The following is a 72089-nucleotide window of genomic DNA, read 5'->3' as shown; positions in this document are numbered from 1 at the left end:
CTGGAAACGTAAATTGAAGCAGCCATTATAGAAATCAGTACTGCAGTTCTTTAAAAAAATATATACATAAGAGTTACCATATGATCCAGCAGTCCCACTTTTGGGTGTATATCCAGAAAAGAAGAAAACTTTAATTTAAAAAGATATTGATACATGCAGTCCAGTGTTCATAGCAGCAGTATTTACAATAGCCAAACACGGAAGCAACCTAAGTGCTCATCAACAATGACTGGTTTAAGAAGACGTGGTGTATATACAATGGAATAATACTCAGCTGCAAAAAAAAAAAAAAAAAAAAAAAATGCCATTTGCAGCAACACAAATGAACCTAGAGAATATCATGCTAAGTGAAGTAAGTCAGACAAAGACCAATACTACTAACATACATTGTCACTCACATGTGGAATCTAAAAAATAATACAAATGAATCTATATACAAAGCAGATACAGGTTTACAGACACAGAAAACAAATTTATGGTTAACAAAGGGAAAGGGTGGTGAAGGAGGAATAAATTAGGAATATAAGATTAATGGATACAAACTTCCATACATAAAATACATAAACAACAGGATTTCCTGTATAACACAGGGAAATATCTTTGTCAGCTAAAAATATAGTCACAACCTGAAAGTAGGGAGTTGTTTTATTTGGTGGGAATATTTAGGACTCTGACTCTGGGAGACCACATCTCAGTAGCTCTGAGAAAACTGCTTCAGGGAGGCAGGAGGGGGAAGTTGGGCTATATTCAAGTTTGCAACAAGGGCAGCAGGCAGGCTGAACATCAAAGATCAGATATCAGGTTAAGGAGTTTGGCATTCTATGTATGGGAAGATGCAAGCCTCTGGACTCACTGAGTTTATTCCTTCCATATGCACCTCAACTATCTATCTGGGGCCAGTCCTGTTTCCTTACTCACCTTAAGGAGTGGCAGATGACTGCATTCCCCCAGCTCCTCAGCAATCACCGTTGGGGGTGGCAGCATCCACTGGATCTCAGTTTTGGGAGCCCTCATTCACATTTGGAGGCCAGACATCACTGGTGGCTGTGACATTTCTTGTTTATTGATATGACAGGAGATATTGTCATTTCACATCTTGTAATAACCTAGTAATGGAAACTAATCCAAAGGGAATCATATATAACTGAATCATTTTGCTCTACACCTAAAAGTAACACAATATTGTAAACCAGCTATACTTCCACAACAACAACAAAAGCCTTTTTGAGAGCAACTCTGACTCCAGGTGTCTTCAGAAAAGTTCACACCGTCAAAAGCAGTTGGCTCCCCATTTTCCCCCTTGCTTTTGTAAGAACCTTGAGCTATGCAGGCAGGAGGGGCTTTTTCTGTTGGGGAGAGTTTCTTAGACTCCAATGCCCCCAGAAGCTAATTCTCTCAGAGGATTCCCACCAGATAATCCTTTAGTATTTTCACTATATTTACTGTTTAAACTTTTTCATTTGCGTTATTTTCTTTGGGTCTTTTAACAGCTTTATTTTGCAGTTGATAAGACTGAGGATCTTTATGACATTTTCCAGATGGAGAATCTGAGTTTCAGAGAGGATAAAGCCTGTTCAATACAAAAGTAACAGGTAGGTCAGAGCGAGTATGCTGATCTGCCCTGTCTTACCATGATTATTTACTTTATGTTGAAACTAAATTCTGTGAGCAGCGTTTCTGTGTTTGAGTTGAGTTTACAGTAAATATTTGCAAAAGGTTGGGAAAATTTTCTTCTTCTTTCTTCACCTATCAATATTTAAAGTTGGCAGTGCATTTATGACACATTTTACTCTTTATTTTCTGCTTAAATCAGAATGAGAGTTCATCAAGTGTGTCTACAGTAAGCATGTTGTAAATAAACAGTTGTAAAATGGAGATGCATTAATTGAGAAGAGTGGGAAATGGATCTGATTATATTTTATGAATTGTGTTTAAATTTTCAGCATGGATCACAGAAGTGATTTATGATTTCTTACACACTCATCTAGAATAAGTCACTGAAGCAGTTTATTCACTTGGATTTGCAAAAGGATAATATTTCACTCCCTTGAGGGCTCAGAAACTAGGGACTTACGGTTAAATTTTCTAGTGATGAAGAGCATAGACTTTGGAGTAAGGCAGAACTGAACTTGAAGCTCAGTTGTACTATGAACAAACTGTGGCTCTCAGATGCTTAACCCTCAGTTTCACCATCTATAAGATGGGGATAGTATCAGTACTTACAGGATTATTAGCATACACCATTAGTATATTATTGTTGTTGTTCAGTCACTAAGTCATGTCTGACTTAACTAGTATATGATTATATTAGACAGAGGAGCCTGGTGGGGTCACAAAGAGTTGAACATGACTGAGTGACTAACATTTTCATAGCACTACATTAGTATAAGATTATTAGTATCGAGAAATGAAATGTTTCCTTCCATATCAGTATAAAAGGATGTCACAGTCATCAGTGATTGCAGCCCTCCAATGTGAGCTGGTAAATTAAAAAAGCCCTCAGGATGGAGAATACCTGTGATCTAGCAGCCATCAGACTGCAGCCACTCCCTACAGTGAGTCCCAGGGGAGTTCCAGTTGTGAAAACACAGGATACTGGCCCCAGATAGCTGAGATGTATATGAAAGGAATGCTTTCAGTGAGCCCAGACTCTTGCATCTTCTCATACACAGAAGAGCACTAAATTCTAGCTTGGGACATCTGGCTTTCTTTAATTAGCAATAATCCTTTAATGTTCAGATTACCTGCCCTTTGTTTTAAATCTTCTATATAACCTGGCTCCTTCCCTTGCCTCCTGAGAGCAGTTCTCTCAGGGTTATTTGAGATGCTGCCTCCTGGCTTGAAGTCCTAAAAATTCCCACCTAGCAAGACATAACTCTCAGTTTTCAGATTGTGAATGTTGTTTAAGTTGATAGTATATAGTATTTATTATATTATTCACATATAGAGTTTTGGTGTAGTTAAATTATACTGTAGTCATGGACCTAGGATGCTGAATTCTGTCCTGGTTGGGATCCTTCTTTGCCCATATGTTTCCAAGTTTGTATTTGTAAACAGTTCGAGGAATACCCCAGGTGGTGTTAGTGGTAAAGAATCCACCTGCTAATGCAGGGGATTCAAGAGACTCGGGTTTGATCCCTGGGTCAGGAAGATCCCCTGGAGTGGTAAACAGCAACCCATTCTAGTATCCTTGAATGGAGAATCCCATGGACAGAGGAGTCTGGTGGGCTACAGTCCATATTGTCCCAAAGAGTCAGACATGACTAAAGCAACTTAGCACACAGTATGCCATTGGGGAAGCTTGGTCGGCATCACCCCTATATGCCATCAAGTTCCCAGGGCCACTTATATTCCCTAAATGAAAATTATGAATGAAGAATATTTTTCACATGAGTGAATAACTTGAACAATTCCCTCTGTGCATGTCTACTGGGGCCTTGGCTCCATCCTTCACTGGCCTAGTGGTTGGTTGGGCACTCTGACCACTTTTCCTGGGCACTTCAAGACCATCACTGCTAATAATGCTCTGCTTTTTCTGACTTGATCTGACCATTGATTCTAGCACCTTCAATCCTCTTAGCTGGTGATTGTGACAACATTAAATATTATGAGATTTTTCTTATCTACCTTTATTGCCCAAGGCTGAAAATCAAATCTGTTACCAGGGTGGATACTGTTGTTGTTCAGGTGCTAAGTCTTTGAGACCACATGGACTGCAGGACCCCAGGCTCCTATGTCCTCCAAATTCATTGATTCATGAATTGACCTGTTGATGATGATATCTAACCATCTCATCCTCTCCAGAGAGTGGATCCTGTGGTTAATCAAAGAAGACAGTTATGTCATTCATTTTCACTCAGTGCATATTTAAAGAACATTTTGAAAAGCATTGGGGTTTACAGCAGTGAATGAAAGCTGCCACAATCTATCAGAGAATAAAATGCCAAGTAATTAAAAGGATTATGAGTGTTATATAGGGAAAAAACATCGGCCCTCTTATCAATTATTCAGTCACTCAGTCATGTCTGACTCTTTGTGGCTACACAGACTGCAGTATGCCAGGCTCCCTGTGCTTCACCATCTCCAGGAACTTGCTCAAACTCATGTCCACTGAGTCAGTGACACCATCCAACCATCTTATCCTCTGTCATCTCCTTCTCCTGCCTTCAATCTTGCCCAGAATCAGGGTCTTTTCTAAGGAGTTGGCTCTTCTCATCAGGTGGCCAAAGTATTAGAGATTCAGGATCAGTCCTTTCAATGACTATTTAGTGTTGACTTCTTTTAGGATCGACTGGTTTGATCTCTTTGCAGTCCGAGGGACTCTCAAGAGTCTTCTCCAACACCACAGTTCAGAAGCATCAGTTCTTCAGCGCTCAGCTTTCTTTATGGTCCAACTCTCACATCCATACTTGACTACTGGAAAAATCATAGCTTTGACTAGACAAATTTCGGTTGGCAAAGTGATGTCTCTGCTTTTTAATATGCTGTCTAGGTTTGTCATAGCTTTTCTTCCAAGGAGCAAGTGTCTTTTAATTTCATGACTGCAGTCACCATCCGCAGTGATTTTGGAGCCCAAGAAAATAAAATCGGTCACTATTTCCATTGTTTCTCCATCTATTTGCCATGAATTGATGGGACTGGATGCCATGATCTTAGTTTTTTGAATGTTGAGTTTCAAGCCAGCTTTTCCACTCTCCTCTTTTACTTTCATCAAGAGGCTCTTTAGTTCCTCTTTGTTTTCTGCCATAAGGGTCATGTCATCTGTGTATCTGAGATTATTGATATTTCTCCCAGCCATCTTGATTCCAGCTTGTGCTTCATCCAGCCCAGCATTTCTCATGATATACTCTGCATGTAAGTTAAATAAGCAGGGTGACAGTGTACAGTCTTGATGTACTCCACTCCCAATTTTGAACCAGTCTGTTGTTCCATGTCCAGTTATAACTGTCACTTCTTGACCTGCATGCAGGTTTTTCAGGAGGCAGGTAAGGTGGCCTGGTATTCCTGTCTCTCGAAGAATTTTCCACAGTTTTTTGTGATCCATAAAGTCAAAGGCTTTAGCATAATCAATGAAGCAGAAGTTTTTCTGGAATTCTCTTGCTTTTTCTATAATCCAACAGATGTTGGCAATTTAATCTCTGGTTTCTCTGTCTTTTCTAAATCCAGCCCGAACATCTGGAAGTTCTCGGTTCACATACTGTTGAAGCCTGACTTGGAGAATTTTGAACACTGTTTTGCTAGCATGTGAGATGAGTGCAATTGTGTGGTAGTTTGAAAGTTCTTTGGCATTGCCTTTCTTTGGGACTGGAATGAAAACTGATGTTTTCCAGTCCTGTGGCCACTGCTGAGTTTTCCAAATTTGCTGGCATATTGAGTGCAGCACTTTCACAGCATCATCTTTTAGAATTTGGTATAGCTCAGCTGGAATTCTGTTGCCTCCACTAACTTTGTTCATAGTGATGCTTCCTAATGCCCACTTGACTTCAGACTCCAGGATGTCTGGCTTTAGGTGAGTGATCACACCATCGTGGTTATCTGGGTCATGAAGATCTCTTTTGAATAGTTCTGTGTATCCTTGCCACCTCTTCTTAATATCTTCTGCTTCTCTTAGGTTCATACCATTCTTTCCTTTATTGTGTCCATCTTTGCATGAAATGTTCCCTTGGTATCTCTAATTTTCTTGAAGAGACCTCCAGTCTTTCTCTTTCTATTGTTTCCCTCTATTTCTTTGCACTGATCACTGAGGAAGGCTTTCTTATCTCTCCTTGCTATTCTTGGAAACTCTGCATTCAGTTGGGTATATCTTTCCTTGTCTCCTTTGCCTTTAGCTTCTCTTCTTTTCTCAGCTATTTGTAAGGCCTCCTCAGACAACCATTTTGCCTGTTTGCATTTCTTTTTCTTGGGGATGCTTTTGATCACCATTTCCTGTACAATATTACGAACCTCCATCCATAGATCTTCAGGCACTCTGTCTATCAGATCTAATCCCTTGAATCTATTTCTCACTTCCACTGTATAATTGTAAGGGATTTGGTTTAGGTCATACCTGAATGGCCTAGTAGTTTTCCCTACTTTCTTCAATTTAAGTCTGAATTTGGCAATAAGGAGTTCAGGATCTGAGCCACAGTCATTCTACTGCTGACTGTATGGAGTTTCTCTATCTTCAGCTCAAAGAGTATAATCAATCTGATTTCGCTATTGACCATCCGGTGTATCCATGTGTAGAGTCATCTCTCATGTTGTTGGAAGAGGGTGTTAGATATGACCGGTGTGTTCTCTTGACAAAACTCTGTTAGCCTTTGCCCTACTTTATTTTGTACTCCAAGGCCAAATTGCCTGTTATACCAGGTATCTCTTGACTTCCTACCCTTGCATTCCAGACCCCTATGATGAAAAGGGCATCTTTTTTTTTTTCTGTTAGTTCTAAAAGGTCATGTAGGTCTTCATAGAGCCTTTCAACATCAGCTTCTTCAGCATTAGATGTTGGAGCATAGACTTGGATTATTGTGATATTGAGTGGTTGTCCTTGGAAATGAACAGAGATCATTCTGTTGTTTTTGAGACTGCACCCAAGTACTGCATTTTGGACTCTTTTGTTGACTCTGAGTGATACTCCATTTCTTCTAAGGGATTCTTGTCCACACGAGTAGATATAATGGTCACTGGAATTAAATTTGCCCATTCCGGTCCCTTTTAGTTCACTGATTCCTAAAATATTGATGTTCACTCTTGCCATCTCTTGTTTGAGCACTTCAGATTTGCCTTGATTCATGGACCTAACACTCCAGGCTCCTATGCAATGTTGTTCTTCACAGCATCGGGCTTGACCTTCACCACCAGACACATCCACAACTGGGCGTGGTTTCCACTTTGGCTTCATCTCTTCATTCTTTCTGGAGCTATTTCTCTGCTATTCTCCAGTAGCATAGTGGGCACCTACTGACCTGGGGAGTTCATCTTTCAATGTCATATCTTTTTGCCTTTTCATACTTTTCATGAGGTTATAAAGGCAAGAATGCTGAAGTGGTTTGTGTTTCCCTTCTTTAGCGGACCACGTTTTGTCAGAACTCTCCACCATGACCCATCTGTCTTGGGTGGCCCTGCATGGCATGGCTCATAGTTTCAATTAGTTAGACAAGGCTGTGATCTATGTCATCGGTTTGGTTAGTTATCTGTGATTGTGGTTTTCATTCTGTCTTCCCTTTGATGGATAAGGATAAGAGGCTTGTGGAAGCTTCCTGATGGGAGGGACTGGCTATGGGGAAACTGGGTCTTACTCTGGTGGTTAGGGCCTTGCTCAGTAAATAAACAAATTTCTGCTGATGGTTGGGGCTGTGTTCCTTCCCTGTAGTTTTCCCTGAGGTCCAACTATGGTGGGGTAATAGCAATAATGGTGACCTCCTTCCAAAGGATTTACACCAGCACACGTGGCTCCCAGAACTGTTGTATTTAGTACCCCTGATGGTCAACTCACATCTCTTCTGGAGACTCCTGGACACTCACAGGCAAGTCTGGCTCAGTCACTTATGGGGTCACTGCTCCTTTCCCTGGGTCCTGGTATGCACAAGGGTTTTGTTTGCATCCCCCGAGTGTCTCTGGTGGGTATGAGGTTTGATTCTAAAGATGATTTTGCCCCTTCTACTGTCTTGTTGGGTCTTCTCCTTTACCCTTGGATGTGGAATAGCTTTTATCGGTGGGATCCAATATTCTCCTGTCAATAGTTGTTCAGCAGCTAGTTGTGATTTTGGTGTTCTTGCAGGAGAAGATGAGCACATGTCCTTCTATTCCACCATCTTGGTTTCTCCTCTTATCAGAGAGAGAAGCATTTGACATCTGGTGCTCATTTATTCACTCATGTGCTCATTTATGAAAACATATTCACTGAGACCTGGACCATAAAGAAGCCTGAGGCCAAAGAATTGATGCTTTTGAACTATGGTGCTGAAGAAGACTCTTGAGAGCTCCTTGTACAGCAAGAAGATCAAACCAGTCAATCCTAAAGGAAATCAACCCTGAATATTCATTGAAGGACTTATGCTGAAGCTGAAGCTCCAATACTTGGCCACCTGATGTGAAGAGCTGACTCATTAGAAGAAACCTTGATGCTGGGAAAGACTGAGGGCAAGAGAAGGGGGTGACAGAAGATGAGGTGATTGGATGGCATTATCGACCCAATGGACATAAGTTTGAACAAACTCCGGGAGATAGTGAAGGACAGGGAAGCCTGGTGTGCTACAGACCATGGGGTCTCAAGAGTTGGACACAACTGAGCAACTAAACAACAACAATTCACTGAACACCTATAAGTGCTACTCATCTGGCTACTAGTGTATAGAAATGAACAAGATAAAATCTTTTCATGTTAAAACACAAAAAAATGATAATGTTTCAAGGTGTGGATAAATCCCACAAGGAAAGCAAGGTAAAAGGCAAAGAGGTGATGGAAGAGAGGTGCTGATTTTCAGATGTGCCCACAGCAGGCTTCTCTGAAGAGGGGACAGTTGATCTGAGCTGCAGTGGAAGCAGGAGAGGAAATCCTGTGAATATCTGGGGGTGGGGGGGATATTCCAGACAGAGGGACCAACAAGTACACAATTCTGAGTCAAGAGCATGCTCTGCACGTTTGAAGAGCAGCAAGGGGACTGGCAAGGAGTCAAGTGCAGAGAAGAAGAGGACCAGAGGCAAGGTGTACACCTGGATACATTGTCTGGGACCAGATCGTGCAGGGTCTCCTAAACCATGGAAAGGATGTGATTATAGTGAGATAGCTTTGAGCTCAGAGTAGAGAGTGACATGATCTGAGGTCTATTTTGAAAAGGTCATCACAGCTACTTGTGGAGAACAGATTATGTTCTTGAGCCAACTTATGGCTGCTTGTTTGAAGCCACTCTATCAATTTTTCTTACTGGCTTGCAAATACTAATTATGATCTATGAAGTGCAAAATAGGCTTAGTTCCACTTTTCTCTTAACCAGACATTTTCTGAATTGCTGTGCCGAGGTGAAGGCAGATTTATTGGTGTGAAATAATGAAACTATGACAGTTCCATTAGGAAGACTTGATTGTATCTTTATAATGGAGGGGACTTTCTTAACATAAAAGGACAATATGCTATTACCCTTCCCCTCCTTTTTTTTTTAAATAATATCTCATACTCTGTTTGGCTCCCATCTGTGAACAATTTATTGGTTTTCTTGCTTATGAGGGTATCAAAGCAAGTCAAGTTCAGTCCTCATTATTCACCACAGCCATATTCCAGCCAGCAGGTCATGAACAAAATGAGACAATGGACCCAGGAGAAAGGAAAACTTCTACTGCTTCTGCCCAAATAGCTTATGCTCAAGTGTGATGTAAAATGTGGCTTGGGTTAAGGATGGAATCTAGAGCAGGTCTTGACCATGTGCTAGGTGAAGAATTAGCAAAATGATAACAGTGTTTTGTTCACTAAGCAACTATTTTGTCAAAACAAAAGTGCCTTATGAAAGGCAACTATGTTTTTTTGGAAGGGCTGACAAATGACATTTGGGGCAGAAGCTATCCTTTTTTTTTTTTAATAAGTCACTAAAAGAAGAGTCTTACCACCCTCAGCAAAGTGGCAATTTAAGCAGAAGCTATCCTTTTTTTTTTTTTTTAATAAGTCACTAAAAGAAGAGTCTTACCACCCTCAGCAAAGTGGCAATTTAACAAAGTCACAAGCATCAAAGCCATGAAAAACCAAGACCTATGATTCTGTAATTGTTGATTTAATAGCTCCATGAGTGAGCGAGTGAAAGTCGCTCAGTTGTGTCTGACTCTTTGCGACCCCATGGACTACAGCCACCCAGGCTCCTCTGTCCATGGAATTCTTCAGGCAAGAATATGGGAATGGGTTGCCATTTCCTTCTCCAGGGGATATTCTCCACCTAGGGACCGAGCCCAGGTCTCCTGCATTGTAGGAAGATTCTTTACAGTCTGAGCCACCAAGGAGGGTATTCTCTTTGGGTTTGGTGTATCCTGGAGCATGGCTAAGTTCTATTTAAGTTTCCTGGCATGGGCTAGCTAAGGCTATGGTTTTTCCAGTAGTCATGTATGGATGTGAGAGTTGGACCATTAAGAAAGCTGAGTGCTGAAGAATTGATGATTTTGAACTGTGATGTTGGAGAAGACTCTTGAGAGTCACTTGGACTGCAAGGAGATCAAGGCAGTCGATCCTAAAGGAAATCAATGCTGAATATTCATTGGAAGAATTGATGCTGAAGCTCCAATACTTTGGCCACTTGATGCAAAGAGCTGACTCATTGGAAAAAACCCTGATGCTGGGAAAGATTGAGGGCAGAAGAGGATGACAGAGGACAAGATGGTTGGATGGCATTACCGACTCAATGGACATGAGTTTGAGCAAGCTCCGGGAGATGGTGAAGGACAGGGAAGCCTGGTGTGCTGCAGTCCATGGGGTTGCAAAGAGTTGGACATGACTGAGTGACTTAACAACAACAACAGCATGGGCTAGGTTGCATTTTGGTAGAAGGGACAATGGCAAATGTGGAAAAAATGTTTGAATCAGATGATGTCTAAGGTCTATTTGAATCCTGAGATTCAATGATTACAGGATAGAATCTGTGACGTCTAAAGGTCTTGAGCTCTGTTTCCATAATATATCTCCTATGGCTCAAAATTGACCTGTAGAATATCTTTTGAGTTTCTACACATGAGTCCAAGAAAAAAACTTTTTTCATTTTTAGAAAAGAATGCTTCGGCCCTTGAACATCCATTTAAACATTTCTTTTTTTTTTTTTTTGCTTGCAATGAATTTTATTTATTTATTTATTTATTTTAATTTTATTTTATTTTTAAACTTTTCTTTTAAGATGGAAAACTTGTATGTGAAAAAATTGCAAGAGAGCAGCAGTCCAAAAGAACTACAATGACAAAATGTTCTCATCCATGCCGTCACATTGATATTGAGCATTTTATATGTGGCTTGTACAACTGTGAATCTGAATTTTAATTTTGTATAATTTAATTCATTTAAATGTATATAGGCACATATAGTTGATGGCCAATCTATTGGCCAGTGAAGTTCCCAGATAACCTGAAGAATTATTCAGTGCTAAATAACACAGCAGATTGAAAATGAAAAGATCTTTATTTTACCCTAGGTCAAGTAAGTGAGGTTATTACCTACACCTTATCTCCAGTCTTGGTAGGTAGGTATGCATGTACATATATATTACTCTGTCTCTGTCATCTCTCACTTTCTCTGTCTCCACAGTCTATTATCAATATATGTCTCTCTCTCTTTATCTAATGTTTGCAATAGCACATTTTTCAACATGTGGAGGACTGGAGAACAGAAAGAATATGATGAAGGTATGTGTGTCCATTCTAAAGATAAAATTATCATTAAAAAAAAGGAGAATAGAAAAATGAATAAACAAAAAAAAATGGGCATAGATAAGTGTAAGCAACCTTTATAGGGCACTTTATAGGGCAAGTCAGCTTCAATGGTGCCTGGAAATTCATTTGGAAGATCGAAATCATATACTTCCTAGAAGCCATTCAAGATTTCAAAACAATAATTTCTAGGTCTTTGGATCTTTGTAACAGTTTGTGCTCTATAACATATAGATAAAGGTCAGGAAAAAAGTGTTAGGAACAATTGAGTCCTGTGTTTACTCTTCATAAGTTTGATGCTTTTTTGTAATGATTTGAAGAATGAGAACTTTTAAAGAGGGTGGTAGGTAAGGGTGGAGTGGAGTTTAATAAGAGCTTGTAACAGACTATTAGTTTAGTGCATATAGAGTAGAAATAAAATGATTAGAAATTTTAATAATTTATAATGGAAGTGAGGAGCCAACTCATTGGAAAAGACCCTGATGCTGAAAAAGATTGAAGGCAGGATGAGAAGGGGATGACAGAGGATGAGGTGGTCAGATGGCATCACCAACTCCACGGATATGAGCTTGAGCAAGCTCTGGAAGATGGTGAAGGACAGAGAAACCTGGCGTGCTAAAGTCCATGGAGTTGCAAAGAGTCAGACAAGACTGAACAACTGAACAACAACAACAATAAGTGCAAAAGAATCTAAAAAGATTATATATATCGTGCTCACTCTCAGTTGCTTCAGTTGTCTTTGACTCTTTGTGACCCCATGGACTGTAACCCACCAGGCTCATCTGTCCCTGGGATTCTCCAGGCAAGAAAACTGTAGGGGGTTGCCATGCCTTCCTCCAGAGGTTCTACCTGACTCAAGGATCAAGACCAGGTCTCCTGCATTGCCAAAAAATTCTTTACCCCTGAGCCATCTGGGAAGCCCTATATATATAAAAATATAATTATTAAATATAATAAGACCTATATAATTTATTTATTATAAATATGTATATATTTGAATCTGTTTGCTGTATACCTGAAACTAACATAACACTGTAAATAGACTATATTTAAATAAAAATGATAAAAACAGAATTTTAAGAAATGATTTTCTTTATCTCCACTGAATATACTGGTATGCAAGGAATATTAATCATAAACCCCAATCACTGCAGATGCAGCATGTCTCCTTTCCAGTTGATTCTCCTTTTACATTGATAAAATTTATCTACTTTGTTATTTATTTATTTATTTATGTCTTTATATTTATTTATTTACTTTAAAATATTGTATTGGTTTTGCCATACATCAACATGAATCCGCCATGGGTGTACACATGTTCCCCATCCTGAACCCCCCTCCCACCTCCCTCCCATACCATCCCTCTGGGTCATCCCAGTGCAGCAGCTGGACTGGCGATTTGATGCACATATGATATTATACATGTTTCAATGCCATTCTCCCAAATCATCCCACCCTCTCCCTCTCCCACAGAGTCCAAAAGACTGTTCTATACATCTGTGTCTCTTTTGCTCTCTTGCATACAGGGTTATTGTTACCATCTTTCTAAATTCCATATATATGCGTTAGTATACTGTATTGGTGTTTTTCCTTCTGGCTTACTTCACTCTGTATAATAGGCTTCAGTTTCATCCACCTCATTAGAACTGATTCAAATGTATTCTTTTTAATGGCTGAGTAATACTCCATTGTGTATATGTACTACAGCTTTCTTATCCATTCGTCTGCTGATGGACATCTAGGTTGCTTCCATGTCCTGGCTATTATAAACAGCGCTGCAATGAACACTGGGATACACTTGTCTCTTTCAATTCTATTTACCTTGGTGTGTATGCCCAGCAGTGGGATTGCTGGGTCATAAGGCAGTTCTATTTCCAGTTTTTAAAAGGAATCTCCATACTGTTCTCCATAGTGGCTGTACTAGTTTGCATTCCCACCAACAGTGTAAGAGGGTTCCCTTTTCTCCACAGCCTCTCCAGCATTTATTGTTTGTAGACTTTTGGATGGCAACCATTCTGACTGGCATGAAATAGTACCTCATTGTTGTTTTGATTTGCATTTCTCTGATAATGAGTGATGTTGAGCATCTTTTCATGTGTTTATTAGCCATCTGTATGTCTTCTCTGGAGAAATGTTTGTTTAGTTCTTTGGCCCATTTTTTTTATTGGGTCGTTTATTTTTCTGGAATTGAGCTGCAGGAGTTGCTTGTATATTTTTGAGAATAGTTCTTTGTCAGTTGCTTCATTTGCTATTATTTTCTCCCGTTCTGAAGGCTGTCTTTTCACCTTGCTTATAGTTTCCTTTGTTGTGCAGAAGCTTTTAAGTTTAATTAGGTCCCATTTGTTTATTTTTGCTTTTATTTCCAATATTCTGGGAGGTGGGTCATAGGGGATCCTGCTGTGATTTATGTCAGAGAGTGTTTTGCCCATGTTCTCCTCTAGGAGTTTTATAGTTTCTGGTCTTACGTTTAGATCTTTAATCCATTTTGAATTTATTTTTGTGTATAGTGTTAGAAAGTGGTCTAGTTTCATTCTTCTACAAGTGGTTGACCAATTTTCCCAGCACCAGTTGTTAAAGAGATTGTCTTTTCTCCATTGTATATTCTTGCCTCCTTTGTCAAAGATAAGGTGTCCACAGGTGTGTGGATTTATCTCTGGGCTTTCTATTTTGTTCCATTGATCTATATTTCTGTCTTTGTGCCAGTACCATACTGTCTTGATGACTGTGGCTTTGTAGTAGAGCCTGAAGTCAGGCAGGTTGATTCCTCCAGTTCCATTCTTCTTTCTCAAGATTGCTTTGGCTATTTGAGGTTTTTTGTATTTCCATACAAATTGTGAAATTATTTGTTCTAGTTCTGTGAAAAATACCTTTGGTAGCTTGATAGGGATTGCATTGAATCTGTAGATTGCTTTGGGTAGTATACTCACTTTCACTATATTGATTCTCCGGATCCATGAACACGGTATATTTCTCCATCTATTAGTGTCCTCTTTGATTTCTTTCACCAGTGTTTTATAGTTTTCTATCTATAGGTCTTTTGTTTCTTTAGGTAGATATATTCCTAAATATTTTATTCTTTTCGTTGCAATGGTGAATGGAATTGTTTCCTTAATTTCTTTATTTTCTCATTATTAGTGTGTAGGAATGCAAGGGATTTCTGTGTGTTGATTTTATATCCTGCAACTTTACTATATTTATTGATTAGCTCTAGTAATTTTCTGGTGGAGTCTTTAGGGTTTTCTATGTAGAGGTCATGTTATCTGCAAACAGTGAGAGTTTTACTTCTTCTTTTCCAATTTGGATTCCTTGTATTTCTTTTTCTGCTCTGATTGCTGTAGCCAAAACTTCCAAAACTATGTTGAATAGTAGTGGTGAAAGTGGGCACCCTTGTCTTGTTCCTGACTTCAGGGGAAATGCTTTCAATTTTTCACCATTGAGGATAATGTTTGCTGTGGGTTTGTCATATATAGCTTTTATTATATTGAGGTATGTTCCTCCTATTCCTGCTTTCTGGAGAGTTTTTATTATAAATGGATGTTGAATTTTGTCAAAGGCTTTCTCTGCATCTATTGAGATAATCATATGGCTTTTATTTTTCAATTTGTTGATCTACTTTGAATTCTAAAGGACTCTTCATTGCTTACAGAATCTGTAATTTACTCATTCCTTAAATATCTGCTTCCCTCAATTTTTCACTGAAGTAAATCTAATGGGAAGGACCTGAACTTGAACCCTGGGAAATCTGGGGAGTGGCTTAAAGCCACTGCAAATGGAACATTCTTTAGAAGTTTTATGTTTAATCCTAACAATTCTGTGATTCTCATATCCAAATAGTTCTGTATTTCTATGGTTATGAAAAGAACATTTTAAAATATTCTTATGAAAAAATATGGCCAAAAAAGTGCACTGCCTGAGACTCTCTTTCTGTGCGTGGTTGATTTATGTGTAAAATTTTATTATACTGAATTTATCATTTGTAGTAACTTGAAGAGCAATGAAGCTCAGATGTGTGATTTTTTTTTTTTTGAGTCACAATATTTCAATAACTCAGACTAAAAGAAATATGTAAATATAAATAGTATTTTTTCTCCTTCATTCTTATAGGAATTTTGTCAGACTAATCTCCGGAGAGAGAGGTCCAAATGTTTCCAGAGAGGTGAGGAGTGACAGTTTTGGGCTACTGAAATTGATGGGCATTTTGATGAGTCCCTTTTTGAGAGACATGATAGTTGAGTAACATGCACATTGAAAGCATTTCTGATTCATGGATTAGATCTCTTGTATATCCTCAAGAAAACACTCTTCAAAGTTTTTTCAGAAGAAATTTGATGTTTTGATTTTTTATTTTACCACTGATCCTTTCAATCAGATTAAATGAACCAACAGGGAGCCCATCCTGGTGCTCCATGACTACCTAGAAGGATGGGAGTGGGGAGAGAAGCTCCAGAAGGAGGGGATATATGTATAATTATGGCTGATTTGCATTGTTGTATGGCAGGAACTGGGAGTTCCCAGTTGGCAGCAGGGGTAAAGAACCTGCCCGCCAATGTAGGAGATGTAAAGAGATGCCAATTCCATCCCTGGGTCTGGAAGATCCCCTGGAGGGGGGCATGGCAGTCCACTCCAGTATTCTTGCCTGGAGAATCCTATGGACAGAGGAGCCTGGTAGGCTACAGTCCATAGCACCACAAAGAGTTGGACATGCCTGAAGCAACTTAACACACACACACGGCAGAAATCAACACAAGATTGTCAAGCAATTATCCAATTAAAAATTGTTTTAAATTAAAAATAAATGAACCAGTTGTCTTAATTCTTACTTTCATGATCCTCTTTCTTGTCTCTCACATTTAATTTTACTTACATTTTAAATTTTATAGTATCTATCATGACAATACACGCACATGGTTAAAACATCCCTGCCATGTTCAGTCATTGGCGAGGAGTGCCCATGGGAGAAGTGACTTGATGTGGGAGTGGGGTGAATTGTGGAGGCTGTAGCTGTGCTGCCAGTCAAATAGTTGTCCTCTCCTTAATAGAAACACTGCTATTTATTTGCCCTAGTGTGAGGACCTGACCCTTTGAAAATGTGGTCTCATCTGTCAGGCTTCCCTGGTGGCTCAGATGGTAAAGAATATGCCTACAATGCAGGAGACCCAGGTTCAATCCCTGGATAGGGAAGATCCTCTGCAGAAGAGAATGGCAATCCACTCCAGTATTCTTGCCTGGAGAATCCCATGGACAGAGGAGCTTGGCAGGCTACAGTCCATGAGGTCTTGAAGAGCTGGACATGACTGAGCGTGCACGCACTCATAGGTCAAGCCCGGGTAGGTCACTGTTGCTGGAATATCAGGAACTTGCCGTGGTCATAGTCAGATTGGCTTTTGAGAGGAGATGCTCATTATCAAGGCCATACAAAGTCCACTGGGCCATCATAGCTGCTTTGTTCATGAGTCCATTGAATAGGAAGAGGCTAAATGAGGAAAGTGAAAGTCACTCAGTCGTGTTTGACTCTCTGTGACCCCATGGACTGTAGCCTTCCAGGCTCCTCTGCCCATGGAATTTTCCAGGCAAGAATACTGGAGTGAGTTGCCATTTCCTACTCCAAAATGAGGAAGGAGGGTGACTAATATTCATTGGGCAGTTCATCCTTGTCTCTTCCTTCCTCTAGAAGAAAGCCTGTAATAGTCTTCTTTAAGGAACTCTCAAAGATTTCTCAAACCTTTTAGTATAAGGGCTCTCAATTGGTAAAATGAATCAAATCTGGAAACTGCAAAGGATATCTGATGATGTCAAGTATTTCAAATGTCTAGAATATTCCCTTTCCCTGGATACTGTCATCTGGAGCTCTCCATCCTTTAGCTTCCATCTGGGCTGGAGGTAGGAAGGGAAGACAGGGGTTGCTTGTCCCTGGTAGTGATGTCAATTGGCCTCCTTGATTTCAGGGTCTCTTTTCAAACTCCTGCCCTCTATCATTCTCAGTCCTCCAAGACTAGAGTCTGAAATCACCTCCTTTCTCTTTCCTCCTGCTACTGCTGCTAAGTCGCTTCAGTCGTGTCCGACTCTGTGCGACCCCATAGATGGCAGCCCACCAGGCTTCTCCGTCCCTGGGATTCTCCAGGCAAGAACACTGGAGTGGGTTGCCATTTCCGTCTCCAGTGCATGCAAGTGAAAAGTGAAAGTGAAGTCGCTCAGTCGTGTCCGACTCTTAGCGACCCCAAGGACCACAGCCCACCAGGTTCCCCAGTCCATGGGATTTTCCAGGCAAGAGTACTGGAGTGGGTCGCCATTGCCTTCTCCATTCTCTTTCCTACAAACTGCTATATATAATTTCTTGGGTTTGACTTTCTCAGCTCTTATGAATCAGTTGACATTTCTCAATCCATTTTCTATCTTTCAGAGTAGATTTTCAAAACGTCTTCCTGTTTCATCCAAGGTGTCTCTAAGCACTCAATTTTGGGTTATCTTTTTTGTTATACTCAATTGCCTGGTAGCTTGCAGTCTCCTCTGTCCATGGGATTCTCCAGGCAAGAATACTGGAGTAGGTTGCCATTTCCTTCTCCAGGGGATCTTCCTGACCCAGGGATTGAACCCAGGTATCTTGCATTATAGGAGATTCTTTATCATCTGAGCCACCAGGGAAGCCCCTTTACCACCCCACTGGACACAATGAGAAAATCAAGAGGCAAGCACTTTGTTCTTAGTAAATGATGAAATGAATGCTGATGCATTTGCTGTTTTTAATGGCCTGGGGTCTGACACCTACCACTCCAGCAGTTTCATTTTGTCTTCATTGATGTAGCTCCACATTTGCTTTTCTATTGGATTTTTCCAGTCGACCCAATATCCACTAAAACATTCACAGATCATTTTTCCATTTTTCCTCACCAACTATTTTCCATCAAGTATGTTGCAAATTGATATGTTTTCACAGAAGCCCATCATTAAAATGACTAAATATTAAACATCTGTTCTTTCAGGTAGCTGTAAATGCAGAAACTCTATTTCTCAATGAGTTTTTCAGTACATCTTATGAGCATATTAAATTATGCCATGTAAAGGTTTGCTTTGATTAGAATACATTTTACATTTTGTTCTTTGTTTTTGACCTAAAAGAGATCTATGGTCAAATATTGACATCAAAGGCCTTCATCAAATCTCTTCTATTAATGTTTCACCTTTATTATTATTAATATTGCCAATTTTTTACTGAAGCATAAAAAGTTGATTTACAAATTGTGTTATTTAAGGTGTATAACATAGTGGTTTTTTTCAGAATATATTCTATAATAGATTACTACAAGATACTGTGCATAATTCCCTGTGCTATACAGGAGGTCCTTGTCACTTATCAATTTTACATACAGTAGTTTGCATCTCGTACTCCTAATTTGTCCTCCTCCCTTCCCTCTCCCCTTTGGTAACCAGAAGATTTTTTTCTGTGTCTAAGTGTATTGTTTTATATATAGATTCACTTTTACTTTTTAAGATTCTATATTGAAGTGATAACATGCAGTATTTGTCTTTCTCTGACTTGTTTCACTAAGCATAATACTTTCTAGGTCCATCTATGTTGCTACAAATGACAAGCTTTCATTCATTTTTTAGGGATGTGTGATATTTCATTTTTATATATATATACACACACACATATATATGTATATGTATATATACCATATCTTTTTAAGCCAATCATAAATTGACAGGCACTTGGGTTGCTTTCATGACTTGGCTATTATAAATAATGCTACTATGAACGCTGGAGTGCTTGTATCTTTTCAAGTTATAGTTTTTGGTTTTTCTGGGTATATACCTGGGAGTGGGATTGCTGGGTCACTTCACATGCAGTAGAGTGGTTGAAATAAAAAAGATAAGTTAATATAAAAATGTTGGTGAGGATGTAGAGAAATTAGACCCTTCATGCACTGATGGTAGGAATGTAAAGTGGTGTATCCACTTTGGAGAACAGTCTGCTACTTCATCATCTGGCTCTCAATTTAAGAAAAATGAAAACATATGCCTACACATATGTACGTGGATGTTCACAACAGCATTATTTATAGTAGTCAAAAGGTGGAAAAATCCAAATGTCCATCAACTGATGAATGAATAAATAAAATGTGGTATGTCCATAAAATGGAACATTATTTTGCAATGAAAAGCATAAAGTTCTGATACATGCTACATCATGAATGAACCTTGGAAACAGTATGCTAAGAGAAAGGAAGCCAGTCACAAAAAATTGCATATTGTACAACTTCATTTACACAAAATACCCAGAGTAGACAAATCTATAGAGATTGAAAGTAGAGACCAGATCTTCCAAGAGAAGAGATGCATTTTCTGGATGACACATAGGTGCTAAATGAGATGGTTTCATGAAGGGCAAAGTCACAGCCTTAGAAACCATGGTGAAGGGTTCTTGTGCCTGTGCTGGGCTTGAGGGTATGGACTAACAGCATTCTAGTGAACCATGCACGCTGGAGAATGGAACCTCTTCCTTGTGTATCTCAGTATTTTCAGTCCCTTAGATCTCCACATGGCATAAATGAATGTCATTCATTTAACTGCAAACATGAATGAGGTTGAATTTCTAGCTACTCCAGTAAATTGAGACTTGGATTCAAGTTTAATTTATTCATTTTTCACCTGATTGAATAAAATGCATTCCTACCACCCTTGTTTAAGAGTTGTTTGGTTGCTAAGTCACGTCTGACCCATTCGAAACCCCTTGGATTGTAGCCCACCAGGCTCCTCTGTCCATGGGATTCTCCAGACAAGAATACCTAGAGTGTGTTGCCATTTCATTCTCCAGAGGATCTTCCTGACCCAGGGATCTAACCCATGTCTCCTGCTTTGGCAGGTAGATTCTTTATCATTGAGTCAGATATCCCAATTTCCTTGTTACTCCCAGCCACCTGCTTCTCATGTTTGAGGCAAGATGGAGTAGACGGTGCCTGAAGAAAGGAAAAAAATATCAGCTTCAGATATATTTTTTTAATTTTTATTTTTTTCAGCTTCAGTTTTAAATGATGCTTCCATACCTATGGATTTTGCAACTAGATGGCTTTTAAAAAAATTTTACCCATAACCTTATTTATTATATTACATTCTCCAAGCCAATACTTGATTTCTGTGACTTCCTTTCAACTCCTTCTTGAAAAACGTACCTACTGCTTGCTTTCAATGAACTCCAGTGACATTCTGAAATAGGGCTTGACCATTTTGACACTTAAACATCCAGAGGGCAGAGACATAGTCTCATGTCTTCATGAATATGGTTTGATTCTGGATTTGTAGAAATACAATATTCTTTAATTACAAGAATTATCTCTAAGGTATATAAGGTAGTCTCTGTTCTAGAAAGTCTAAGATGCACTAAAATTGAAAAATGAAGAAATGATCACTGAGGCTCTGTTGACTGACTGAGAAATAAGAATCAGCTAATGTGAAACATTTGGGCAACAATTTCCAGAAAGAAACTCAATAAGCTGATGCAAAATAAGAAAATTGCTTTCCTTTGTCAGAGACCCAACCTCCCACCTTGCTTTTAAGATACTGCAGTGAAATGCTGAGTAGGATACATAGGGGTGAAAATTGATTTTCCCTGAAGTGTACACTGTACATTCAAAGCCAAAATTCTTTCAACAAGATTAATAAGTGCTATTCATGGCGTTTGTTCCCTGGGCAGATCAACAGTGTGAAGAGCATGAGTAGAGGCTACAAAGTCCTCTGCTATTGTCGGATGTATTTGAGCACAGCCCACCACTGTTAGGCTCCCCTGGTGGCTCAGATGGTAAAGAATTTGCCTGCAATGCAAGAGACCTGGGTTTGATCCTTGGGTTGGAAGATTCCCTGGAGAAGGGAATTGCAACCCACTCCAGTATTCTTGACTGGAGAATCCTATGGACAGAGGAGCCAAGTGGGCTATAGACCATGTGGTTGCAAGGAGTCGGACATGACTGAACGACTAACAGTTTCACTGTTGAAGGAACTCTGATCATCTTTTGGGGAAGGGGAAGAACTCTGGAGAGCCAATTTAAAACACAAATCACTTTTAGCCAAGTCTGGTGGTTAATTAAATTTCTGACTTGTAAGCTAAAAATCTTTACTTATAAATGTAGAACTTCCCTAACTTCTAACTCACAACTCTTAAGGAACATAAAAGGTGAGAAATCCTCCCTAACCCTACAAACATGGAGTAAGTTAAGATGGACCCAGGTCAGATGGAGGGGCCAAAAATTAGAAACACAAGGAAAGGACATAGCAGGGTAGGCTTCCTTCCATCCTGACTCTTGACTAATAATTGAAATTCAATTCATACTTTTATTTATTTAAAATAACAATCTGGGGCTTCCCTGGTGACTCAGTGGTAAAGAATCCACCTGCCAATGCAGGAGACACAGGTTTGATCCCTGGTCTGGGAGGATCCTGCATGCCATGGAACAACTAAGCCCATCAGCCACAAAAGTTGAGCCTGTGCTCTAGAACCTGGGAGCCCCATGAGCTCACATGCTGCAGCTACTGAAGCCCAAGCACCCTAGAACCCATGCCGTGCAACAAGAGAAGGCACCACAATGAGAAGTCCATGCACTGAGACCAGAGAGTAGTCCCCACTCTCCACTCTCCACAACTAGAGAAAAGCCTAGGCAGCAAGGAAAACCCAGGACAGCTAATAAAAATAAGGTAACAGTTGGAATTAATTTCTATAATGTATTGGAATTATATTTCTATTAATTTCTATATTTCTATTAATTTCTATATGTATTGGAATAATATAGTTGGAATTAATTTCCAACTATAATGTATTTGAAAAAATCAGGGTGTTGGAACTAAGAAGCCCTGGTTCTAGACCTGCCTGCTTTCAACTTCTGTGACTGTAGGCAATTCCTTTCACCTTTTAAAGATTCAGTTTCTGTATCCATATAAGGACAGGGCTTAAAGATCCTAAGATGTCTTCAATTTCATGATTTTATAATTTATGAATCTTGGGTTTCAGAGCTGGCTGACTCACTGATGATTTATCTGAGAAAAATAATATTATTGACTCTCCAATGAGAGACTAATATTTCCTGTGGGTGAAAAATTAATTTTTAGCTATCACTAATGTCAAACCAAAGAAAACATCCTGACGCCTATAAAAAATTTAAAGAGTCTGCCCAAAGATAGATGGCTAGGAAATAACAGTGTGTGAGTTCCCATAATTAACTAAAACTCCACATACGAATCCCTCTTAATTTATGAAAAAATTCTGTGGTTCCTTTCCTTTTCCAAACTAAATATTCTCAGAGAAATGAAAATATGCTTAAGGAGAATATGTAGCTGGGAGCAGCAATATTGTATTTTCCTATGAATAGCATCTAACTCTTTAAATGACGAAACTAATATTACAAAGTGATAATAACATGCTGCCACATGCTAATCCAATGTTTGTAATTTCTACTGAATCTCCAAGAAGAAAATGAACCATCAGACACTTGGAATGTAGATCTGAAAATTGGATGGTATGAAATTTGGATGAACTGAATAGGTTTTCCTAAGACCATGAATCCAAAGTGGCCACTTAGTCATAGTTTTTTAAAAATATTTATTTATTTGGCTGTGGTAGGTCTTAGTTATGGCATGCGAGATCTTTTAGTTGTGAATACTTAGCTGTAGCATGTGGGATCTAGTTCCCTGACCAGGGATCAAAACTAGGTCCCCTGCATTTGGTAGCTCAGAGTCTTAGCCACTGGACCACCAGGGAAGTCACCCTTGTCACGGTTGTTTTAATCAATGATGAAACATATATACTACGCCAATGGATGCTTGAGGATATAACAATGAGAATGCTTTTGGATAAAGAGCTGTGAACTGACTTAAACAATGAGGCAAGAAGGAGGGCCGGATTTGGGGCGGATGTTACCCAGACCGCCATCTTTGCTCCTGATACTCTTTCCTCTCCCTGATGGGTTGGTCCACCGCCAGTTTGGACGCTGGTTCCAGCATCAGGCTCTCGTAATTTCTGTCTCTCCTTGACAGATCACAGCACCTGGAACATGGTGAACAGGGCGCAAATGATAAAAATTATAATCAGTGGTGGCATGTATCAGGCTTTCATTGCATGTTCTGTTTTGCCTGTACTGATTCATTTACTCTTTGCAGGCAGTGCAGTCCTCATGGGACTTCCCTAGCGGTCCAGTGGTTAAGAATCTGCTTTGCAATGCAGGGGAAATGGGTTCAATCTCTGGTTGGGGAGCTAAGATCTCACATGCCCGCATGCCACAATGAAAGATCTTGCATGATGCAACTGAGACTCAACACAGCCAGATAAATAAATAAATATTCTTTAAAAAAAAAAAAAAAGTCCTCACATTCTTTGAGATGCCTCCCTTCAGAGGGGAGGTCTAACTTCTCTCTTCTTGAATGTGGACTGCACTTAATGACTTGTTTTAATGAGGATAAAGCTAAAGGGATGATGTGATGTGTGACTTTTGACACTAGGTCATAAAAGGGCTATAGCTTCCATCTTGGTTGTTCTCTTGCTGTCTCTGTCTTTCTCTTTCTCTCCCCACTAGCTCTGGAGTAGGCTAGCTGCCCTGTCTTGGGGACTCTCATGCCTGTGAAGAGGCTCACGTGCTGAGGAGCTGAAATACAACCAAACTCCGGACCCTAACCATGTGGCCTGCCCATGACTACACGAGTGATCCTGGAGGCAGTTTCCCCAGTGGAGCCTAAAGATGTCTACAGCCCGTTGGCAGCTTGACTGCAGTCTCCAGAAGGACCCTGATCCAAGGCACCGCCTAAGTCTCTCCAGGACCCCCGGTCCTTAGGGAATGTATGAGAGGGACTTCTCTGGTGGTCCAACAGTTAAGACTTCACCTTTCAATACAGGGGTTGTGGGTATGATTCCTGGTTGAGAAACCGAGATCCCATGTGTGTGTGTGCTCAGTCACTCAGTTGTGTCTGACTCTTTGGAACCCCACAGACTGTAGACTGCCAGGCTCCTGTTTATGGGATTCTCCAGGCAAGAATATTGGAGTGGGTTGACATTTCCTCCTCCAGGAGATCTTCCCGACCCAGAGATCAAGCCCACATCTCCAGGGAAAGGCTACCCACTCCAGTATTCTGGACTAGAGAATTCCATGAACTGTATAGTCCATGGGGTTGCAAAGAGTTCGACACAACTGAGCGATTTTCACATTACATCAATAGGCAAATACTACCATTATCCCTTGTTTCCGATGAACAACTTGAAGCCCAGGAAAGTTATGTAATTTGTTCCAAGTCACACAGCCCGGAAGTTGTGGGGGCAAGAAGCACACCCCCCCACAGTTTTGTTTCTGAGTTCACACCCTTCGCTTCTGCTGTACATATCTATGCCTTTTCTTGCTTATTTTGAAATCTTGTTCTTTCTTTATAGTTTGTCCCAACTTATAGTATTGGTAGATAATTCAAGTCAGTTGAGATGAGTAATAAAGACAGTGTTAAAGGCTTCTTAAAAATGACTCTATTTGTAGTTAAAAATGTTTTTATGTTTTAGAAGCCATCGAGCATTTGTGTACCTTAGAACTTTATATCGGAGAAGGCAATGGCAACCCACTCCAGTACTCTTGCCTGGAAAATCCCATGGACCGAGGAGCTGGTAGGCTACAGTCTGTGGGGTCTCGAAGAGTCGGACACGACTGAGCAACTTCACTTTCACACATTGGAGAAGGAAATGGCAATCCACTCCAGTGTTCTTGCCTGGAAAATCCATCTATGGGGTTGCACAGAGTCGGACACGACTGATGAAACTTAGCAGCAGCAGCAGCAACAGAACTTTATATCACAGAATATAAATGTGAGAGGCAGCTCATGGCTTTATGAAAGGGGTAAAGAATTTGCTGAGCTTCCACATAAAGGGAGAGACCTGAAATTCTGTGTAGAATCAGTTTTTCCTCATCAAAGGTATGGCAGTGATACAGTCTACAGAGGAGCCTGGCATGCTGCTGTCCATGGACACACTAAATCGTGTCAGAGTGGATATGATTTAGCAACAGAATAACAACCAAGTGTAATTCCAGATATGTCAGGTGTTGGGTGGTTCCTTTAGACATCCAGGGAAGACTTGAAGAAGTTACTTTTTTCTGAAGTCATGTGACCATCGAGCTGAACATCAGGAAAGCCTGGGCTTTGATTCCTGTATCACAGCTGAGTCATCCTGGTGAAGTTTCCACACTGTTTGCAAATTTCTGTGTCCTCCCTTTCAGATGGAGAGAGACAGAGGCTTGGAGCTGGACTCCTCCCAAGGTTCTCAGTTCTCCTTACTTTCTGGTTTCTGACCCCTCAGTGGGGTGACTGGCTCTGAGCTCCAGGGGCCACAAGTGACTACTTCTGCTTTACATGGAGAGTTCCCTCCATTTTCTAAAGAACCAGAAGACAGAGAGAGGAAGTTGTCTGCCTGAAGTCAGCTGGAGAATGACTGACAGGACCTCTTTCCATTGCTATATTTAGAATTTACTCCCAACTCTTACTGAAGAATATGTTGCTGTTTAGTCCTTAAGTTGTGTCCCACTCTTCGTGACCCCATAGACTGTAGCTCACCAGGCTCCTCTGTCCATGGAGTTTTCCAGGCAAGAATATTAGTGCATGTTGCCATTTTCCACTCCAGGTAATCTTCCTGACCCAGGGGATCAAACCCATATCTCTTGCATCTTCTGCATTGGCAGGCAGATTCTTTACTCCTGTGCCACCTGGCAAGCCCTTCATAACATTTACCATACCTTTTCTAACTGCTTTTTAATTATGTCTCCCTTTCTTGACTGTAAGCCTCATAAGAACAGAAGTCACATCTTTTCTCACTGTACTGTTTCTAGCATCTGGTACTGAGCTTGGCTTCTCTGAGTGTACTCAGTAAATATTTGTTGAATATATGAATGAATAATTTTGGACAACATCTCTCAATAATTTTTAACATGGTAAAAGTCAAATAAAACACATATGAGGGCTACCTGTGGCTTATGCACCTCCAATTTGTGATATCTGCAGAAAGTATGGCCATGATAATTTAGCATGGACATTGTTCAGGCATTTGTTATCAATCTTCTGTATAACTCTGGAAGACTCAACAGACTTTCACAATGCGTCTAATTTTGAACAGTTAAGATACTGGTGAAACCTTGACATTTCAATAGCACAGATGATTTCAAATATTTCTCTCCCAAACTGAAAGCATGATAAAGTTTTTTTTTTTTTATCTTCCTTTAAATTAAAAACAATTCTCCCTATTTTTTAAAAATGGAAATGTGTCTTGATCACTCCTTAGTTATGGTTTAGAGCACTTTGCTCTTCATTAGGGAAGTGGTTCATCTGCTATTTCTTTATAAACCAAAGTGGCTGCCTTTGGAGGAGGATCAGAAGCTAAACAAAGGGAGTTTCCTCAAATACATCCTTGACATCCCTGCTCTTTGCTCCCTACTGGTCCTTGAATGCAGTTTCTCCTCACAATACATTATTTAACTTCATGGTGTTTGGTTGGTACTTTGATACTGTTTGAAGGAAAAAAAAAAACTTGAGTCAATGTAACATCATAAAGATTCCTTGGGATAAAAATTAGTATAGAAATGGTGAGAAACATTTCCCAAGGCATCATTCAGGGTTCACTATGAACAAATGTTAATTGTAAAAAGTTTACATAATTAAATATTGCGGTTTCAATAACCCTAACACGCTCCTTATATAACTATGTGCACAACTATTTTAATCACTTTTTAGTGGCTGTCTAGACAGACTGGTAGAATAACTTGATCTGGAATTTAATTAAATAGAGATTACAAAACTTTAAAAGGAAAAAATGTTGTATGGCTTCAGTGTCTTTTTTTTGAAGATGTGGTTTGGAGATGAACAAGCATATAAGCAATTTGGCCACCTGATGCGAAGAACTGACTCTTTGGAAAAGACCCTGATGCTGGGAAGTATTGAGGGCAGGAGGAGAAGGGGACAACAGGGGATGAGATGGTTGGATGGCATCACCAACTCAATGGACATGAGTTTGAGCAAACTCCAGGAGCTGGTGAAGGACAGGGAAGCCTGATGTGCTGCCGTCCATGGGATTGTAAAGAGTCAGACACGACTGAACAGCTGAACTGAATGACTGACTGACTGATAAAGAAGCAAAGAGAATGCTGGTTTTAAAAATGATATGTTGGGTAAAAGAGAGAAAAAGAACAGGGTTATAGAAGGGTTGAAAGCTGCTATGTTTGTGAAACCATTATTAGGGATTACTCTGTAATTCAAATTTGGAACTAGGTCCTTAATATATTTCATGTGTTTGGTGGTAAATAGCATCAATGTTTGAAAAATGATTTTTCCCTTTCCTATCCATTGTTTCACAATTTCAACATTGCCTTTTTCTGCTGTTTTTCCAAGAAAGAGGTTGCTGCGATTATGCTCTTTCAGTTTTTATTCTGCTAATATCTTTTCACCCTAAGTCTCACATTTTAGAAAGTGATTCAAATAATGGACCCAGTAAGAAAGCAATTACATCCTCAGCCTAGAGTCTGGAAGAGTCAGACACAGTTAGAATGCAGAGAGAACTGGGGGGAAACCCCAATCAAAGTGAAAAGTTTTATAGTTTATGGTGAAAGGGAAGGTTTGTAACTTCTGACATGAGGTCATGAGAAACCTTTTCAGCTTCTGTTTTTGGAGTCTTTGGGAGCCCATTTCCTGGAGAAATCCAGCTGTCATGGAAGGGGACTACCTTGAGACCACCATTCAGGGAGGAAGCCCAAGCAGTCACATCCTTTCCCATTACATCATCTATCTTGACAACCCCCAGATACATACATTTTCCCCCTCTTGTCCTCTAAGACTCAGAGTCATGTGCCCACAGGTCTACTCCACATCTCTGCTTGGAAGTCCCATTCCACAAGCATCACAGTGTTAATGTTGGAGACTCTACACTTGATTTCCAGTCCCCCCATATCTCTCCCTTCTCCAGTTGCTCGCCTTGGGAATCGGTTCAACATCCACCCAGAGCTCTAGCCAAAAGCCAAGAGTCAGCCTTCATTTACTGTCTTCTGAACCTCACCACTAATCCATCCGCAAGTGCTCGTGGTTCTGCATCCACCAATGTTCCTTGGGTATTTTCCAGTTTTCCATCTCTGCTGTCTGCATCGTCATCTCTTTTGGTAGCCTCCTTACTGACTCCTGTCTCCTTTCCTTCCACTCTGCTATCCTATTCTCAACTCACCAACTATAGTCACGTTTTAAAATGTTAGATGGATCATTCCAGGTCCCTGTATAAACACTTAAATGGCTTGCTAAGGCATTTGAGCACAATCCCAATGACAGAATGTGGTATGCGTGGTCCTACCTGGTCTCTACAACCTCATCTCATCGCTACAACCTCATGTCCCTCTCCCCTTCTTCAACTCTTCCAGCACAAAAGCCCTTTCTCACCTGGGAACTTGGAAGTGATTGCCCTTTTCCTGGACCACTCCCACTGCTCCTCACATTCTCAGCCTAAATGGCAGGGAGGCCTCTCATGATGGCCTCATCTAAAGGAGCTGCTCAGTACCGTCAACCATGGCATCCTCTTTGTGTACTGTAATGTTTATAACCACTGTGATTATTTTGCTTTTAAAAATTATTTATGTTGTTTGAAGTATAGTTGACATATTATATAAGTTAAAAGTGTAAAATATAATGATTCACACCTTTTTAAAGGTTATAGGTTCAATCTCTGGGTTGGGAAGATTCCCTGGAGAAGGGAAAGGCTGCCCACTCCAGAATTCTGGCCTGGAGAATTCCATGGACTGTATAGTCCATGGGATCGCAAAGAGTCAGACACGACTGAGCAACTTTCACTTTCACTCCATTGATAGTTATACAATATTTGCTATATTCCCTGTATTGTATAGTATATACTTGTGGCTTATTTTATATATACTATTTTGTACCTCTTAATCCCTTACCCCTGTATTGCCTCTCCCCTTTTCCCTCTCATCACTGTAATTATTTTGGGTTTTTACATTTAATATGTATTGTCTAGCTTTTTATAGTACTCTTGAACACTACAAACTCATGACCTGTGTCTGTTTTCCATTCACCATTTTGTCCTTTGTATTCAACCTAGTGGCTGATACATACAAGGTGTTCAGTTAACTATTCTGTTGAATAAATTAACAAATACCAAAGCTTTGGGAAATCGCAAGAGAACCATGTATTTGGTTTAAGGGGGAAATTGCAGGAAGGTGGTCTCTTCCACCATACCATAAGACAGAATGGAAAACTAGAAACAGAAGACCCGCTTTGAAGGGTACCACCTCAGCGTGACACCAGGGGCACCAAGTTCCCACACATCTCCTGCTACATGTCTTGGACTAGCTGCTCAGCATTTTATCACTCCAGTTCCCATCTTACCCTCATCCTGTAAATCCAACTCCCATGTCTGACTCTTCAGCAGCCCTTCCCTCTTCTCTCTCATCTACACTTGTGATTCCACCCTACCAAGTTCTATCCTCAGGCTAAAAATGCCCCTACCAGCAGCTTGAAACCACGAATCTCCACTTCGATCACTCAGTGAATGGGGGAGGATAGTCCTCAGTTTCACAGTCCTACAACTGTGCTTCCAGCTCCCAAAATGACTGAAGTAGAGATGACCATTGGAGAAGGAAATGGCAACCCACTCCAGTGTTCTTGCCTGGAAAACCTCAGGGATGGGGGAACCTGGTGGGCTGCCGTCTATGGGGTCGCACAGAGTCAGACATGACTGAAGCAACTTAGCAGCAGCAGCAGCAGCAGCAGAGATGGCTGTGGAACTTTACAACCGCGCTGAGAAGTAAACAAGTGGGTACATGACTCTGAGGCTCAGAGGAGAGTTTCAGGTCAAGTGTACACATTTGTGGGTCATCACAATAGATGACTCATTGGAAAAGACCCTGATGCTGGGAAAGATTGAAGGCAGGAGGGGAAGGGGATGACAGAGGATGAGATGGTTGGATGGCATCACCAAGTCAATGGACATGAGTTTGGGTAAACTCCAGGAGTTGGTGATGGACAGGGAGGCCTGGCGTGCTGCTGTCCATGGGATTGCAAAGAGTTGGACATGACTGAGTGATTGAACTGAACTGAACTGAACAGTAGAAGAACTCTTCAGACAGGATAAGACCCACAGGAAGAGGTGATAGAAGAAGGAAGAAAGAGGATGGTTGATGGCAAAACAAACAAACAAACAAACAAAAACTGGATAACTGGGAGGAAAATAATAATCTTTTTTTTCCTCTGACTTTTGGTCCAGATGAGAAGAGACAGTCTCCAAAACATCTCGGCTCCTGATGTTACTGCTGAATCCCAGATGTCAATCTGGGGAAGCAAGGTGAAGAGACCTTAACATATTGTTTCTGATTTTTGCTCCCAGTATTACAGTATTGTCAGTACCCTACAATTTTACCCATTTCTTCTTCTTCATGAAGGTTTTGAGATGTGCTCAGGAACTGGTCCTTTTTGCTACTGTGTGCAGGTCACCATTTTATCTATCTCACCCGGCTCTCTGGAGTTGTGCAGCCTGAGTCACCCTGTGTCACGCCCCAGCAACGGGCCACACTTTGCTAGGAGCCACGCCCCTGGGTCTTCCTGTGGTGCTCCAGAACTCTGGTTACCAAAATTCTTTCAGAAAATTCTCTTATGTGTTAATTTTGTTCAGGGAATCACAACTACAGGATTGATCCTTTTTGGATGATTAACTTATAATTTAGGTATGGAACTCACTATTGCCATCAGATTTGAATTTTGTAAAGGGACTGGTAAGATCACCCAAAGGCAAACCCTTCACCAAAGGGAAATCCTGTTCCACATGCTCCTTAGAGAAAAGATGCTGAAATGAAGATGCTTAAAGCTCAGCGTCTGCTGACCTAAGACTCTCTCCACAAAGTGGCTCCCTGGGATGAAAGTGGAGCCAAGTGCTCTCTGGGGTGAAGGTTGAACTTGTTGTTCTTTTGCCTCTGAGAGCAAGAGGATTAAGGCTTCCCAGGTGACTCAGTGGTAAAGAAACTGCCTGCTAATGCAGGAGACATAGGTTTGATCCCTGGGTCTGGAAGATCCCCTGGAGAAGGACATGGCAACCTGCTCCAGTATTCCTGCCTGGGAAATCCCATGGACAGAGGACCCTAGTGGGCTACAGTCCATGGGATTGAGTCCATGCCAAAGAGTCAGGCATGATTTTGTGACTGAGCACACACGCAGTTAACAGAGAAAGTCTCTGAGGCAGCTTTACAAATATCCACCTCATAAATTCAAAGTTCCCTCCATCAGAAATGTAACTTTCAAATAAATTGAGAACTTCAAAGAACAAGCTTAAACTGAATCATGGAAATACAAAATGGCTAATAGGTACATTTTACACTATGGATGAAGAATGAAGATAAGCCCACAAAAATATGACTATCAGAAGTTTTTCATATCCTTCTTCTCAAGCATATGGGTTGCTGTGTCTATGGGAAGGAATGGAACTGGGAACAACCACGAAAGTGAAAGCTGCTCAGTTGTGTTCGACTCCTTGTGACCCCATGGACTATTCAGTCCATGGAATTCTCTAGGCCACAGTTCGGGAGTGGGTAGCCTTTCCCTTCTCCAGGGGATTTTCCCAACCCAGGGACCAAACCCAGGTCTCCCACACTGCAGATGGATTCTTTACCAGCTGAGCCACCAGGAAAGCCCAAGAATACTGGAGTGGGTAACATACCCCTTCTCCAGTGGATCTTCCCAACCAGGAGAAAATATTCTAATCTTTGGCTGGAGTGAGCTATCTTATCTATAGAATTTTTGCGCCCCCTTTATTTCCTTAACTCAGGCATACGGTGAGTCCCAGACCTCCTTCAAGGTGTGCTAGACATTGCAAAGCCAATAAAATCTCCTGAGATTCTTGAGCCACATTGGTCCCTGTTGCCTCTGTATGACAAAATTTCCCTTCAAGGACCACGGTGACTGTGTGAAAAAAGAGAATGGCACTAATGGTGTAGTTTAACCTAAATTTTGTATTTAGACTCTCTTGAAAGATATCACCACTGCCATTACTGACCCAGATATTCACTACTGTCAATTAACAGGTCTCAAGAAAATTATTTTTAAGTTATAGGGGAAAGCATGTTTTTGCCTCTTCTTTCAGTGCACTTTAGCCTGTCAATAGGTAGCCAAGCTATTGAGGAAGAGTGAGTTGGATTAACTCACGAAACAATACGTTGTAGTGTCAAGAAAAATCAAAGAGCCAGAGGCAAACATACAAGTATGTTACAAATCTTTTGCCAAGAGTTAAAAATCCAAATTTATGTATCCATTAAATAAAGAACCATCAGTAGTGGAGATGGTGATAAATTAGCCTGGATGAAAAGAAATAATGCAGTGAACAGTATGCACAGCAATTAGGACCCAAATAATAACCTCAGAGTCATGCAATATTGGGTTGCATTGGTTGCAAAATCGATGTGACACTGGACCTCTGTGAAAAGCTGCAGTGACTCTGGAATTAAGAAATTTGGGCGTTGTGAGTGGGAGTGGTATTTACTTGGTTTTCAGCTCTTGAAAGAAGCAGTTTGATTGAGAGGTGGGTGGCTTTGTGAACAGCATATGTGACATATTTAATTCTACACGACATGGATAGAATACAATTGTTACATTGACTACTTAGTATTCCGATGTATCCTCTCTCATCATATTTCTGCTTTGACTCTTGTTGCTGCCTTTGTCTTCTAACCTAAAAATTTTAGGTTTAAGATTTTTGCACCCCTTGAAAGCACAAAGAACCCTGACTGTTAGACTTTATAAAAGGATGTGCCAACTGCTATATCAAAGCAGGTCATGATTTTATTAAGATGCATTAAACTTGGCAATTGTCAGCATTGAGCAGGTTCAACCTCTGTCTCCCTGTGGTCAGGAACAATGTAGGAATTTTAATATGAGTCTCTGTGGTGGCTGATTTGAATTTCTAGGACAGTAATTAGAGAAGACATGTTCCTGGTTGGCAAGCGCCTTTCCCAGGTGTTATCTCAAATGAAACGGCTTTGAGGTGTATTTAAAATGCCAACAGTCATAGCCTGTGAGAGCCTACAAAGAGGTGAGTTTATTAGCTTCAGCGTCCTTCTTTGGTAAGTCAAAAACTGTGCACATGCTGGTTGGCATTCAGAAGTTGAAGGAAATCTATCAGCCTGGCCTTACCCTCATGTAACACCCAATGCGTGCCTTGTTCTTCTAAAGCCCAGCTGGCAGTATTTGAAAAGAAACCTATCTGATTAGCAGTCATGCAGCTCTGCCAGAGAAGGCAATGGCACCCCACTCCAGTACTCTTGCCTGGAAAATCTCATGGACGGAGGAGCCTGGTAGGCTGCAGTCCATGAGGTCGCTAAGAGTCGCACACGACTGAGTGACTTCACTTTCACTTTTCACTTTGGTGCATTGGAGAAGGAAATGGCAACCCACTCCTGTATTCTTGCCTGGAGAATCCCAGGGATGGGGGAGCCTGGTGGGCTGCCGTCTATGGGGTCCCACAGAGTTGGAAACGACTGAAGCGACTTAGCAGCAGCAGCAGCAGCAGCAGCATGCAGCTCTGCAATTTCCTATGCTAATTCAACAGATCAGAAATTCAATGGAATGAGCAGAAATAGCCATCTTTTTTTTTTTTTTTTTTGAGTTAATGAATACCTATCAAATGCATATATAAATGGTAATTTGACATAGTGAAGAGCCTCAGGACAGAAATGTATGGGCTGGTGATTTTAAAAGTCAAAACTTTTAGATTAGAATCTGGGCTTTAAATATGTTATCCTGGTGTCTGTTTCAAAAATTGTATATGGTTTCATTTGAAAGTTTAGTCTAAGTTCCAGTGACCTGATACCTAGTTAAGTATGTGTGTGTATCTATCCACTTATATACTTACATATATGACATAGATATATACATAAAATGATATAGATATAAAAGAATATATAAAAATTATATATTGAAATAAAAGATATAAAATGTTATATATATTTATAGAAACATATATACCTATTTATATCTATATCCTTTCCTGTAGACTTATGTGTACATACATATTTTTCTCTGTACATATATACATATTTTTTACTTCTTATATATATTCTTTTCTTTAGGGAGAAAACAATCTTTCCCTTGGAAAGAAACATTGTTCATTGTAAAGGCAACTGAAAAAGAAAAAGAAACATTGGACTTCGGTGGTAGCTGCATTAATTTGCTGAAATTTCATAGTCGTGTCTCTGCAAATTGGCCTCTTGCTGGCCCTGAGGAATATGTGGGTGAATACCAGACACAGAAGAATGTCAACTTGGCCTGTTTTATGAAGATAAGGTCTTGTAATTTCTTTCAGAAAGTAGCTTAAAAGGATAACAGAATCACACCTGGTATTTCTTTTTCCTTCTACTGTTTAAACAAACACAGAAACCTTCCTCTTCGGGGGAAGTTAAGGTTCCCGAGACCTGTATTTATTGCTGATTTTTAACCGTGACGTTTGCTTCATTGTCTCATTTCATCTTGGTCATCATAACAGTCTCCTGGTGTCCAGCCTCAGAAGGGCCCCTCTGATGTTCAGTGACCACTCTGTTCTCTCTCCCAGGATATGACGTGTCCCTGGGGTCGCCTGGGAAAAGATGGGCTCTCCGTTTCCTCCTCAGTGGTGGAAAGGTTTGATCCTTTTTCTAGTGCTCCATTATTTTCGTAACTTGGTCACTGTTTTTTTAAATTTCTTCTACTCCTCCTGTAACAGTACAGACATGATTCCGTATTGGATCCTTTCGCTCTGACTTTTATGCTTGGTTGCCTGTGCTTAGACAGGCTGGCTCTGCACTTTTGTAAAAGAATGTTGCCCAGAGCCTGAAATACGCATGATAACCCACTCTCAAGGTTCTGACCTTTACGGTATAATACTTTTCCATTCCTATAGAGACAAAGAGCTGAAGAACAGAGAATAACCAGTCTTGTTGGAGGTTTATAGGAACACTGTGATCAGACAAGCTCAGACAGCTGTAAGAACAAAAGATTCCTGCACCAGAAAGTTTGCAGCCAAGAGCCAACCTTTTCCTGTTTTAGTATAAAAGAAGCCTGAATTCTAATTCCAATAAGACGCTTCTTTGAGACACTAGCTCACCGTTTCCTCAGTCTGCTGGCTTTCCCAGCAGTCATCATTTCTCCCCCAGCGCCTTCTCTCCGTTTATTGGCCTTTCCTGCCGTGAGCGCTCCTGGCTGGGACTCTGTGCACTGCTGCCACCTGCCGACCAACTCTCTCTCTGCACGTCTTGAGTTCAAATTTCTCAAGGCAGACCTGATCCTGTTAGCCAGGGGTTACCCGGCCTCTTTCAAACTATGGGGCTGGAGAAGACTCTGGAATGTCCCTTGACAGCAAGGAGATCAATCTAGTCAATCCTAAAGGAAATCAACCCTGAATATTCATTGGAAGGACTGATGTTGAAGCTCCAATACTTTGGCCACTTGATGAGAAAAGCCGACTCATTGGAAAAGGCCCTGATGCTGGGAAAGGTTGAGCGTGGAAGGAGAAGGGGGCGACAGAGGATGAGATGGATGGATGAGATCATTGACTCGATGGGCATGAGTCTGAGCAAACTCTGGGAGATAGGGACGGACAGGGACGCCTGGCATGCTGCAGTCCTTGGGATCGCAGAGTCAGACACGACTTAGTGACCAAACAGCAGCAACCTGGTCTCTGCACATGTGCCTGTTGGACAGACCTGTAAGAGTATTTGGTTTTAGGTGACACTTTTATCCCTGGTCTAGCCTAGATGGGATCAGAGTGGTGGGGTTGTGTAGCACAGCAGGAAGTCACTTGCACCCCTGCATTGAGGGCAGGATTCTCTCATTTCTCTGGACTGTACCTGACTCTGGCCTGGTATAGGAGATGGTAGCCCTGCCTCACAGCGTGGCTGTCAGGACTGAGAGAGAAGGCCAAGTGGCCGGCACGGTGCAGGCTTAGCAAAGCAACAGGCTTTTCCTTGTGAACTTTTTCACAATTTCCTTTTATTTCTTGCCTCGGTTATTTGTGTGTCTCAAGAAGGATTCAGATGGGTCCTATTTAGGATACAGCAGTAAAAGAACCTATTGTGTTTTGGAATGAAGACAGTGGTGTGCTGATTATCCAGGCCACCCACCCTGAATGCTGTCCACGTGCCAGCTTTGAGGGCTTTGGATGAACACTGTGTGGCAGGTTCTCTGTTGGTCCTTCTGATATTGAGGAGGCCGCTGGGACTCTCAGGAAGGTTAGGTAACCTTCCCAAAGTCACTTGCTTGCAGATTTGGTTTTTAACTCCACTGAAGAACTGAACCTTCCAACAGCCAGTAAGTTGAATTTTTAGTTTCTGGAAAATTATTTTGGTGACTGTCTTGCTGTTATAGAATCATTACATAGTTTGTTAATTTATGATATCATACATCCCCAAAGTGGCTGGAATATAATGGGTGCATGTGAAACTGACTTTTAAAAATTACTAGCCGATCAGTTTAAATGTTAAGGATATCAGACAAATCAATGTTAAACTGAGACAAGAGTATTTTCTACAAGTGTACTTTTTAGTATGTACATATAACAGAGAAATTGATAAAGTTATATTTTAAGAAAACAATCAAACATAAAATCTGTAAGCCGTGCTTCTCTCATGGTGGTTGTAGAAACAGATGCTCTGAATTTGTTGCTAATTTGGATCAATAGCAACTGATCTGATCTGATCTGATGGGCTCATGAGAAAATGTTCTCCTTGTTATATTTTTAAAATGTGATGTATAACCATTACAAACAGCACATTCAATACCTTATTTATAAATGATCTTAAATACAAAGTAATTTTGAATAAACATTCCATTTTCATTATTTGATTCTGTCATCAGGGGAAACACACTTTATTTAAATCTCTGGAGCTTCTGTTCTAAAGACACATGTGAACAATTATCCTGCTGTCTTGACCCACCTTTTACTAAAGAAAAAAAAAAGAATAAGTTGCTTTTTCCTCTCCTCTCTACCTACTGTTAATGTACTAATATTTATTACTTTTAAATGAGACAATAAACTTGTCAAGAGCTCTTCTTTTTGAGAAGGTCAAAGGTATGACATTTGGATATTTTTGAGAGTATTTGAAATGTATCTTTTGATATTTTGGGTAACAGCCTTTTCAGCTTTCATTGACAGAAACCACAAATCATTCCTTATATTTAGTAACTTAGGTAAGCTTACTGCAAAGATGCATCAGTGTGTAGTAGTTCTGGAAATAGATGAAGAACAAAACTCTCTTTTAAGGCTCAGTGTAAGTAATTAAAATCAAAAGGACAAGGGACAGAATTTTCATTATATTAAAATATTATCAGTGTGGAATATGCTGCAGCACCTTCTTATAATAAATTACTGTAGCAAGCATTGTAGATCAAGCCCATAAAGTTGTGTAAATAGAATTTATATACCTTTGTAAACACAGGCTTACGTGATAAGGACATATTGAGTGAATGAATGAATCTTAGAGATGGTATAAGGTAGTGTTTAATTGCAGACTTCACTACATGAATTCAAATCCTCGCTTTGCCAATTCCCAGTTATGTTTTCTTGAACAAACTGTTCAATTTCTCTGGTGTTTTTGTTCTATGCACAATATCAATATGAATGGTACACATCTTATAGTATTATTATGTGGATTAAATAACTTCACACATAAAGGATTTAGACTTTCTCTGGTACACGTGTGCTTAAATGTGTTACCTCTTGTTATGTGACTGTTTTTCATTCTCCTTCTTTTAGAAAGAATAAAACTGAAACTAATAATAAAAGGACTGGGCTTCCCTGGTGGTTCAGTGGTTAAGAATCTGCTTTGCAATGTAAGGAACACCAGTTCAATCCCTGGTCTGGGAAGATCCCTTATGCCAACTAAGTGCATGAGCCACAACTACAGAGCCCACGATCTGAAACAAGAGAAGCTACCACAATGAGAAAGCCCACATGCAGCAAGGAAGACCTACGACAGCCAAAAAATAAAATAAATTAAAGAATAATAGGATTAATCCATACTGAGAGATGAAAAACACTCAAACATCACAAGGATAGAGTTTTGAAAATGGGCCCCGTCTCAAAGAGTTAATGAAAATCTCCGGTACCCAGAACGAGAGTGACCTATGAGCATAAACAGAAGGTTGACTTGTCCCTCCACGACCATCAGTGGATGGTGAGGGCTTGAAATGATGAATGCAGAAGTTGGAGAGGCCACTCTGAATGGAGGGGAGGAGCAAGGTGTGACTGCGTGAGGTCGCTGAGCACCCTGGAGCTGGGAGTACCTCGTATGCACCTCATATCGCCTTCCTTCACCCACTGCAAGTTCATATACCCAGACCTGCTGACTGGGCCAAACCCACCTCTGGAAGAATTCAGAGTGCGAGAAGCAGTTTATCTCTGTCATTTTGGCCAGGACACAGGTCTACGTGCGTCTATCAGCTGAGGACAAATATTCAGCTAAGCACAGTCAGGAAATCCTGCCACTGCTGGCTAAACAGCCCTTTATCCTGTGAGGTGGAACCACTTGACTAAAATTTCCCCTTCCTTGGCAAAGGCCTTCTGTTAAATACTCCTGACAATGTGTACCCAATGCCCTTTTTAATGGGCTTTTAATTTTTATCGCAAAGTAACACTTTTCATCATCCATAAAGAATTTCTGCACTGCTACATTCAAATTCCCCAAAGTCTTGTCTAATTCTGCTATTTATTCTCCATAACTGCAATCAGTGAAATCCTCAAGTCTTAGGAATCCTCTTAGCAATGGTTGACACACATTGAAATCTGTGTCATGCATGTTGGGATATCTGAAAGAGTCTGAAAAATAAAGCATTTTATAGCCATTATCTCATTAAGATTTATAAGCATCCTAAAGGGAACATGTTTTCAGTAATCCTATCTTACGGATGAGAAAATTAAAACTTAGATATGTACCTTTCCCCAGATTAATCAGCTAGAGTTTGGTTTAGTTGTAATTTCAGGTGGACTTGATTCCACAATCAGAGTTCATCAAGTTTTTAGTTTGTTTGTTTGTTTTTTTCTGATTAGGCTGTAGGCACTCTTCCTCCTGGGCTTCGCTGGTAGCTCAGTGATCAAGAATCCATCTGCCAGTGCAGGAGATGTGGGTTAGATTCTTGGGTTGGGAAGATTCCCTGCAGAAGGAAATGGCAACCCACTCCAGTATTCTTGCCTGAGAAATCCCATGGACAGAGGAGCCTGGCGGGCTACAGTCCATGGGGTCGTGAAAGAGTTGGGCATGACTTAGCAACTAAACAACAACTCTTCCTCTTGCTGTGGGAGAATGGTTTTGTGCTTTTGTGAAATTTAGGTCTATGAAAAAGAGACAATACAAATGGCCAGGTTATAATTATTTGGCGATCAAACATTACATGGGAACTAAGTGCCCAGGGTAGGAAAGATAAACTCTTGACTTGGGTCATACCACTGGACAAGTCAGTGCATCTACCCCTGGTATAAGCAAGGTGTCTCTTGGGTCAGCACAGCTATCCTCCCAGATCCGGGGATCAGATTTTGACTGGAGTCATCAAGAAGGTCTGGGCAATGGGGTGTTGGAAATGGAACATCATTTGGGAATAGGTGGGACCAGATCCAGTTGAGGGTACATGGTCCCTTGATGGACTTCCCTGGTGGCTCAGACAGTAAAGAATCCACCTGCAATGTGGGAGACCTGGGTCCGATCCCTGGATAAATTCTGTTCTTGTTCAGTTGCTAAGTAGTGTCTGACTCTTTGTGACCTCATGGACTGCAGCATGCCATGCTTCCCTGTTCTCCACCATCTCCCAGAGTTTATTCAAGTTCATGTCCATTGAGTTGTATGTTACATATGCCTAAAATAACAGAAGAAACCACCAGCTTTTCATTTTATGTAAGACCTCAAGCAATTATGCAAGTGAGCACAAAGAAAAACCTGAACAAGCTCCCTTGGGATGTTCTGGAGAGTGGGCTGACTACAGATGGGCAGGTTAACAGTGATGGGGAATACACCATACTTGGCAACAAACAGCTTGACCTCTCAGATGCCAGTGACTACGACTGAGAAAGTAGCAAGGGATACAAAACAGGGTTGGCTTGTTTTTGAAATTTCATCATTTCTACCTATGCACGTTTTGACCACATCAAAGATCTTTTCCTTCAAGACAAGTTGTGATGAAAATATCTGTGATGAAAATATCACAGGGGATTGAAAATAATAGGCTAAGCGTTTAAGTTCTGCTTGTGTGGATGGGGCAGAAGGGGATGGAGCCTCTGAGAGTAACTGCCAGTCATGAGCAGAGCTGTTCTCCCCGGCTCCACCCGCTCTGAAAACCCCAGGACCTCTGGGTCTCTCCCTTGAGATGTGTCATAGACAGGCAAGTTGTTTAATGATGCATCTTCCGGTTCCTCCTTGAAGGACTCCAGTGCTCAACCTGGAAACCCACAGAAGAAAATGTTTCACATATAAGGAAATGAGAGCAGACGTGGGAGAAGGTGACATCAGTGGCCACTGTCGTCTGGAGTCAGTATATATGAACAGATTCAGGATGCTGAAAACGATACGGGAAGCTGTCTGGCCTCTCCAGCCAGTGTCAGAAATGACAAAAAATGGTGATGGGGAGGGTTGGCCCTAGATGGAAAGAGGCTGAAGAGACAGGATACAGTAAGTCCCCTGCATACAAATGAGCTCTGTCTGAGAGCAGGTTCGTAGTCCAATCTGTTTGTAAGTCCAACAAAGTTAGCCTAGGTACCCAACTAACAGGATCAGCCAGGTAGTAACTGTGTGTGTGTTTAGTCGCTAAAGTCACTAAGTCATGTCCAACTCTTTGCAACCCCAAGGACTGTAGCCCGCCAGGCTCCTCTGTCCATGGGATTCTCCAGGCAAGAATACTGGAGCGGGTTGCCATTTCCCTTTTCCAGGGGATCTTCCTGACCCAGTGATCAAACCAGCATCTCCTGCATTGTCAGCAAGTTCTTTACCACTGAGCCACCTGGGAAGCCCCAAACCTCTTGCTCTAAGAGGCAAAAGAACAAGTTCATATAGTAATATAATACTTTTCACATAAAATACATAATATATAAGTGCAAACATACATACAAAATGCATAGTACATAAAAACAAAGGCAAAAAATAAAGAAGATACTTTATTCTTACAGTACAGACCTTGAAAAGTACAGCAGTATGTTCAATAGCTGGCACACAGGGCATGTTCGCACGTTTCTTTGAAAGTCTGTAACCTGAAGGTTCATACTTCAGGGACTTATTGTAATTAAACACAACATGCAAACCTTGAATGCATCTTAGGTCAGGAAAAAGAAAAGGTGTGCAGATGTTTGGGGAAACAATTAAAAGTAGTTGAAATATGGACTTTGCATTACATACTGTTATTGATTTGAAGTTAATTTTCTCAAGTGTGGCATTGATATCCTGGTTATGGAGAAGACCCTTATCTTGGGACATAAATGATTAAATTTTCAGGCTGAGGGAGGTCTAATGATGACTTCAACTTGCTGTCCAGTCTTTAAGAAGAAAGCAAGTAGTTTCAAATAGATAAAACAGTCAAATATTAACAGTTGGTACATCTAAGGGACAGGAATACAGGCGTTCCACGATATTACTTTTTAAAGGTTCTAAAATCTTCCAAATTAAATGTTGGGGACATGTGGTCCCTAATACTGTCCCTCTTTTCTGGAATGTCATGTACAGAATTCATGTCACAGATTAGCAGTCACCCTCTGTGTGCAGGGTCTTCTTGAGACATGTTTTACTCTTTCCTTTTTATATTGCAGGAATATTCCTTTGGACAGTGCTGACATTGCTCAGATTCTTTTTTTTAAACTATTACTTTATTTGATTCTATTTTTTTTTTTTTTTTCCAAAATGGTACCTTGGCTGAATACACAGCACTCTGGAAATAACCTTAATAATTTTTAAGTGAATTCTATTTTAAATAACTGTCACTTGTACAATTGTACAGCAAATTGACTTGGGCATGCTACTCCGCATTTTGGGGGGTGTTAATTTCTCCATCCCCCAAATGCCCGTTTGTGAAAACTCAGTCTCCTGTTTCCTCTCTTGGGTGATGGGTGTGCCAGGTGCCCAGCACGCATGCTGTCTCTGGGACTGGCCACAAGATGGCAGTGTCTCAGAACATTGTTCTACTTGGAAGGGAGACCTGAGAGCCTGGCTGAAGGTCTGAAAGGGGCATCCATGGCAGAAGGTTGGCAGGTCGGATGCTGTGTTCAGCATCTAAATGGTTTGAAACAAAGAGCTGGATGGTGCATTGGGGAAAAGACAATACTAGTCGGCCTTGTTATATCCTTTGCTTAGAGCTCAATTACTTTATACAACAATCATCCCGTGAAACTCCAGGAAGTATTTTCTTATCTGTATCGATGCTAAGTTTGCCATTCTCCTCTAGCTATTTATGTGGCAAAGTGCGACAGAGGATGAGATGGCTGGATGGCAGCACTGACTCGATGGACGTGAGTCTGAGTGAATTCCTGGAGTTGGTGATGGACAGGGAGGCCTGGCGTGCTGCGATTCATGGGGTCGCAAAGAGTTGGACACGACTGAGCGACTGAACTGAACTGAACTGTACTACAGCAAGGATATCACCTAGCATTTCTCCCTGTCAGCCCACGACCCATTAAGTTTACTACTTAAGAAATGTAAAGTAATTCAACTCTCTTTTTGTGACGTGAATTCTAAACACAGTTAAAATGTTCTTCCTTCCTAGTGTATCCATAGAATTATGGATGGGTGAATATTTTCATTAAACTTCCACTAAACTCAAAACCAAAGAAGAAAAGTTTTCTTGCTTAGAACCATTATACAGGCTATAATCTTTAATAGGTTCAACCTTTAATATTGGGCTTTCATAGCATAGTCTGGAGCTAATGATTGAAATGTATGATTACCGTGACAAAGAAAATTAAGGTCATTTTTGTCCAAAGTCCAGTGCAGACTCAGTAAATTCCAGAGAAGCCTCATAGAAATAAAATTTGATGGCTCTGCAGTTATCTTTGGATGAGCTTCAAACTCAGACTATAGATCACTTGTAAGTGTCTAGGAGAGCTCAGGGTTGGTGAAGCCAAACTCAAAGCTTATGAAGAGGTAAGGAGGGATCCATGGGGCTCTCTCAGCTAGTGTGGTCTCCCTGCTCCATAAATCTGCCTGCAGCCTCTTTTCCGGTGTGGGCTCATCTCCGGTGTGGGTTCTTTGGCAGAGGACCTTCTCAAATCTGCAGAGTGAGCTCAATGTCTGGAGTAACATCATTAGGGTTCTTTTCCTCTGACAGCCTCCTGATAAATTCTTCTCCCAAATGGACAGACACTTGAGCAACTGTGCTTAATGGATTATCTTGTTAGAGCCGTATAACCTTAGGATTATCCAAGGCTGAATCAAGTGCAAACGTTTGTCTTTCACTTGATGGACCCACAAACGGAATTAAGCCCCAGCCCATTAATCAGATCAACTCACAAACTGTCTTACTGTGTGAGTATACAGTGATGTGCCTGGCAAAGTCCACTCCTGGGCTGGTATCTATGAACCCAGATAAAATCCTAGTTTCTACCTGGTGGGTAGAATATATTTTACTCTTTCAAAATTATGGATTACTTTTATTTTTGGTTTTCTAAAAGTTCCAGGGGTTTAATTGTGGAATGTGTATAAATTATTGTGGAGTCTATTATTTTACTTATAAACACTCAAAGTCTGACATCAAGACATGCTATTGTTATCAAGACTTGATTCTTAAGATGTGCATTGATTTTAGATTAGTTTCTCTAAAAATAACGACCAGAGCTCAAGTTTTCATCACAGATCCCATCTCTTCCAATTACTTATAAAACTTTAGGGAAGGACTGGAGTACTTTAGAAGTGTTTTAAGGCTTTCTCAACTGGTTGCATGAAGTTATCACAGCTTCTAACACCTGTTCCTTTCACTGTGTTAGCAGATTGTACCGTGGTAGGTTGTCAGGGCAGAAACTGTGCAGCGTCTCCCACTTTGTTTTTAAAGTGGCTCCAGTAATCCTGCAAGATTTGAGGATTCCAACATTTAATAATAGCTAGTTATTAGCTATACTTTCAGAAAGAAAGACTTTTAAGACCACAGTTTAAGTGAGAAGACGCCCTCTTTTATGGTTTGAAGGACATAAAATATAAGATGGTTTAAATATTGAATGGCTCAGAGTTACCTTCATTTGAGTGTAAATTCAACACAAAATCTCTCAACAGAGGTGGGTTTGTTGCTGGAGCTTTGAATGATTTTGGCTCAATCACTGCTTCTTTCAAGGTACGGGTCTCCACCGTTGTCAGATGCGTTACTATCTCCTCTTCCTTAGGACGGTAACTGTTTCAGATTTGAGCACACAGAAGAGCTCCATGGGTCATTTCCCCTTTCTTTCTTTTGCTTTCTTTCACTGTTTCTTTCTTTTTACTTGACGGGCTCCCCCTTTAAGAGCAGAAACATCACAGAACGGGATCTGGGATAATTTTTGGTGACTCACCCTCATTTCCTAAGCTCTCTCTCCCCATCCCCACAATTCTGAGAATACAAGTGTGTGTGATGTTGTCTGTAATAGAGTGACAGAGGGTCAGAGAAACATAGAGGATGGGATCACTTTTCTGAATGGGGTTACTAGGACTCTATCTGGATGACAGACCCCTTGATCCAGGCCTTCATGGGTATGCAGTACTTTAAAAGGTCCTTTGGGGAAAGGGGGCCTTCAGTCACTGGTGGCAGTAAGAACAGGTGAGAAGAAGGTTTGGCAGGTTTGATGAATGCCAGGTAGCCAGACACACCTGGATTAAAGTGTGCATGTGTCTGAAGCATAGACTACAAGGGAAACCTGAAAAGTTAGGTTAGGTCTAGAGCAAAGATGACCCAGAATGCTGTGCTGAGGGGCTTGACGTCCAGTCTTTTAGGCAACATGAGCCTCTGGTGGTATTTGAAAAAGGGAGTGGCATGAAACCTACTTGGGTAGTCAGTGATAAGGCACTTCCTGTGTGCAGGCAGTGTTCCTGAGTTTCTCATAGACAAATGCATTGCATTTTCTCAATAATCCTGTGGAATAAATGCAGTTATCCCCACTTGGATGGGAGCACAGGGAATGTGAACCACTTGGTCAAGGTCACATGGCCAGAAGTGGCAGAACCAGACTGTACCCAAGTAGCCTTGCTCCTGAGCCTGGGCTCCAAACCATTGCATTGTTTAGGGGCAGGATGGACCTGGAGCGAGGGTAGAGGGAAAGAGAAGGTGTTGCAAGAAGAGCAAGAGACAAGAAGGCTCAAGTCAGCACGGGGTGGGGTGAGGGAACGGTGCTAAGGGCAGAGTAGAGATGACAAATCAGAACAAGTGGGAAAGACCTTGCAGAGGAAACAGTAACCTTGCCTTTGGTAGAAAAGTTCACATGTCATGGTTTCAAATCCCCCCACTCTTCTCTTTATCCCCATCCCCCTATGACTCACCTGGTGCTTACCTATTGCCATGCTCAAGGTAAGGTCTCACCTGGGCAGAATCGAAGACACTCTCCACTTACTTCATTCAAAACAGTTGATGTTTAAGTTTCACTTTTCTGGAAGCTGCTGCTGCTGCTGCTGCTAAGTCACTTCAGTCGTGTCCGACTCTGTGCGACCCCATAGACGGCAGCCCACCAGGCTCCCCAATCCCTGGGATTCTCCAGGCAAGAACACTGGAGTGGGTTGCCGTTTCCTTCTCCAATGCAGGAAAGTGAAAAGTGAAAGTGAAATCGCTCGGTTGTGTCCGACTCTTCACGACCCCATGGACTGCAGCCTACCAGGCTCCTCCGTCCATGGGATTTTCCAGGCAAGAGTACTGGAGTGGGGTGCCGTTGCCTTCTCCATTCTGGAAGCTACATCACGTTATTTGGTAAAATTTCTAAGTCTGTTTCCCATGATAACTGTGATGTGTCTATAGAGATACACTTGTCTTTTTTTTTAATCCAAAGAAAAGACCTTATAAATATCCCAGAACTTGAGCATTTTTAGAAAATATCTGAAGACAAGAATAGAATGAAAGTGCCATCTCATTCAGTTTTGGAACTCCCTACTCTCAACCTTGGGCCACTGATTTGCCATATGAGGTTTATTTATCACTCAGACTGACCCCATTGATTTCTTTCTTTCATGAGAAACCTTGGCTGGAAAAGGCCTCTCTCAAGCTAGAAATTTTTATAGCAGAGGTTCTTGTTAAAAATCGTTGATGTTAGTGTGGTCTTAATTTATTTTATTTACCTTCGTAAGGGAATTAATATCATTGCAGCAGTATTGATGATAGCATATCTTGGGTTTAAGAAATTTTCTATCTATTAGCTGATTGGGAATCACCCAGGGGAAGACAGGAAATCCAATAATGTAAATAAACTTGACATTAATAATTTCTATACATTTCTGGGGCCAGCCATGTAAAAAAGTAGAGAAAGCCATGATATTAGTGTAGGTATTTCACAATGAGCTGGAAAAAGACCCTATTTATCAAGCTTAGAGGGGCACAGTGCCTTCCCCCACAGTCAGTCTCTCCCATCAGGAAGCTTCCATAATTCTCTTATCCTTATTCACCAGAGGGCAGACAGAATGAAAACCACAATCACAGAAAACTAACCAAACTGATCACATGGACCACAGCGTTGTCTAACTCAGTGAAACTATTAGCCATGCCCTGTAGGGCCACCCCAGATGGACAGGTCATGGTGGAGAGTTCTAACAAAACGTGGTCCACTGGAGAAGGGAATGGCAAACCACTTCAGTATTCTTGCCTTGAGAGTCCCATGAACAGTACGAAAAGGCAAAAGAGAAGCAATAGTCTAAGAAGAACCATTTTAAGAATGCTGTGACAGGCACTTGGTCCTGGAAAATTGAGAAGAAATCATAGATCTGGGATTTATGGCTCATGTGATACTGGATGACTGCATGGGGCTGATTCTAGCAGGATGAAAAGTTACATTTATTGAGAGTCTATTGATAGCTGTGCCTATGTGAATGGCATTAAGCTTAATCATATTCTGGGTACTTTTTGTCTCAAAAAATGTGATTTTCCATTGTCCTACCCAGGCGGTAACGTGATGGAGTGAAGCTTATGATCCAGAAGTGCTGGACTCTGTAAACCAAGCCTTCTGTCTCAAGTGACTGAGGGTAGAAGTCATCCTTAAAAGGTCAACAGGGTCTTTAGCTGTGGAAGAGAGTCTATCTATCATTTTAACATCATTCCTCATCAGAGATACAGAAGCAAACTCAGCAGTGATCCAATTTCTTCTGTGAATCTCTCCCTTAGCTATGATGCCCATTTTCTTTCTCTCCTTAGGATTATGTAAAAATATAATGATAAACATAAATTATAAGACATAAGTAATAAAAAAAAACCATAATTTTTGTTTCATAACAAAATTATAGGAATGTCTGGGCTTGATTTCTCCCTTAACCCTGATGTGGTGCTGATGGAACCTCAAGATAGTTAATAATTCAGATCAATTGGAGTTGTACACAGTGTAACAGTGGTGATGACAGAGGACTGATACTCCTGAGACCTCCATGTAGACTCCTGTCCAATAACTCACAGGGCATTTCATATAACCCAGGAGTTACAGAAATGTGGTGGCAACATGTTCATTACTTTTATTGGGTTGATAATATAAAAATAACTGTATAGGGCCAGAAAAATTCAAAATGGGACCTGCAGGGCTTCCCTGGTAGCTCAGGGGTAAAGAATCCATCTGCAAGAGACACGGGTTCGATTCCTGGTCTGGGAAGATCCCACATGCCTTGAGACAACTGGGACAATGCGTCATAATTACTGAAGCCTGAATGCTCGAGAGCCTGTGGTCCACAACGAGAGGGGCCGCCGCAGTGAGACGGCTGTGCCCTGCAGCCAGAGGGTAGCCCCTGCTCACCAGAGTGAGAGAAAAGTGCATGAGCCAGTGAGCCCACCACAGCCAGATAAATACATACATACATAAATAAAGATGGGCCAGGGAACCAAGATTTCAGACTCTTGTCTAGTTGCCGATTATCTAGAATGGCTAATGTATTGGTTCGTGAGTAGCGTGTAATACACTGCCATGTGAACCACCGTGCCATCCCACTTTGAGTGCTATCCAGCCTCCACGGCAGTGGTCTCATCTGGCCAGTCATTCATTTGCTTTTCTCTAGAGAGGGAGAGGTTGGCCAGAGAGGAGAAGGGTGCCTATAAGCAAAAGGCAAGCAATTTCCAACGTTTCTTGGTTTGTTTACCTTCATAGCGCCTTCTGTTCTGCTTACTCAAGGATAGGATTACTCCAGGGATAGGATGCAGTTTAAATTGATATTGATGTTTGTGGCTTTACTGTTGAGATGATATTGATCATGTTTGTGGCTTTACTGAGAAAGAGAGATAGAAGTTGTTTGTCCAAGTGCATCACACAGAACTAATATCCTGCCAGGAAGACAATGGTGATATCCAGCAACTTCCACCTTCCAGGCTGTGCTTACAAAACCCACTAATTATGCAGAACAAATCTGTTCCATGTCGTCTCCCTTTAGCTTTGATTACTGCCCTTTTTCTTTCTCTCCTTAAGGATATTTACATGAAAACATCTTTGTTTCTGGAGAGTTTGTTTTTCTTTCTCTTTTGAGGGCTTCCCTCCCTTTGAAAAGAGTGACTTTCATCTCCAAGTCCAGAAGGATGGGTTCATACTGCTCTGCCTTTAACAACCCAGGTCAGTTGCTAGGGAAACACGTAATGTCTCAGCTAACGTCAACAGAAGGCTCTGAGTTAAAGTAGACAAGCTTTTAGTGTAATTGGAACCTATGATATGCATGAGCAGTAATGCTTGCTGATAAATTCTGTATTAATGAATTGGACTTTTCGGCTTCTTCCCAAAGGGCCATTGTTAGTCCTCTAGCACAGGCTGATGGTTTTGAAAACAACTTGTAAAGAGATTACTTTAAAAAAAAGACTTCTTGTATTCTGACAAATTATAAAAGATCTTTTAAAAGATCTCTTTAAAGAATCTTGCATCTTGACAAATTGTTTGTTGTTGTTCAGTCGCTCAGTCTGAAGCCATGGGCTTCCCTTGTGGCTCAGCTGGTAAAGAAGCCGCCTGCAATGCAGGAGACCTGGATTTGATCCCTGAGTTGGAAAGATCCCCCGGAGAAGGGAAAAGCTACCCACTCCAGTATTCTGGCCTGAGAATTCCATGGAATGTATAGTCCATGGGGTGGCAAAGAATCAGACACGGCTGAGTGACTTTCACTTCACTTCAGTTGCTAAGTCCTATCTGACTTCAGTCCATGGACCGAAGCACATCAGGCTTCCCTGTCCTTCACCATCTCCCAGAGTTTGCTCAAACTCATGAGTTGGACAAATTATTTAAGGATTCTTAATTACATCAAGAGTTATAGGTAAATTTGGAGCCTTGTCTATAAGGTAGGCACTGTGCTAAGCATTCGGCAAGCAATAACACATCGAAGGTGGATTACTGGTTACCGCAGTACTGCAGGAAGGGGTTTTTATTGTCTGCATTTTACAGATGAAGAACTTAGTAAGAGAGAGGCTAAGTAACTTACCGGAGCACATCTGGGCAGAAACATGGCAGAGTGGTGATCTGAACTCAGAGAACCTGACATTATTGGTAGCAGACATTCTGAGCCATTAAGCTATGCTACCTCTCAGTCACGATCCCACTGGTTGTTCATTGAAGAATCAGAAAGTAAAAATTCCATTGGATAAGCAAAATCTCCCCTATAGACATTTTTCTTCACTTTGACAATTGTGAAATAAATAAGAGTATGACTTTGGAGGGGGGAGTGGAGTTCTTCATGCAACGGTAGAGGGCTAAACTCCAGAGCAACATTCATTCATTTATTTTTAAAAATATTTATTTATTTGGCTATGTCAGGTCTTAGTTGCGGCAGTGGATATCTTTGATCTTCATTGCAGCGTGCAAAGTCTTTAGTTTTGGCATTTGAACTCTTAGTTGCAGCATGTGGGATCTAGTTCCCTGTCCAGGAATCAAACCTGGGCCCCCTGCACTGGGAGTGCAGAGTCTTAGCCACTGGACCACCAGGGAAGTCCCAGAACATCATTTATTTTTAAAGTAATTTCAATCATATCAATTGATTGTAGGGTTGGAGGTGACACTGACCAGGTCATAGGACACAGGTCTGCTCTGACTTGTTCCTCTGCACTGAATTACTCCTTAAGCCATTCATTCGACAAGGATCATTCAATGATGAGACAGAATCAAGATTGGTGGGCAAGGAACCGTCCTCCTAGAAGAGATGTATGTATGGGATTCAATAGAGAAGCTATTCTTCCTCAGATTTCCTCTTAAAGAATAGCATCCTTTTCTCTGCAAAAGAAATAGTGTTTCTTTAGAGAGCTGAGGCAATGAAAAAGTGGTGTTTTTGATCAAGCGGTGTTTTTCTATGTCTACATACAGTGATGTAGGAGTCTTTTCAATATTGAACTTGCGATGAACTGAAATAATAAATTGATATAAATGATATTAACCTTTTTTAACTTTTCAAAAATTTTAAAACAAAAGAACTTTTCTTAAAGAAGAACCAAGTGATGCTTTTCTGGAGATCTTATTTTTCATGAAAAAAGGCCTCAGGATTAATCACAGGCATATCGCCAAGGTCTTCACAAACATAATTTTCAGTTTGGCTGGATTAGATTTGGTCTTTTCCTCATAGTCTCCACCATTTCAAAGAACATCATATATTTTATGTTTTATAAAAACTCCCCTCACTGAAAACAAATGGAATAATTAACAGTCTCGGTAGCTCTGTTGCCAAGAGTCCCTGTAGCTCTCTCCTGCTTACTTACGTATGTGTGGAGATGAACCCTGCATACCAACAAGCCCACAGATGCATTTTCTGTTTCCTCCTCTCTGTGATTACTAATGTCCAGTAGCAGGGTTAAAAAATGTTTTCCATTGTTATGATAGAAAATCCATAGATGGAATGTGTCTCTTAAAGGCAAAGCATAAGTAAGTAAGTGTTAGTTGCTTAGTTGTGCCCAACTCTTTGTAACTCCATGGTCTGCAGCCCATCAGTTGCCATTTCCTTCTCCAGGGGATCTTCCCAACCCAGGGATCGAACCCATGTCTCCTGCGTTGCAGGCAGATTCTTTACCGACTGAGCTACAAGGGAAGCCCAAGGCAAAGCATACTTTTGAATAAGAGGCAGTTTGGTGGGATGCCTTACCTCATAAATTTGTCATCATATTGGCTTTGGGATGGCTGGACCAGTGTGTGTGTGTGTGTGTGTGTGCATGTGCCCTTAAGTGTGCATGACCTGAGTACACATAGTTCAGTATTTCAGGAGGTCGTCACTCTCAGGGTTGTACAAATGCTGTGTTGGTACCTGGGAGTGATTGCCATCTTAGACATTGGCCCGAGGTGTGTCTTACTACACCGGAGTCCTGGCTGTTATGGATTCTCTGAGAGTAGGCGGTGAGGGCTGACTCGCGGCTCCCAGGTTCTAGAGCAGGGGCTCAGTAGTTGTGACACACAGGCTTAGTTACTCCAAGGGATGTGGGATCTTCCAGGATCAGAGATCAAACCCATGTCTCGTGCTTTAGCAGGCAGATTTCTATCTACTGTTCCACCAGGGAAGTCCTCAAAATTAATTTTATGATTTATGAATTCATGGTACACTCTAGGTGGTATACTTTAGTAAAAGCATTCATATTTAAAGCTATCAGATGTAAGTCTTCTTTCAAGTCTGCCAGTGTATTCTGCTGACTGCATGAATCCAGTTGTTTGTGGAAGGGCAAAGACTTTACACTGGAGACCCTCCATTACTGTGGGCATCCTGAGGCATGAGGCCCATTTGCCCCTTTCTGCTCTGCATGGGTCCCCTATTGGAGGGTAATACTGGCAAACAGCTGTGGGCAGTCAGTGTTGAGAAATAAATGCCTAGTCTCGACAGCCTCTTGCTTAAAGTGTCTCTGCAGAGAAGCAAAGCCATGGGTGACTCTTGAGAAGCAGCAGCAGGAGGAAACTTCCAGATGAAAAGGATAGATGGACCAAAACATTCCCTCCCGCCCCCCGAGAAACAGAGACATTCTGATCAAGCAGGACTCCTGGCCAGCTCTGCACTGGAACATACTAGAGAGCTTTAATAACACTTAGACCCATGAGATAAGAATCTCTGAGACAGGTTTCACGTTTCTATTTTTACAAAAGTCTCTCGAATTTGGTAAGTTTGTCAGGTATCTAATGGGGAGAGAGTAGGGGTTGAGAAAATCAAACCTGTCAATCCTAAATGAAATTGACCCCAAATATTCATTGGAAGGACTGATGCTGAGGCTGAAGCTCCAATACTTTGGCCACCTGATGGGAAGAACTGACTCATTGGAAAAGACCCTGATGCTGGGAAAGATTGAAGGCAGGAGGAGAAGGGGATGGCAGAGGATGAGATGGTTGGATGGTATCACCGACTGGATGGACGTGAGTTTGAGCAAACTTCGGGAGACAGTGAAGGACAGGGAAGCCTGCCGGGCTGCAGTCCATGGAATCACAGAGAGCAAGACATGACTTAGTGACTGAGCAACAGCTTCAGCGGTTGACCAGGTGCCTTTTCCAGTTCTTTTGCCTAAAAATCTGTGTGACCTCTGTTTGGTGGGGACAAGATAGGATGGCTCTAAGGGGAGGGAGAATGAAAAATTTCTAGAAAAAGTGCCATTTCTTGGTTCCTACTGCCTGGAGAGACAAAAAACATTATTTGGGAGTGAACAGGAAATCCCTTCATCTTGTCAATGAGAAATGAATAGAGAAATGAAACCATTCTCTCTACTTTCATTTCAGACCCCTAGACTTCTCTCTTACAGCTGGAATCAACCATTTCTGAACCTTGTGCCCCAAAGGTGTGTGAGGGCAGAGAACAGCTAATAAAGTTTTTAATTTCTGATGATCCAGGCAGCTATAATGATTTCATTTCCACCCGAGGTCTAGTGGCCAAAGGGATGCTGGTTCTCCAATGAGAAAGATCAAGTTGACTGGAAATGAGGTTGCATATTTCCATGGTTTAAAACTTCAACCTATTGCTCTAGTTTAGGTGATGCAAAAAATAAAGACAAAAAATCAAACCAGAGGTCCACATCAGCTATTCCGGACACCTATGAAACATTTATGTTGAATCTGAAAAATAGGGTAAAATGTTCCAATTCTAATTGGAAACTTTCCCCAGTGGTTTTCTCAGATTCCTGGGGGACTGAAATCAAACATCTGTGGCAGGTCTGTGGTTAATATAAATGTTAGGAGTGGGCTTGTGTTCAGATGCCAAGTTTCTGGAACTGTGACCAGCAATGGCAACTTAGGTGCTTTGCCTTTAAGAATACTGTGCAAGCATATTGAAAACAGCCGAAGGAAACCCCTGCTCAGGCATAAACGCCAGCAAGTCGCTGATTGGAACTCTCTTCCTTAGATGCAGAGACATATTTTCTCCTTTCAAAAAGTTCTTTTGTATATTAGACATTTTTTTTTCCAGAAAAGTATTGGTCTGCATAGGCTTCTGTGGTACAGAAAAGCAATTCTTCACATGTATATAATAAGTACATGGAGGAACCTAGTGAAAAGAACATAAAGTTGATATATATTTAGCTTCGTGTATGACTGGGCTGTGTACCAGCTGTGACTGTGGGTAAGTTACCGACTCTGTCACCTCTAAGATGCAGATATGAAGAACGCCCTGGCACATGGTAGTCAATCAACAAGGCTGTTTCTTTCCCTCTCCCATTAAATGAGACACATGCAGTATGTTGGGGCTTCCCTGATGGCTCAGATGATAAAGAAAGTGCCCGCAATGCAGGAGACCTGGGTTCAGTCCCTGGGTTGGGAAGAGCCTCTGGAAAAGGGAATGGCAACTCACTCTAGTCTGCTTCCTGGAGAACCCCACGGACAGAGGAGCCTGGTGAGTTACAGTCCATGGGAAGAGTCAGACACAACTTAGCCACTAAACAACAACATACCAGGGTTATTTTTGTTTTTATCTTAACATAGTGGAAGATATTTCACAGGAGAGATTCAAACCAGGGTGTAGAAGTATGAGGCACCAGGTTGGGTGGCTGGCAGGTTTTACTCAAGGTCCCAAAGTCAGAGAGAGGGGTTCCACCTACTGTGTCCGGAAGACGTTCTAAGCAGCTTTTAGACCTTGTTCTGAGGGCTTCCCCTCGCCCCTCCTTCATACAAATATTTAAGACTTTCCATAAACTGAAGTCAGGTCACCAAACGATGGAAGAACTCTTTGCAGTGAGTGGGCTGCTCTGCCATGGAGGGAGTGGGTCTCCCCAGGCTAACTTACTTCTGTTGGCCCCCTGTCTCCATCCTGACAGCCCGTTTCATCTTGACCTGGTGGTAGGTTACTTCCTAGCTGTTTGGCCCTGTCAGCTGGATCTGGCCTTTAGCTAAAACTCTTTAAGGTCTGAATCCTCACTGTGTGAAGAGCCAAAGAATCTTGCATAAGGACATTCACAGAATAAATGAAGTCCGGTGTCACGTACCGCCTTTGTAAAACACCTTGGCGTGGTAGCAATAGGCACGGTCTTTTTAATAAAGCTCATTCCTTATGGCTCCCATGTCTTATCTATTTGGACTCTGTGCTTCTCATTATCAGTAAATGGAAATGCTACGGGTAGATTTAGGTCATCATGGAAAAAAAAATTATAGCTGTCACTGCCTTCTGCAATCTAGTCATTCATTATACGGACCTGACCCCTTATCTTTTTGCCTCCACAGTAAAGTGCTTTGTGTATATGAGAGCGTGTGTTTAAGTCTCAGCCAATAGACACAGTCTGAGGAGGACAATCCTATAATTTTGAGTTCCAAGTGTGAGAAAAGGAAAAAGGGTCACTTTGATTAGGTCATAATATACAGCAAATGGAAACTTCTGGATTTTTCATAAATCCTCATTCATCAGAAAAACCACCATCATTCTTTGGTTCCTTTCTCTCCTAATCCAGGGAATTACATTTTCTCAGTTTGATCTTTTTTTTTTTTTTTTTTATCAATGGCAGATGCATTTCCCTGCTTCTTTCAGTAAATAGCATTTTAATTCAAAAAAGTCAGTGGTTTCAGCTGCATTTTGCTAAAGAGATGAGTCATCAGACATGGAAGCTGATGCATTTTTATTTTTATTTTTTTCAAAAGCAAACACATGGAACAGCCTGTAGGGCATCTTCGGGGCACATGTAACTTGTTAAAGGTTCATTAAGGGTCTCTGAAATGGAATTTGTTTGTGTAACCGGTGTTTGTATTTCTCAAGTTGATGATTTATCACTTAAGTTACAGTAGCACTATCCGTAAGACACAGAGAGCCTGTGGATTGTGACTCGGACTTGCCCACATTTCCTTATGTCCTGCTTCCAGGTCACCTGGATGGGGACCATCCCATTTGGTTGGAAGTTTCCTGGCTGCCATTCCAGAAGGAAATGTTCTCGTAAAGACAGACTCTCTAACATAAGCGATTTCAAGCGCAGAGATTTAAGAGCAAATTAGGGGCTTACTTGGTCTGAATAAGGAAACTAAAATGTCATGATATTCTTTCATATGATGTGCTTAGCAGATTGGGGAAAGCTTGGCAGTCTATATGTTTGAAAACTGGAAAAATGCACTGTGCCCAGCGCTACTGCAGTCTGTCAAGCATTGCACGCACAGCATTTCTTGTGCCCTCCAAGCAGCTAGCTCTGGGAGACCAGTAGCGTGGGGATGACCTTTTCTTTATGGAAATGTGCCAACAAGTTTCCTGGAGGTCAGGAAGCTAGACTTTCATCCACTTAGTAGTTGCAGACAGAACTTCTATATGGATGAAGTAGTTTGGGAAAAAACTCCTGACATCAAGACTAGTTCTTTCCCTGTAATAATTTCTGCTCCCTTGATTATGGATGGCAATTTTATTTTATTTTATTTATTTATTTTTTTTTTTACGGTGGCAGCTGGAGAAGTTGGCCGAAGGGCGCGGTCAGCTCTCCGCCCGACCCCTCGGGCAGCGGAGCCGCGGCTCACTGCCGGGTGCGGCGAGAAGGCGGCAGGTGGCAGGAGGGCGGGGACTAGAGTCCTGGATGGCAATTTTAGAACTGAAAATTCTGCTCGGAAATGGTACTCACCTGTGCGTGGGAAGGTGGACACTCCTTTTTCCTTGATTTTGTTTCCCTGTGAAGGAACTTCCATTAGAGTGATCTTCCTGGCCTGATAGCGTGTGTGTATATGCGTGCGCGCATGCTCAGTCCAACTGTCCAAGCCTTCTGCAATCTCACGGACTGTAGCCCACCAGCCTCCTCTGTCCACGGGATTTCCCAGGCAAGAATACTGAGTGGGTAGCCATTTCCTTCTTCAGGGCATCTTCCCAACCCAGGGATCAAATCCCGGGTTTTGATCCTGCTCTGCAGGCGGATTCTTTGCCAACTGAGCTACCAGGGAAGACCCGGCCAGATACTTTGGCCTTCACTATACAGGTGCCTCATGAATTTGAGCACTCCCAGCAGTCACTGGGTGTGCTCAAGCTGCTTTTTGTTTCATTTTGATCAGTATTAAATCTGACAGTTTGATATCTGTCTCCTGGCCCTAGCGTTTGTTTATACTCCACAGTTCTTTTCTTTAAAGTAGTCATTCATTTATTTGCTTGCGTTGGGTCTTAGTTGCAGCATGCAGGGTCTTGGATGCATTATGAGGATCTTTCCTTCCAGTGCATGGACTCTGTTGTGGCTCATAGGCTTACTTGCCCTGGGGCATGTGGGATCTTACTTCCCTCGCCAGGGACTGAACCCTCATCTGTTGCACTGCAAGGCAGATTCTTAACCTCCGGACCACCAGGGAAGTCCCACTGCACAATTCTTAATTTAGTCAGGAAACTTACAGTGCCTAATTTTTATTAAAACTCCCATCTCCATTCCTTAACCTTGACCCACAAAACTGTAACAAGGCAGTGTCTCCCACTTAATCAAATTGCTGATTTGATATCCATTTGCTTTCAGATTTTGATGGTTGGGGGAGTATGGTAAAACTTTTAAGATGTTTTCAAAATGTGTCAGTGATGTGCTAGACTGTAACTAACCCAGGGATTTATTTTTGGCCGGGGTAGCAACAATGCCTTATTCTTCTTTGTAGCTTTCTGAACATAGTTTAGTACTCATTGTTGAGTAGGTTGAATTGGACTGAACAGGAGTTGGAGTTATTGCTATGACTACCTCTCTTTGTATGTAACTATTTGAACTGAAAATGATACTGTCTGTCCTTCTAGATTGCTTAAAGAAATTATATATTTCTATATTTTTGATTATGTAAATTGGAGCTGCTTCTTGCAACCTGCTAAATATTAAAGAGACGAACAGGATGAAGTTAACAACAGACTTCAGAGCCAGCACATGAACTGGACTCCGCCATTCTTTCCTCCAACCATGGGGAGACTGGCTTTGGAAAAAAGATGTGGTTGAAGAAATCTTCACTGAAGTTTTAAAAGTCACTTTCAATGCTATTTTAAAATTTTGTTTATCCATTCATCCACCAAGAGATACTTTGGCTATTGTAAGTGATACTGTATGAAAATGAATATACAAATATCTTCTAGAGACTCTAATTTCAGTTCTTTGGGGTATATGTCCAGAAGTGAAATTGCTAGATAATATGGTAATTTTGTCTTTAGTTTTTTTAAAGAGCCACCCTACTGTTTTCTTCAGTGGCTGTACTCTTTCACATTCCCACCAACAGTGCACAAGGATCCCAGTTTCTCCACATCCTCACCAGTGCCTGTTACTTTCCGTCTTTTGTTTGCCTTGGTTTTGTTTTTGATAGCAGCCATCCTAATGGGTTTGAGTTGATCATCTCTTTGTGGTACTGATTTCAATTTCCCTAGTGAATAGGGATTTTTGAGCATATTTTCATGTGATTATTGGCTATTTATGTCTTCTTTGAAGAAATGTCTATTCAAGTTCTTTGACCTCTTTGAATTTTTGTTGTTGTTGTTGAATTGTAGGAGTTCTCTACATATTCTGAATTTTAACCTCTTATTTAATATATGATTTGCATGTATTTTCTCCTATTTGGTGGGTTGTTTCTTTACTCGGTTGATTGTTTCCTTTGATGGGTAAAATTTTTAAAGTTCAGTGTGGTCCATTTGTCTAATATTGCTTTTGCTACTTCTGCTTTTGGTGTCATATCCAGAAACTATGGCCAAATCCATGGTCATGAAGAAACATTTCTCCTATATGTTCTTTTAAGAGTTTTGTAGTGTTAGCTTTTATGTTCTTGTCTTTGACTCACTTCAAGTTAATATATGGTGTAAAGGAAATGTGCAGCTTCATTCTTCTGCATGTGTGTATCCAGTTTTTGCAGCAGTATTTGTTGAAGACTGATTTTCCCCATTGAGTTGTATAGGTATCCTTGTCAAAAATAAATTTACCGCATATGCAAAGGTTCATTTCTTGGTTCTTTATTCTATTCCACGGTCCTAAATATCTGTCTTTATGCCAGCATCACTCAGGTTTGATTAGCTTGCTTTAAGTTTTGAAATCAAGAACTGTGAGTCCTATAAGTTTGTTCTTCTTCCCCAAGTTTTGGCTTAACATTACTTTAAAATAAAATTTATACTAGATTTATATCATAGTGGTTTTTATGCCTTACTTACCAGAACCAATTTCCCCACTGAAATGGCTTTTCCACAAATAAATTACTACGAATCTGTTGGCTATTTTAGGTACATTATTCCTTTGAAATTATGTGCTTGTCCTTACAGCTTATTGGAAAGAATGCTGCATTGAGTTGGGGTGGAGTTCTCAGGCCCGAGTTTGCTTGTATTTTTCTCCTATTTGGTGGATTGTTCAATCCACCAGTAAGAGTGATTGTGTCTTCAGTCAGTTCACTTGAGAAAGATCTTAGTTTCCCCTCCCAGCGAAACTTCAGTGAAATGTGCAGACCTGACAGGCTGAGCCTTAGGAGCTCTGGGTCTAAGTCTTAGCAGATCAGTAGTCTGATGTTTGCTGAAGGATTACTCTTTTTAATTCACATAGGTACTCTACACTTTCTGAATCTTCCCCCTTGTTTATCACAACATGTGCACAATGAGATGCAAAATTCTTTCCGATTACAAGCGTAACTGAGAATCTCAAATAGGGAATCAAATGGGCATCTCAGGTGCAAAGACAAAGCAATGTTATGGTTTCTCATGACCTCACACGGAACTTCACCTTTGGATAAAGTCTTGGGCATCTCAATAGATCCTGCTTCTCGTACATAATTAAAAGTTCACTCCAGTTGAAAAATCACGTGTTGCCCTCTTTCAACTCCACTTTAGAGCTTCTCCTCTTTTCTGTCCCAGGCCAGCCTCTGACTCAGATGCCTAGAGGGCGTGAGATGCTTGTGCTTAGTCCTGTCTGACTCTTTGCGACCCCATCGGGCCAGGCTCCTCTGGCCATGGAATTTTCCAGTCAAGAATACTGGAGTTGGTTTCCCTTATCCTTCGCCAGACGTTCTTCCCCTCCCAGGGATCGAACCCACGCCACTTATGTCTCCTGCATTGGCAGGCGGACTCTTTACCACTAGGGCTACCTGGGAAGCGTTAGTGGGCGTGGTGGAGGGAAAAACTGACACTGTCATTGGCTGGTTCTCTCTCCAGTCTCCACCTGCTTCCTCATCCCTTTCTCCACCCTCTTCCTTACTAGCGGCTCTTTGAAGCGGTAGAGGAAGAGGGATTAAAAGAAAGGGGAAGGAAGGCTTTATGTTCCTGGCAGAAGTAATCTGATGTCAGTTCCCTCCAGTGTGGTAGCATCCAAATGCTATTCTCTTCGCTGCATGCATCTTTTCCCTGCAAACTCTGGAAGTTCAGTTCATTACCTCCCTTCTCATCGGTAGACAGGTGGGAATCAGGTAGCCATCTCCTTGTCTCCCAAACGCTAGAGGATACAGTTAGTCTGTCCTTAAGAAGTTCTCTTAAAACCTTTCTCAGTTGGCTTAAGGGGGAGGAGCGGGGGAAGTAAAGCACTCTCTGCAAAGGAGGTCCTCGTGAGGGGATTCATTGAAAACCCGGAGAGAGCTCTGTTTTCTGTTGTGCGGCCTGGAGGGAAACACCTGCAAAGCTGTTTCATCTCTCGGCCCATCTTTCTGGGATGCTCTAGATTCTGTTTTTCAGAGCGTAGTCCTTGGACCACTGGCATTGCCTTCACACGGGAGCTTAGTGACCATGCAAACATTGAACTGCTGTCCCACCCGACAGAACCTGCATTGCAACAAGATTCCCAGGTGATTTTTACATCTGTGAATATTGGAGAGGTGACAATGAAGAACTTAGAATGGTTAGTGCTTCTGAAAGTGCTTGGAAGCTGCTGCTGAAACCAGGAAAAAAAAATCAACATTTAGCATCTGGGACATACACATACGCTGTAAGTTTCTGAAGAATGAAATACTGAGACGGGAAATGGACAAAAATTGAGTTAAAAGAAAAGATGAGGTGGCACATTTTTAACACTAATTAGGTCACATGAACTATGCTTGGGGGTTGAGTGAGGGTTGTATCTGATGCCATCACATTGGCACGTGCAGAAGTTTTATTTATGTCTCGGTTGCACGCTGCACTTTCCCCATCTTTCCTTAATTGCTTTTTTCCTACCATGTCTTAATCTTCACCCTCTTCAACCCCTGATGCTATGTCAGCAGTTTGGGCTCTTTATTTGTTTAGTTCATATGATTCAGGGCTTTCTTTTTGTAAACTTGGTAAACTTTTCCATATTTCCAGTTACACTGTTAGTGGGTTTGGAGGATTTCTTCCATTTATAGAACCCTTGTTGAAGTTGTTGAGTCTTGGAATTGTTAACTATTCAGTTATATGTCATAAAATACAGTGTGTGTGTGTGTGTGTGTGTGTGTGTGTGTGTGTGTGGGTGTAGTGAGAGTCAGTTAAAATAATTGTAAAGAAATTCCCTGAATTAGAACTTTTGTTGCCGAGGCTAAATAAAACTTCAGTTTGTTGCTTTGTCACTAGGCCAGTGCGCATCGTGTACACATTAAAAGCATACACAGTTCAATGTTTTGTTTCCTTTAATTTTAACTGACTTATCTGAAAAGCTTTGCGCTGGACCTAATTTCTGTACACCATCTGTTACCACTGGATCTTAGACCATTGTGTTTGGCTCAGGCACATAGAGTACAGTTCATTTCCCCTTCACTCATCTGAACGCAACTATTTGTCTTGCATTTTGTCAGGTTAACTTGTTTTGATATTTCTCCCTCCAGTCTCCTCCTCTCCTCCTTCCCCTCTTCCTCTCCTCCTCCTTCTTTCTTCTTTTTCTCTTCTTCCCCCCGTGCTGGCTTCCTCTTCTTTTGGCAAATAAAACCTTTACCTTTGTCTGGAATTTTTAATAGTTGAGAAAGGTAAGCAAACAAGGACTTTTTCCACTCTACTTTCTGTTTCCCTGTTATATACCCACTTGCTCACACCTCCGATGTCTCTAACCCTGAAGTATCACAATTTTTGCAATTTTCACTTTCTCTCTATCTGTTCTCATCCCAGGGTCACCCTGAAGCAGAACTATGTAATTGGTCTTCGGTAATGCAGGCTTCTCAAAACCCAAGGCTTTTATTTTGGAACAATTTTAGATTTATGGGAAAGTGGCAGACAGTTCCCACACATGCTTCCCCCTGTCTCTCCTATTGTTAACATTTGAGGTAACTGTGGTACACTTATCACAACTAGGAAACTGACACTGGTGCATAACTATGTGGTGCTGGTGAAGACTCTTGAGACTCCCTTGGACAGCAAGGAGATCAAACCAGTCAACCCTCAAGGAAATCAATCTTGAATATTCATTGGAAGGACTGATGCTGAAGCTCTAATACTTTGGCCACCTTATGGGGAGAGCTGATTCATTAGAAAAGACTGATGCTGGGAAAGATTGGATGCAGGAAGAGAAGGGGATAACAGAAGACAAAATGGTTGGATGGCATCACCGACTCAATGGACATGAGCTTGAGCAAGCTCCAGGAGATGGTGAAGGACAGGGAGGTCTGGAGTGCTGCAGTCCATGGGGTGGCAAAGAGTCGGACGTGACTTAGTGACTGAACAACAGCAACAACATAACACTAGTCTTTTTTCCCTCTCAGGATCCCATTCAGAACATCTTATTGTATTCAGTTGTCATTCCTCTTTCATCTGTGGCAGTTTCTTAGTCTGCCCTTGTTTTTCATATCCCTGTTAATCCACAGATTTTGTAGAATATCCTTTTACTTGTGTTGCCTGATGTATTTCTCATGGTTGAACGGGGGTTATGAATTTTTGAGAATATTATAAGGTGAAGTGTCCTTCTCACTGGCTTCACTCACGGTTAGTAAAAACATTGACTGATTGTCTCAGGTCCTGTCTCCCAGGCAGCCTCGTTTTTAATCTTTGTCTCTTACAGCTCACTGTCCCTATCATCACCTCCTTCTTCCTACTCAAGGTGGATTCCCTTTCTCAACTTAATATAGGCCTCTCAGAATAATATGTAAGAGGATTATATGCAACCAACAAAGTATTTAAATATCATTTCCTCTCCAGGGATGCTCATATCCCCAGCTTTATCTCTAATGATGGAATCATGAGAGAGAAACTTTATGTCTCTCAGTAAAATTATCTGGCCGTCAAGAAGGCTGATAGGCTGCCTGGCAAGGGGTTAGTGTTTTCCTGAGCCATCATGCAGGCCCAGAGGAGGAGGCGGGGCAGGGAGCTGGGAGGATTGTGTTCTCTTTCCAGAACCCTTGACACTGTCCTAGTTAATCTTCTGTCTTCTTTACTAAGCAGTAAGTCCTGCCCATTTGTAATACTCTTTTTGAAAAAAGGAAACCATGGCCTGGGGCTGGGCCTTAATGAGGTCAAGTTCCCCTTTGAGAGAGGAGCAGGCTGGGGTGTGTTGGTGCAGGGTTGGGATTCTTGGCAAGACAACTGGGTAATACAGATCTTACTTTGCATACAGCTGTTTTCTGAGATAGTTGCTCCTTCCTTCCTTCCTTCATCCCTCTCTTTCTCTCACTCCCTCTTTCTTTTTTCTTCCTTCTGCCTTTCTTCTTCCCACTTCTCTCTTTCCTTCTTGTTTAGCAGGATTTCATTTCCAGTTTTCTCTGTGTCTCTCATGATTCCTGCCTCCCATCTGGTTTGGATGCAACTGTTGCAGACACCTGGTGCTTCCCACTTATCCCTGCAGCCATTCCAGGGGTTAACTGTCAGCAACATCTGTACACTTGGGTGGTTCTGGCTATCTCTCAGCCTGGAAGTGGTCTTGGGTAGAGGGAGCACGCCAGAAGGCAAGGTACTAAAGGCTCCACAAATGACCCTTATCCAGTAAGGAATGAGAGTTGGTAGGTAATTACCCCAGCTTCTGTGTCCATTGCAAGGAAGGGCCTACATCATCACTTCCCAATAGAACTTTCTGTGATAGTGGAAACATTCTATCATTTGCCTTAATAGGGTACCTGCATGGCAGAAGGTGAAGAGGAACTAAAGAGCCTCTTGGTGAAGGTGAAGGTGAAGAGGAGAGTGAAAAAGCTGGCTTAAAATTAAATATTAAAAAAACTATGATAATAGCATCCAGTCCCATCATTTCATGACAAATACATGGGGAAACAGTTACAGATTTTATTTTCTTGGGCTCCAAAATCACTGTGGATGGTGAAATTAAAAGACACCTGCTCCTTAGAAGAAAAGCTATGACAAGCCTAGACAGAATATTTAAAAGCAGAAACATCATTTTGCTGACAAAGGTTCATGTAGTCAAAGCTGTGGTTTTTCCAGTTGTCATGTACAGATATGAGAGTTGGACCATAAAGAAAGCTGAGCGCCAAAGAATTGGTGCTTTTGAACTGTGGTGGTGCTGGAGAAGACCCTTGAGAATTTTTAGGCAGAGAGGAGATCAAACCAGTCAGTCTTAAAGGAAATTAACCCTGAATACTAATAGGAAGGACTGATGCTGAAGTTCCAATATTTTAGCCACCTGATGTGAAGTGCTGACTCATTGGAAAAGACCCTGATGCTGGAAAAGATCAAAGGGAGGAGAAGGGGACAACAGAGAATGAGATGGTTGGATGGCATCATTGACTCAATGGACATGAGTTTGAGCAAACCCTGGGAGATAGTGAAGGACAGGGAAGCCTGGCACACTGCAGTCCACAGGATCACAAAGAATCAGACACGATTTAGTGACTGAGCAAAACGTGGCTACTGAGCACTTGGAGTGTGGCCAGTGAGAATAAGGAATTAAATTTAAAATTTTAGTTAACAAATTCGAATTTAAATAGCCAACGTGACTCGTGGCTACTAAATTGCATAGTGAACACACACTGCCCCTTGGATAGTCCCGGGGAAGACTGAGAATCAGTTGCCCATTGCGGTTATCCACTCATCAATGTATCTTCCTTTCTTGCTTCATGTCCTCATTCCTCCCTGGAATTACCTCCTGTGGTGGTCGGTTTCATGTGTCGGCTTGCTTGGGCTAAAGGATGCCCAAAGCAAGTACAACATTGTTTACTTGCTGGTAAAACATTATTCCTGGGGTGTTTCTGGAAGAATGCATGTGTACATGCATGCTGTCTCTTCAGTCCTGTCTGACTCTTTGCAACCCTATGAACATAGCTCACCAGGCTCCTCTGTCCATGGGATTTTCCAGGTAAGAATACTGGAATGGGTTGCCATGCCCTCCTCCAGGGGATCTTCTGACTCAGGGATTGAACCCATGTCTCTTATGTCTCCTACATTGGCAGGCAGGTTCTTTTCCACTAGCGCCACAAAGAGGTGAGCATTTGAATTCATAGACTAAGTAATGAAGATCACTTACACCAATGCAAGTGGGCATCATTGGATCTGTTGAGGCCTGATTAGAACCAAGTGGTGGAGGAAGGGCGAGTTTGCTTGCTGCTAGTAAGCTCTACTAGCAGCTCAGACAGTAAAGCATCAGAGACCTGGGTTTTTGATCCCTGGGTCTGGAAGATCCCCTGGAGAATGAAATGGCAACCCATTCCAGTCCTCCTGCCTGCAGAATTCCATGTACAAAGGAGCCTCGAGGGCTACAATCCATGGGGTCACAAAGAGTCAGACACGACTGAGTGCCTGACATACACAGGGCATCTAGCTTCTTCTGCCCTAAGGTCTGTGCTGCATTCTTGGCACTTTAGACTCGACCTGGGGTTTACACCACTGGCCCCTCTAGTTCTGGTTTAGATTGGAACTACACCACCTGCTTTCCCAGGCATACAGCTTACACGTGGCAGACCATCAGATTTTTCAGTCTCCATGATCATTTGAGCTAATCCTAATACAAAATATATCTTTCTGCTGCTGCTACTGCTAAGTCGCTTCAGTTGTCTCCAACTCTGTGCGACCCCAGAGACGGCAGTCCACCAGGCTCCACCATCCCTGGGATTCTCCAGGCAAGAACACTGGAGTGGGTTGCCATTTCCTTCTCCAATGCATGAAAGTGAAAAGTGAAAGTGAAGTCGCTCAGTCGTGTCCGACTCCTAGTGACCCCATGGACTGCAGCCTACCAGGCTCCTCTGTCCATGGGATTTTCCAGGCAAGAGTACTGGAGTGGGTTACCATTGCCTTCTCCAATATATCTTTCTATACATGTTTTTATTTTTTAAATTTCTCTAGAGCAGCCCGCCCATTTCCCCCAGAAATGTTTGGCTTAGAGCTTCTTTTCTCAGGGATTGTTCTGAGGGGACCCCAACCTAAGAAGCATTTGAACTCTACCTCTCCAAGTCCCATTCTGTCTCTCTGCTCATGTCCCTGAATTTCTTCATGTGCTTCTGCCTCTGTGTTCCTGCAGCCCAGTGGGTCTACCTGTGTCAGGGTGTGGGTGTGGGGCTTTCCCCAGGCACAGCACAGGTGTAAATACAGGGCTGTGATGAGCGGAAGCCAGCTTCAGGTATTTGCTTACATTCTCAAGGGCCCCCTTCTGAGACTCTGCCATGTACTACAGAGGAAATACAAAAGAAACACTTTTCTCTACTCCTCCAGACTTTTGTTTTATTACTGTAGAAATCAAATCACCTATGTGTGCTCTGGGGCTTTTGTCATAGGTTAGATTCATCTCTTATAGGGAAATATAAAGAAAAGATGAAATAGAAATGGCTATTTCATATTCAAAGAGGTTTTTCAAAAGACTAAACCAATCTGCTTATGGTTGCTGGGGGCAAGGAAAGGGGGAAGGGATAGTTAGTGTGGGATCGACAGGTACACACTGCTACATTTAAAATGGATAACCAACCTACTGTATAGCACAGGGAACTCTGCTCAATGTCATGTGGCAGCCTGGATGGGAGGGGAGCATGGATACATGTATACATATGGCTGAGTCCCTTCAATATCCACCTGAAACTATCACAACATTGTTAATGGGCTATATTCCAATAAAATATAAAGTTAAAAGCATGAAATAAAATGAAAAAAAAAAAAGGAAAAAAACCCCAAACAACAAATAAAACAGTCTAATTATGAAGAAGGACATATTGCCTTGTTTGTCCCTTTCTCGGCTCTCTGCTTGCTTAAGACTGATGTTTGCTGTAGGGAAGGCAAGGGCGCAGGTGCGGGAGTCTTGAGCTTTGAACACATTTGATGTTCCCTCCCCACATGCCTCCTGGTGCCCATCCAATCTCATTGTGCAAGGGATCTTGCTCTGTCTTACTTCTTGGTCTGCTGGGCATTTGTATTAATTCACAGCAGATTTACTGAGAGTGAGAATTCCTAAGCCAAAGTTTATGGCAGCATTCCTGTAACCATGCAGGATGATGAGGGGGAAGGTAGGGGAGAGGAGGACTCCTGAATTATTATGCTGGGCAGGCCAGCATCTGGGGAGAAGTCGCCTTTCTACGAGTCCTTCCTGGCCGGCTATGTGGCTGGGAGCGCGGCTGCTGTGGCTGTCAACCCCTGTGATGTGGTTAAGACCCGGCTCCAGTCACTGCAGCGTGGCATCAACGAGGACACCTACTCGGGATTCCTGGACTGTGCCAGGAAGATCCTGCGGAATGAGGGCCCCTCCGCCTTCCTGAAGGGCGCTTACTGCCGCGCCCTGGTCATTGCCCCGCTGTTCGGCATCGCTCAAGTGGTCTACTTCCTGGGCCTCGCTGAGACCCTGCTGGGGCTGCCGCTTGTCCAGCCCTGATCCCAGGCAGCCGCTCCTCGCCCTCCAGTTGAGCGGGACCAGAGCGGGGCCCGAGGCAGGCAGCCTCACCGGGGACAGCACGAGAGTCTCTCCACGGACGGGTGGGGATGGGGAGAGGAGGAGTGCAGGGTGCACAGGGTGTGCACACGTGCGCCTGGTGGGGCCCTGCCTACACAACCCTCGGGATCAATGTCTTACTTAGAAACGGCAGAAATCATTACATTCCTGGAGCCAGCCCTGCCCACCTTTGCCCCAGTCTGAACAACCCCCAGGGATAGAGCTGGTCTCTGGACTGGGGGCCCCCAGCCTGGGTTGGGCAAGCTGGACCCTCCCCTCCAGTCTACCAGCTCCTGTCCCACACAAGCCTATTTATTAACTTGCCGAGCACAAGCGGTTCTGTCCACCCCTCCGTCTGTCCGTCTAGCCTCCCCGCGGCTATTCTTTTGCCTTGGCCAGCCTTGCAGGAGGATCGGGCTCTCCTGCCCCCCAGATTGAGCCAGGAATCCTAGACTGGGGGTGGCCCTGAGTGCTGACTCCCAGGACAGGTCACCCGCCCCCACTGTGGGACCCAGCCCATGCGAGGTTTGTGCATGTGTGTGTGAATGTTGGGGGCGGGTGGCAGCCGCCCTCTGCTGTCCTGGCCCCTCACGGGTAGGGCTGTCGGGGGCTCCAGCCGTCCCCATGTGGCCAGGAAGTATGTGTGTGTGCAGAGCGTGTGAGCGTGTGGGTTTGTGCCCTTGACTCCGCAGTGACCGGGTCCAGGGATCCATCTTTCCGCCCGGCCCTACTTCTGAGGCCACGCCCCCTCGAGGTCCGGGAGGGCCAGAGGGGAGGGCAGGCATGAGGACCAGTATGGAGCCCGGGAGCATCTTCTCCTGGGGGACACCAGGAGCTGCCCCTCCAGTCTTCCCCAGGCCTAGCCTGCCCTCCGGGCCTCTGGGTAAGGCCCCTGACCACACTTAGTAAAGCTCCGCCCTTCCCCACCCTTGATGTTGTCAACTGAGGCAGCTCTGTCCTGACCTGCCCCACCCCCAGCCAATGTTTGATATTTGACTAACCAAAAAAAGTACTTTGGGATTTCCTTGTGGTTGAGAATCCGCCTGCCGGTGCAGGGTACACGGGTTTGATCCCTGCATTGTGATCTGGGAGGTTTCTACGTGCCATGTGGCAACTACTGACGCCCTTGTGCTCTAGATAGTACATGCTCCGCAGCAAGAGGGGCCACCATAATGAGAGGCCCATGCATGCAACTAGAGAGTAGCCTCTGCTCGCCCCAACTGGAGAAGACCTTAGCACATCAAAAATAAATAAACATATAAATTAAATAAAAAGAAAAGTACTTTGCTTTCAGGAAGCAATATATTGCTTGTTACTCTAAGACACATTAAAATAAGCATAAAGCAGGTTCCTCTTAAATATGTTTGAGATTTCCTGTTATCTTTTCATAGTTTTTTCCCCATTACTTTTGTTCCTTATATACTCTAATCCCAGAATTGGCAAGGAGAAAGCATTATGAGCAATAGTGTGGCATTATCCCCAGGTGACATAATTGTATGTGTAGAAAATCCTAAAGAACATACAAACTGTTAGAATTCACATGAACTTAGCAAGCCTTTTAAATTATATTTCTTTTAAAATAATATGTATATATTTTTGGGTATAATTGCCATACAACATTATATTAGTTTCAGGAATACAATATAGTGTTGTGATCGATTACATTTCTATACATCAACAACAAACAAGCAAATTAAAGAAGACTTTATAAACGTAAAGTCATGGACTAGAAAACTCAATATTATTAAGACATCAACTATCCCAAATTTATTCTTAAAGTAATGCAACACCATTCCAAGTGCAAGTAAAATTTTTTGTGTGTGTACACAACTGGACCAGCTGATTACAAAATTTATTTGGAAATGCAAAATGCCAAGAACACACAAGGCAATCTTGAGGAAGATTAATAGCTGTAGTATTGAATGCAAGAAGAGACCAACAGACCAACAGAAGAGAAGTGAGCACACAAACGGGCCATGGTGTACACTTTTATCTAATTTATGACAAATTCAACACTGCAGTGCAGCCAAAAAGAATGGTCAATTGGGTAGTGACATGGAAAAGAAGCGTACACTACCCCTATCTCACAGCATACAATAAGTAAATTGCAGGTGCTTTGTAGACCTGAGCATGAAAGGCAAACCAATAAAGCTTTTAAAGGCAAAACAAATAAGTTACATTTTCCTGAGCTTGACATTAGCAAACATTTCTTTGAAAAAAGCACTCACCATCAAGTAAAAACTGATACATTAGACCACATATTAAAATCAAACACTTCTGTTTATGAAAGCAATCATTGAAAGGTGAAATATTTAATCCATGAGTGGGAAAAAAATTTGCAGTACACATATTCAGAATGTGTGCATTCAGAAAGAATGCAGCAAACAATAAAGAAAAATAGGGACAACCAGTGGAAAAGTGGGTGAGAGACATCACAAAAGAGGGAATCTGAATGGCCAATAAGCATATGAAACTGCTCAATCTCATTAGTCACAGGAGTTAAAATAAAATGAGATGCTCCAGCACACCTATCAGGATAGCTAAAGTGAACAAAGAATGGAAATACCAAATGTTGGCTTCTTGTGTGGATTGTTGAAAGTTTATAGACTATTTCAGTTACCTGCAAGATGTCATCTTTTGTCGGGGTTAGTGAGTTAGGCAGTGCTAACGGAGGCTTTTTATTTGTTTTAACAGATGAAAACGGGACTGTATTGGTTGCTAGAGTTCACACCCTCTATCACATGTCCGTTGAGTCAGTGATTACAACGAACTGAAGAATTCTTCAAGAGATGGGAATACCAGACCACCTTACCTGCCTCCTGAGAAATCTGTAGGCAGGTCAAGAAGCAACAGTTTGAACTGGACATGGAACAACAGACTGGTTCCAAATTGGGAAAGGAGTACATCAAAACTGTATACTGTCACCCTGCTTATTTAACATATATGCAGAGTACGTCATGTGAAATGCCAGGCTGAATGAAATACAAACTGGAATCAAGATTGCTGGGAGAATTATCAATAACCTCAGATATGCAGATGACACCACTCTTATGGCTGAAAGCAAAGAACTAAAGAGCTTCTTGATGAAAGTGAAAGAGGAGAGTGAAAAAGTTGGCTTAAAACTTAACATTCAGAAAACTAAGATCATGGCATCCGGTCCCATCACTTCATGGCAAATAGATGGGGAAACAGTGGAAACAGTGAGAGACTATTTTTGGGTGCTCCAAAATCACTGTAGATGGTGACTGCAGTCATGAAATTAAAAGACGCTTGCTCCTTGCAAGAAAAGTTATGGCCAACCTAGACAGCATGTTAAAAAAGCAGAGACATTACTTTGCCAGAAAAGGTCCGTCTAGTCAAAGCTATGGTTTTTCCAGTAGTCATATATGGATGTGAGAGTTGGACTATAAAGAAAGCTGAGCGCCAAAGAATTGATGCTTTTGAACTGTGGTGTTGGAGAAGACTCTAGAGAGTTCCTTGGACAGCAAGGAGATCCAACCAGTCCATCCTAAAGGAAATTAGTCCTGAATATTCATTGGAAGAACTGATGTTGAAGCTGAAACTCCAATACTTTGGCCACCTGATGCAAAAAATTGGCTTATTGGAAAAGACCCTGATTCTGGGAAAGATTGAAGGCAGGAGGAGAAGGGGACAACAGAGGATGAGATGGTTGGATGGCATCACTGACTCGATGGATATGAATTTGAGAAAGCTCAGGGAGTTGGTGATGGACAGGGAAGCCTGGCATGTTGCAGTCCATGGGATTGCAAACAGTTGGACACGACTGAGTGACTGAACTGAGCTGAACACCCTCTATGTGTATTTTAGTTAGGTTTACATCTGAAATGTTAATGGAAGTATGTGCTTTCTGTAAATCCATAGAGGAACTAAATTCTGAAATTATTCATAAGTTTGTTTCTGCTAGGTATTTAAAGTTGACAAAATAATTTATTTATTTATTTGGAACCAGAATATGTTGTAATTAATGTGGCTGAGTCACAAAGTGGAACAGCTTTGACTCTGCTAATCTGTTCGAATTTTAAAATTTCTGACACCAGAAAACACACACTGCTAATTCAGGCAAATAAGAGAAAAATGACCAAACATAATGACAGGTTAATTAAATAAGTTGTATTTTGTTTATTCAATTTCACACAATTGCTAGATTTAGGTATACTAAATTTTTTCTTTTATTTTTTATTGAAGTATAATTGATGTACAATATGCAAATTATAGGTGTACGAGTCATAATTTAAAATATTATGCTCCAGTCATAGTTATTACAAAATATTGGCTATATTCCTTGTGCTCTACAGTATATCCGTATTCAGCATATTTATCTTATACATAATAGTTTTTCCTCTAAATCCCATACTCCTAACTCCCCCTCCCTTCTTTCTTCTTCCCACTGGTAAACACTAGTTTGTTCTCCATTTCTGTGAGTCTGTTTCTGTTTTGTTATCTAGTTTGTTTTTTCTTTTAGATTCCAGATCTAAGTGATAACGTTGAATATTTGTCTTCCTCTGTCTTATTTTACT

The sequence above is a fragment of the Bos mutus genome, chromosome 20 (genome assembly GCF_027580195.1).
Source record: "Bos mutus isolate GX-2022 chromosome 20, NWIPB_WYAK_1.1, whole genome shotgun sequence".
In the NCBI taxonomy this organism is placed as follows: Eukaryota; Metazoa; Chordata; class Mammalia; order Artiodactyla; family Bovidae; genus Bos; species Bos mutus.
Note: the sequence above shows the minus strand (reverse complement) of the source record.